Source organism: Medicago sativa, chromosome 1, assembly GCF_051527215.1.
Source record: "Medicago sativa cultivar Bolivia chromosome 1, Bolivia_mono, whole genome shotgun sequence".
NCBI classification, from domain to species: Eukaryota; Viridiplantae; Streptophyta; class Magnoliopsida; order Fabales; family Fabaceae; genus Medicago; species Medicago sativa.
In genome coordinates, this window is record NC_140749.1 from 3,872,769 (window position 1) to 3,941,458 (window position 68,690).

The 68,690-nt window shown below is 31.7% G+C and overlaps 3 protein-coding genes, 1 long non-coding RNA gene and 1 pseudogene across 9 annotated transcripts; 3 read left to right on the forward strand and 2 right to left on the reverse strand.

The window, feature by feature from the left end:
* The first annotated feature begins 252 nt into the window (after positions 1–252).
* LOC146951835 (NAD(P)-binding Rossmann-fold superfamily protein) lies at positions 253–5,205 on the forward strand. The gene is made up of 8 exons (XM_085755295.1): positions 253–632; positions 725–817; positions 1,644–1,722; positions 1,834–1,912; positions 2,822–2,861; positions 2,960–3,094; positions 3,338–3,478; positions 4,712–5,205. Exons 1-8 carry the CDS (start codon positions 430–432, stop codon positions 4,986–4,988), a joined length of 1,047 nt encoding a protein of 348 aa, XP_085611421.1. The 5' UTR covers positions 253–429; the 3' UTR covers positions 4,989–5,205.
* Positions 5,206–6,086: 881 nt separating this feature from the next.
* LOC146951836 (uncharacterized) lies at positions 6,087–9,908 on the reverse strand. Its single transcript, XM_085755283.1, has 5 exons — positions 9,732–9,908; positions 8,629–8,668; positions 8,219–8,407; positions 7,312–7,343; positions 6,087–7,205 (listed from the first exon to the last, which is right to left on the reverse strand). The coding sequence occupies exons 3-5, from the start codon at positions 8,400–8,402 to the stop codon at positions 6,273–6,275; spliced, it is 1,149 nt and encodes a 382-aa protein (XP_085611409.1). The 5' UTR covers positions 8,403–8,407; positions 8,629–8,668; positions 9,732–9,908; the 3' UTR covers positions 6,087–6,272.
* A 9,862-nt stretch (positions 9,909–19,770) lies between these two features.
* LOC146951837 (uncharacterized) lies at positions 19,771–22,057 on the forward strand. 4 transcript variants are annotated; one of them, XR_015032406.1, is made up of 6 exons: positions 19,771–20,138; positions 20,227–20,343; positions 20,454–20,526; positions 20,610–20,960; positions 21,424–21,564; positions 21,610–22,057. It is a non-coding gene; the product is annotated as an uncharacterized LOC146951837 (long non-coding RNA). The 4 variants fall into 4 exon arrangements; XR_015032403.1 differs by having other exon boundaries at positions 20,227–20,526; XR_015032407.1 differs by having other exon boundaries at positions 20,227–20,502.
* A 2,603-nt stretch (positions 22,058–24,660) lies between these two features.
* Positions 24,661–26,164, reverse strand: LOC146951838 (bZIP transcription factor 11 pseudogene; annotated as a pseudogene).
* Positions 26,165–62,174: 36,010 nt separating this feature from the next.
* Positions 62,175–65,713, forward strand: LOC146951839 (bifunctional nuclease 1-like). Of its 3 annotated transcripts, none has more exons than XM_085755401.1 (11): positions 62,175–62,353; positions 63,123–63,417; positions 63,567–63,737; positions 63,856–63,905; positions 64,075–64,131; positions 64,221–64,286; positions 64,393–64,467; positions 64,667–64,785; positions 64,894–64,985; positions 65,336–65,390; positions 65,462–65,713. In XM_085755401.1, the coding sequence occupies exons 2-11, from the start codon at positions 63,132–63,134 to the stop codon at positions 65,466–65,468; spliced, it is 978 nt and encodes a 325-aa protein (XP_085611527.1). In that variant the 5' UTR covers positions 62,175–62,353; positions 63,123–63,131; the 3' UTR covers positions 65,469–65,713. The 3 variants fall into 3 exon arrangements, with proteins under 3 accessions (XP_085611527.1, XP_085611537.1, XP_085611542.1); XM_085755411.1 differs by having other exon boundaries at positions 62,175–62,350; positions 63,121–63,417; XM_085755416.1 differs by lacking the exons at positions 62,175–62,353; positions 65,336–65,390; positions 65,462–65,713 and having other exon boundaries at positions 64,894–65,264.
* The last annotated feature ends 2,977 nt before the right edge of the window (positions 65,714–68,690 follow it).

Consider the following 68,690-nt stretch of genomic DNA (forward strand, 5'->3'; position numbering starts at 1 on the left):
TGAGTGATTCCATCCAATACCTCCCAAATTGGAGGGGAAGAAAAGTAAGAGGAGATGACGGAATGGAATGGTATAGATCCCATCATGTTCCATCCCATTCCATCCATTTTTAAAAAAACCAAACAATGGAATATCATTCCATTCCATCCCATCCCATTCCATTCCATCCAAGACCACTAATCCAAACAGAGCCTTAAGGATGAGTTATGTTCAATATTAATATGGAACCAAAGCCTAGCGATCGGACCATCTATCATTTATATACACTCTAAGCTCAATAGAGTTGGATGTGAAATGATGTATTGGGAAAAACACAAATCAATTTTAAATTTTAAGCTAAATATTTTTACAAATCAATTCAATGGAACCTCTAATAACAAAAATCCAATAAGAACCTTTTTGATGTTTCTCCCTTTAACAGTGTAAGACATGGAAATTGGTCAAGTACGAGGTTCACCGATTTGTCTCCGCCATGGACATAGACATGTTCACAGAAATGTTCGTATCTCACTGTCAACAACAACAACAACAACACCAACGTTATTATCAACAAAATCTGAAAACAGCATGTTTATTCTAGGATTGGGATTTGTGGGCCAAACTCTTGCACGCAAACTTCAAAACCAAGGATGGTTAGATAACATCATTCTACTAATTCTCTTTCTTTGTTTCATTGTTCTTAAAAAGTTCATATTTTTCTTATTGGGTTGGTCATTTTTGGTAGGGTTGTATCTGGGACTTGTACAACACTTGTAAAGAAGAAGAAGCTTGAGGATATGGGCTTTCATGTTCACCTTTTTGATGCAAACCACCCTGAGTGAGTCAAATTAAGTGCTTATAGCTCTTATGTGCTTATCTATAAGTTATTAGTATACAACAAAAGTTGAAACTGTTTTCGTATAAGCTATAAGTTGTTTTCATATACTATCCCGGGGAGTTTATGGAATAAGCTGAGAACAACTTATATACATGTCATAAGTTCTCAAAAACAGTCTCTCAAGAACTTATGTCTCAGTAGATTAGCTCAAATAAGCTAATTCAAACAGGGCCTAGAGGCCCATGTTGAGGATTATAATGGACCTTGTTTTTTTATTCATTGATGTTGTTGAGTGGTAATATTAAGCATTTACTCCAGAACATCGAAATATTAACATTAACACTGATAATAATTTGAGGAAATAGAATGATTGAATGTAACCGCACGTGTCAGTATCAAACTCTGACTGGTGTCTTAAATCTGAAGTGTCGGTGCTACATTATGTTGTCATTATTGGAAAAACCAAGTTCCACAAAGATTAAAGACAAGGCCTAATTAGAGTTTATAAAGAGTGACACCCCTCACCTTACAAGCCGGTTTTGAAAGGATGAATTAAATCCAATATAAAAACCTAATAATCATACATGCCATGAAAAATACTTGTTTCCTTCAAAAAAATGAAAAATACTTGTTAGATAACATAACAAGGTTTCTTAATTTTATGATATTCAAAGGAATGCATGCAAATTTACCGATAATAAGTTTTTTTGAACAAGTTTACCAATAATAAGTTGTAGTTTGGTAAACACCATTTTGATATTATTTCTTTCATTGTTTTTTTTTTTTCTTTTTTTGATTTGCCATAAAACAGATAATTATTTTGCAGCCTGAGTATCCTACAACAACTGAGAAATTATACTCACTTTCTTGTTTCAGTCCCCCCTGTTGTGGGCATTGGTGATCCGGTATGAACTTGTTATAACAACTCATGCGTTACCATTGCTGAATATATTTTGTATTCTTGGATAATTTCTTTCAACTTTCGCTTTTCACTTACGTATTTGAATGATCCGTAGATGCTTCAGCATGAAGAACTTATAAGAAGCTCTTTAGTCAATGGGGATCTTAAGTGGCTCAGTTACTTGTCTTCAACTAGTAAGTCTTCAATGAAATTAGTAATGAGTTTAATGTCACTGTTTTTGTTCATGGACAGAAATGGAATAACGGTCTGTTTTGGACTTTTACCTTGTTCTTTTCCTCACAAAAAGTGAATTATTGCATAAATTTTGATAAGATATTTTAGCTGGTCAAAGCAAGTAAACTTTGATAGTTGGAAGACAATTTTTTATTTTTTTTTGTTTGTTCATACAATGATTCTTGCTGCTGGTAGATGGTTGAAAATTCTACACTCTCGTAACAATTCTATAGTCAGACATTATAAGCTACATCCTTTAAGTCAGAAGGAGTTACTTAAAAGTTAAGTTTTGTGATAAACTCACGAGGAACCACACATTCTGATGTACATTTTTTCTGTTAAGTTGCTCACGCAAGGAACTTACGGTTTTCTCAACTGTTTAATCCTGCTTTATGGCCTTTTTTATTTGGATTCCCATGGATTCCAACTGCGTAAATAACACAGCACCAAGTAACTTTTCCAAAATTAGAGTTATGTTAATTATCTCCAAACTGTGTTTCCAGGGGTAAATAAAGTTAATCCGTCAATAACAGTCATAAGCTTAATTGTTTGTTCCAAAAACAAACAATAGTTTGACCATTAAGTTATTAAATTCCGCGTATTGGCTTAAGGTTTGTTAGATTACTTTTATAGCTATATTAAGAAAGATTTTGTCTTGTTAATAAAAATGAATAACAGACATATTGCAAAGATAAAAAAGCTAGTATATTTTGCATATAAACAAAGATACTTAGATAAGATTTGATAGATGATATGCTTTGGAGTTTCAAGAATCAGGTCTGTACAACTACAAGTCATGTGCTGCTGCTGCTTGCTTAGACATGGAAAAATGTCCAGAAATTAACAAACATTTTCTGTCTTGCTTGCAGGTGTTTATGGAGATTGTGATGGTGAATTGGTAGATGAGGAGTAAGATAGTGTAACGAAAGAAAACAATTGTTTTCTTCCAAAATTTCTGAAACTACTCCGTTAGTTGGCTCTTATTGTGTATGTTCGTTATGTGGCAGTTATCCTACAAATCCAGGAAATGAGTCCGCTAAATTAAGGTTAACTTCTGAACAAGGCTGGTCAAATTTGGCTCACCATATCGGGCTCTCACCACTACTATTTCGATTGGGAGGTATCTATGGCCCTGGTAGAAGGTACTTACCTTTTTTGTTTTAACTTATCTTCCAAGTCATGTTTCTATAAGATGAATTCAAGCTTGTCATTCCAAGGATATGCCATTCTAATAAGTGAAATAGCGTATGATATGAGACAGTAGCTATTATCAGGGATTTAAATTGTAAAATTGCGGTTATGGTTACATGGTTTGTCTCTCTGTCATTTACCTGTCGTTTTTAGTATTTTATATTCATCTGGCATAAACAGTTCTTTTGTTTTAGTGCGGTCGATACAATAATCAAGCAGAAGCCCTTGTCAGAAGGTCAGAAGAGGAGAAAACATCGAAAATTTACGTCTAGAGTTCATGTTGATGATATCTGTCAGGCACTTATGGCTACTATTGATGCACCTTCTTCCTCCAGGTGAATTTCCATTATAAGAAGAGTTTTATTGATGTATGTATGTGCTCCTCCCACAATTAATAACCAACCAACTAACTGTCCCCTTCTCAACTTTCCTTTTCTCTCTATTTATAACAATCTAACTAACTATTAATAGCTTATTACATGGCCAGCTCTCAACTAAGAACTAATAATGCCCAAATAATTGGCTTGGTCCACTTACCCTTAGGTCCACCCTGCCTTTTCCTGTCTTAAATCCTCCTTTTTGAATATATTGACATATGTCACAATTTTCTGAACAAACTAGAAAAAAGTTTCCAACAGTAAAGCAAACAGGTAGGTTCAGTCTGAAGTAGTTAGAACTAGAAGGTCTATTACCGTTACAATGAACTGTCTGCATGGCTGAAATTACCTAGATCTTTAATATCAAATTTGTTTCAATGCGTTCACCATGCGTATTGGAAAGGATAAAACTCAGATGCAATTCTGTACTAACTGTTCATACTGTCCTACACTTTAAATGCAAATATAACTGTTAAAAACTAGATTAACAGGTGCCTGCATGTGTATTTCTAAAATGAAAATAACTGCCTTTTTGTATGTTGCAAGTACCAACAGTAGTTAAGGAACTTCATTTAAACTTTACCTATTGAAAATTCTTTTTTTGTAACTATCAAAATTAAAAAGTGTACAATATAAAACAGATGAAGGGTTTGCTACATGTAGGATATTTTGCACATAGAGCAACAACAATTGTAAATACACGTGAAAGAAGCTGAACTGACGTTGCTATCAACAAATTCAGATCTTAAATTGTAGATTTATTAGAATTCCTTCATCGTGAACATGCAAACTGTAATAACTGTTATCCTCACCATTTCGGAATTTATATTGACAGTACTGGGTGGTATGTGCCACTGCTAATAAAGGCATGTTTGTTTTGATAAAATGACACTATTACTTTTACTTTTTATATTTAATTATAAAATTATTGTATTGTTTGAAGTTTGAACATGATAATGATTAATGAAACAACTATTTTTTTTTTTCTTCTGTAAAATCTGAAAACAGATAACATAGTAAAAAACAAATGAAAACATAAAAATGTTTTCACATACAGAACAGACTCTAATATTTCCTATCTTCATCTCCATCCTTTGTAGAAAATGAATTGCTTACTATCAGAGTTCTAATAAACAAAATAGTTGACAAATGACTTTAGTTGCTGATTGCAGTCTTGAACGTGATTTTCAGGGTAGTTTACAATATTGTCGATGATGATCCAGCTCCAAGGGAAGAAGTATTTGAATATGCAAGGAAATTGGTGGAGAAAAAGTGGCCAGGCTTGAACTTGCGACATCTGGAGCAGAAAGACCTGTCAATTGTAAAAACAAGAAATGCAAGGGGTGAAAAGAGAGTGTCTAATGCCTTGATGAAGAAGGAACTTGGGGTGCAACTACTTTACCCTGATTACAGATCTGGTTTGCAGAGTATAATTGACCAGATAGAAAGCCCTTTTATTTGTGATTGATCATATTTTGATATTGTGACTTCAATATTTTGATGTCATGTACAACATTCTTTGATATTTATGTGTATTTTTAAAATGCGTGTAAATCTTAGAAAAGAAAAAGTAAGATAAAGATAAGCATATATGATGCCACTCTGTATTTTAATGTTCAAATAACAAAACTCTTCTCGATTAAGGTCGCATAATCATCCTACCAACTAATTCATTTGGATGTCCATTATTATGTTTTATATCACATCATGTTTGTTTGAGTCACATTGGGAAAATGCCGTTGTAATTTATATTGCAGAACAATTCAAATTTAAAAACGGTAGCATAATTTGTTCTACCTAATTGGAAACTGTGATAGTTCATTGACTCTTCACAAACACTGTGGCTGGTGTTAATATAAGATAGATCCTGCGTTAAAGTTGAAAACATCATTCAAGAAAAGAGAAGTGATATCAATACATATTAAAAAGTGTGTTGCTAACATAATTATTCAAATAAATCGATGGTTCAAAAGCACAAATCATGCGATAAATTAGCATATTTCCAAGTAAACGAACACTTATTCCCCTTTCCACCCATACAAAAGAGAGTCCAGGTCTGCTCCAGTTGGTATGCCCTCCAGTTTCCCAGTTAGGTGCGTATTTAGACACATAAAAGTCAGATACACCGTATAAAATACTCAGATGTGTGCGGTGTTAGAAGCAAGGAGAGAAGAAAGATAATATAAAAATAAAAAAATCGTATATACACACGTGTTGATGTCGGTTTGTGTCTGAGAAATATTTCCAAATGAAAAAACCTACTGCATAACTACTAGGCATTTCGTAAGCACGTTTTACTTGGCAGTAAAAAAGTCACTACTCACTAGCTTTCATGCTAAATTCAGAAGCATCAGAGGTGAGCCAACATTTATCATTTGCAACATTCACTGTTCCTGTGACAAATGACAATCATCAGATTCGTTCTACTCCCTTTTCACTTGTGACCGAACTGGCACAATTCTGTCATTTTATCAAAACCTAAGAGATCAATTTTTTTTCCTCTATTTAACAAAAGGAAGCAATCAACATATTTAAGTTTTAGGCATCGTTGCAAGAGACATTTCAATTGCTCTAAGGGGAGGGGGGTGTAATTTTCCCATAAATTTAAAACGATTTCAAATTGTCACTAAAGTTAGACCACATCTAGTGAATTCAGAAACCCCCAAAAGAAAAAGAAAATATTAAATACTAAATTGATGGTGTTATACTACTTTGATTAGAAAGAGGCTAATTCTTACAGCAAATATGGAACTCAATTTTTTCTATATCTTGGCCAAATGCCTTTCTTCTTAGGAGAATCATTCTCAGACAGAGATCGCTTCCACTTTGACCCAAGTGAAAAGTGCTTCCTCGAAAAGGGCTTTCCAACAGAGCTCCTCGTACTTGAGCTAGCCTCACTCTTTGAAACCTTTCCTTTCAATTCAATATCTTCTTGGCGATCAAACACATCAGAACCACCATCAAGATAGCTATCAACAACACGCTTTCTGGATATCTTGAGGTTCTTGGCCTTCATCTCTGCTTCAGCCCAAAAACCTTTTCTGGAACCCTTCGAAGAGTGCTTATCGTCAACCATACAGATTGGACACGGTGGATCATACTTATCTGCATCATCAGTCAAAGGCTCTAAGCACTCTGCATGAAATACATGCTTGCATGCTAGTATAGCAACAGATGAGAGATCAATGTTGGCAATAAACTTCTGGTTGATCCCTGCTGATTTGTCACACAAAGGCCTCATGCAAATCCCACAAGATTGTAGATCCATGGAAGATGAATTTGACAACCTGCTACTGGATGCACTTATCTTGCGACGACCCGAGCCAAAACACTCACTGTCAAACGACCACCTTCCTCTTTGTGAGGAGGACACCAGCTCAGAAAAGGTGTGCACTGACCAGCGATCGGACGATCCACATTGGGATCCAGCTTCAACTTCATTGCTGTAAGTGGAGAGTACAAACGATGCCCTTCCTTCAAAAGTTGAGCTGTCTGGTGATTTTAGATACATGATCATCTGATTATCAGAAAGCTGTCCCAAAGAACGATGCGCCCATCTTGTTGGGGTAGAGTTGGAGTGATGATGATGATCACAACTAGATGATGGACCTGCTGTAGGTGTTGGGAAAATTGAAGGTAGTGAAAATGAATGATTTGGTATTGAAGACTCTCCTGGATCCTTCACCTAAACAAAAACAACAACTGTGAGTCTAAGTACTATAGTACAAAGCCTAAAAATAACACTATGCAATATAACTTTTATAGTCCCAAATCAGTTGATCAAAACTAACCACTGTTGAAAAATAGCTTGACATTGACAGATCTGCAAAGAGCACATAGAGGAAGAAAAAAAAAGAAAAATCAATGGCAAACATGAAAACAGCAACCAAGGAACAAAAGTGCATAAAAACAGCATTTTGAACAGATAAACAATGTCTAGGACCATTCAATAAAATAAACCAAGTTCAAAAATCTTATACTAGATGGGAAATAGCAAAAGAAAAGGACACAAACAAAGAAACACGTGATATAAAGAAGAAACGTAAGATCGAGATCAGATGCACATAAGTGTAGAACAGCAGAGTTTTCATTTTTCATAAGATATCTATAAACCTAACCAATTATGACATAAACATACATTCTTGTTATTTACTTAATGTCTTGTATTAACTCTTGTTGCCTTGGTATAAATATTGGTTAGCTTTAATCTTTGGATAAGCATACTTTAAGGGCTTTGATGATTTAATGACAAGGTCTGCTAAGGGTAACCGAGGAGTATTCTCAAGGGATAATTGCTGTCCAGAAAATGTTTTCACAAACAGGATTGAATTCCAACTGTTTTAATTGTTGTATCCCCCTAACCTCTAACTCAGACCCACCAAACATTATGTTATGGGTTGCTGAAATACAAAAATAAGACAAGATCCTAAAAGTCTATTCCCATAGGACTATAGAAGCAAATATAGAGATATTCAGTTAAGGAGAGAAAATGTGTTCTGATTGAAGGGGGGGCCAACCAACGGGGTTCACGTAAGGATCATTTTATCTTTCTGTTTTTGAGCATGAGTTTCCTCCAAAGCTGGGAGCTCTGGCTGTGATTTTCTTTTGTAATCAACACACTTCAGTTCCTATAGTAATATAATCAACTATCCTTGTGGTGGAAGACAAAATAATAGAAGTTTAGAGTTTAGCATTTACCGGAAGAAGGTGTCATTATATTCTCAGCCATTGCCTCGTCGACAGAGGACTTCATCGAACGCCCTTGACTATCCCGTCGAAAGCTCCATGATGGTGATTGTGTTACATCTCTATCCAAACTCTCACCTCCAATACTTTTAGTGACATTATGATTCTTTGCCGGAACACAACAAGCTGAACCCATGATACCTGCAGTGCAGACATGCAAAATAGTCAATATATAGAAAATTGCTATTCAAGGCATGCTTATAAATAAAATAAAAATCCAATAAATAGTAGATATATAGAAAAATACTGTCAGAATCAAAGAATCAAGTCCTAAGATTTATTTATTAGGATTAGCATTAGCAAATCATATCAACCAGTATTTCTTGCTCCAGGAAATTACAATAGAAAAGTCAAAAGCAAACCTTAATTTCCAGCAACGAGAAACTGTAATCCTACTTCCTCCTGAAGAACAAACGAAAAGGCCATAAGATTAAATTGAGATTTCAAATCAGTAAACAAGCATTAGAAAACATTCAGATTCCAAAACTCTAAATAAACAAGCACACTCTAATGCTCCTGATTTCAATGCCCTTACGGAGCTAGTTTTAATGCGCATGCCCTTATAATATTCAACTATCAACAAACATTTCTAATAATTGCATACAACAATCATAAATTAAGGGTCTGTTTGGATAAAAAACTTGTTTGCAAATTATAGCACAAGCGCTTAACAAGATACACACTTATGTATAAGCTATTTCTATACCGAAAGATAAAATAAAGTTAATTGTTCGTATAAGCTATAAGTTGTTTTCATAAGCGATCTTGGAAAACTTATGAAAATAGGTTAAAAAAAAGGTCATAAAATAAGTTGTGTTCACAAGTTCCTGAAACAGTCTCACAAAACTTATATCAATAGATAAACTCAAATAGGCCAATCGAAACAGGCCCTAAATACCGTGAACACGAAGGCTTTCAAAAACTGAAAAAAACTGAGTTTTTTAATATAAATCTCAATTGATAAGTAAAATCACACAAAAGATTCATCAATTTAGAAAATTACTATAAAACAAGTTCGAACACAAGATTTCCATATACGTGACACGATGCACTAATTACAAGCCAATGCCAATACATGTTACTAATTGTATATTCTGATCAAAAGTGAGTTTGACAAAATCACAGTACCACCAGTAAATTTGTTAAAACTCCAATCAAAGTTTAGCTTCTGCTAAAATCACATTAATTCTGTCAATCTCTACATCAATCCAAATTCCAAACATACAGTAAATAGTGAATCAAATACAACATGATTTAACGTCATGAAGGTAAAATAATTAAACCATAAATAATGAACAATACTAATAATTACTAATTCAGTTCATTTTGCAAAATATAATCATCATAAACAACAACAATAATAACAATAATAAATTGCAGCTAGGGTTTGGAAACATAGTGAAAAGAAGCAGAGTTAATGCATATACGATTGATTAATAAGAGAATAAAGAAATGTGAATCTTACTTAGAAGATAGAAATTGAAACAGTGAAGAAGAAAGGGAGTGTGATTGATTGATTTATATAGAAGAACGCGTGTGTGCGTGGATGGTGGTGAAGGAAAGTGAAGAACCAGAAACCGTTATAACGCTGTTTATCTCCGTCATTTCTTCTTCTATGCGTCTTCTTCTTCTTCTTCGCTTTCTTTCCTTTTTTACTCTAAATTTTTAATTACAATGCTCCGAAATTTTTTACTCTGTTAATTAATTTTTAATTAGATAGTTTAATTATGTATATAATTAATTGATACGCTCCCAAAATTGTACAAACTCGAGTTTTCTTTTGCTTCTCCTTCGCTCTTTGCCCCTTTTTCTTTCCTTTTTTACTCTTTTCATTTTAATTCAATAGTTTAATTATGGATATAATTGATAGATGTTCCACAATTGTTTATACTCTTTTTATTGTAATTAAATTGTTTAATTATAGATATGGTACTAATTGATATGCTCCAAAGTTTTTTTACTCTTTTAATGTTAATCAAATATTTAAATTTTGGATATGCTTCCATTGTGAAATCATATGTAGTTGGTAGATAGTGTGTCCTCGTGAGCTTACCTCTGTTGGTAGGGATAGTGCATGGTAATACGTAAGGTCCGGGGATCAAACCCCAACCAGCACAAAAAAAAATAGTGTATTTTTTTGTTATTAATTGTGTATGACCCAGCCAGCACAAAAAAAAAATAGTGTATTTTTTTGTTATTAATTGTGTATGAAAATTAATATCTACTCTTTTTTTGTTGTTTTTTCTAGCGAATACTCATTTTGATGCTCATAATTCTCCCGCGGTCTAATTTTATTACTATAAAAAATAGTACCTTGTCCCTTGTATACTTATAAATAAATGTGGATAAATTAGTCCCTTGCCACCATGAGTCAAAGACTAATTTATCCATTATATAAAATTGTCATGAACTAATTTAGTATTATTTTTTGTCAAGTACTAGATTAAACCAAAAAAAAATGTAAGGGATCAAAGTAGGCATTATTAAAAAAAATTAACGATGAAACTCACATAACGAATATTGAAAGAAAATTGTATGTTCGGAATCGCACCCCATCATATTAAATATATCTGCAATATTTTACTATGTGTGCTTATGGGGATTAAATATTAATCTCTTTCAATTTTTTTTTTTTGAGCAATTCAAATTTTATTTAATAATTAATTTTTTTAAAGATTCTAATATTTAAATGTTTTTTTTTCAAAATAAAAATATTTGCATGTTATGCTGAATTATATAAGCAGATTAACGGGATTTTGTGCTTTATTTTCCAACACATGGACCGCACTATAGGCTGTCACATGTAGGCAAATCTCCATTCATTCCTTTTCTAATAATTTTTAGGTAAGTACACTTTGTTTACATTTTATTTTATCTAAAGTACACATTATTTAAATGGGATCAACTGGCAAACTTTATTTCAAGTGAAATCACATGTTTTTGTTTTACACTAGGTATATTCACTTACCCAGATAATCGTAAAGATCAATAATTTGAGTCGGTCAAGATCAAAATATGTGACAAAGTTTTTTCTTAAAAAAATTAATGCTACTGTAATTTCAAGACTAAACTAAAAAACATGACCTCTAGTTAACCTAAAGAAACTCAAATCATCATTTCTAAGTGCTCTTGCTAATAAAATCACATGGTTATTCTCTCAAAAAAACTATGATTGAGCCTTCATATATTTATATCGTTTAGTTTTTGATATTTTACTAAAATTGATTTGTAATTATATTATTGAATGTATCATTTTAGGAAGTACAATAATTGAAAGGATGAGAATCATCCATTGATTCTTCAACTCTGACCATTGAGTCATTGACTACCTACTCATGCTTCCATTTGTTGTCAGTTTGTAATATGGTCTCACTACGACTATTGACCTAAACCGCTTACCAAAACATCTTCATTCATTAATGTTTTATATGCAGCAATAATTCTAATATATGGAGAATGGACCACTCTCACAAATGAAATTATGAAAATGACATGACCTTAGTCACATAAATTTACCAAACCAACTAGGGTTAGTCAACCTTTTTATTTTAGAATCTAATAAATCATGAAGGTTGCCGACTTGATGCAACCTGAATTGCAATTTTCCACTTAGGAAAAATGTTTTGATTCTGACTATTTAATACTATACTTTTTTTTTTGGTAACAATTTAATACTATACTTTAGTGATGAGTCAAAAAATAATCTTTTGACAAAAAAATAATGAATATTAAAGATATGCATCCACCCAAAATAAAATAAAATCCAACCAAATGTTACTTATTGTTCCGATCTCAAGTCTAAACACATCATTTTTGAGCTATTTTCTGTTTTGGATCTTGTGAAAGCACTCGTGATTTTGTCTTTTGTAAAAGATATCTCATTGAATTGAGAAGTGTAGGTGTTGTATATGAACTACCCATTCCCTTTATAAAAGAGATGATCTCATATGAACTTCCATGTAACATTCTCCAAATGAAGTGAGTATGAAGAGGGATGGTTTTTAGTTCAAGATTTTAGTCAACACTAGATTTTCACTCCCCATACTGGACTGATTTGAGTTGACAACTTCATTTTTATACAACACATTCCACCCTTTTTCTTTGCAATTGCACAAAGCATCCAAAGTTTAAAGTGAAAATTTTATTTCAAAAATTGTACATCGTACATTAAACACATTGGAAATAAAAGAATTTTTTTTTTTACATAAAATTAGTGCTGGTAAATAATGGCATTCTGATGACCACTGAGGTGGTTTCAGTGGTTTAAAACCCATTATAAGGCAATCTAAAAACCACTTCGGTGGAAATCATAATGGCAATATCTATCTATCTATATCTATATCTATCTATCTATATCTATATCTATATCTATCTATATCTATATCTATATCTATATTATATACAATTGAGAATGAATTACCATGACTAAATTTAAATGCTTTTCTTCTCTTGGCCATCCACCTATGCATTTTGCCACGTGACACTTAATCAAAAGCTTATTTCAATTTAACTTACATCCAACATTTTCATTAGACCTTAAAGGATCATTGCCTCATTCTAATTTTGACCAAAAAAAAAAGTATAAAAGGAAAAAATCATAAAAGACATTAATTTAGACAAAACTAAATAAATCAATCATTTTTTTTTTCACAAAACAATATTGAAATTGTTTGAATGACATTAAACGAAAATTAAATCATCATTGCTTTTTTTTCAATGGAAATCAAATCCTAATAATTTTGGGATAATTTAGGATTCAAAGGAATTTTGCTGTGACATTCAGGTTCCTTCCTATTTACACAAATTCCAAATCCGTCGCCGTCATCATGTAGATCAAATGGATGGTGGTGCGACGAGTGTCTCAGTCCTCCGCACCACCGTACCTTTCCGACGTGCGGTTGCTCTTTGTCGTCGTAAAGGTTGGTTTGTGTTTTTGGTGTTTTTTATTTGTTTCGTTTGGCTGAGACGTTGGTGGGTTTTGTGGTGTGTCGTTGGATGCTTGCCGGTGGTTGTTTGGTTTTCGTGGGTCTCATACTATTTGATTTACTTTCTCTCTTGGTTGTGGTGGAGGTTATGTTTCCTCGCAACATAGGTGGTGATGGATCGGTCACGATGGTGGTGATGGATCATATCTAGGTTCGCTTATGAACTTATATGGTTTCGATGGATCTTTGGTTGTGTTGGTTTGTGGTACTTCATGGTGGTTTTCTTGGTGGTGCTGATTTTGGGTCTTTTGTGGCGGGGCTCGTGGTGGTTTTTAGTGGTGATGCTTGTGGTGGTTTTGGGTGGTGTTGCGCGCTTGGTGGCTGGTGTTGCTTTTAGGTGAGGGTTAATGGTGATTTTTGTGGTGGTCAATGGTAGCTTTGGTGACGGTGGTGGTAATGGTGTTGATTTTTGTGGTGTTGTTTGGTGATGGTACAAGGATTTTTGGTTGGCTTTTGCGGTTTTTTATAAGGTGTGTTTGGGTGAAGGTGCTTAGGAGAGCTAATGGTGGTGTTATGGGTTTTTTTCCCGTCTGTTTTTCAAAGGTTGTTGGTTGTGGTGTAGGTTTTTAAGTTGGTGTTCAGCGGTTGTGTGCGAGCATCAGAATGTGGGTGGTAGAAGTTGTTTTTGTGGCAGTTGTGACGATGCTTGAGTATTTTGTTTATGTTGTTTCGTTGATCGTGGTATTAACTTTGTTTTGGTGTTTCTATTTATTGATTTCGGAGATAGCCCTTTGTTAGGAGGTGTTTCCTATAGGTTTTTGGATTTTTCTTTATTTTCACGGGTGAATGGGTTTTTCATTGGGGGTTTCCCATCATCCTTTGTTTATTGCTACTGTAAGACTCCTAGCCTAGCACTCCTTGTGCTGGTTAAGATTCATTGCTATCTTAATAAATTCCATTTTAGCTTTTTCAAAAAAAAAAAAATTAGGATTCAAAATTTATATCTTTCCGGTTTGACCATTGCAATATAAAATTGATACTACATGCACCAAAATGATTAGACCGCATTAGAATTACATATTTGACATATAGAATTTGAATTTAAAATTATATTTTTTTCAAATTGATTTAGGTTTTAGTTTAATAAAAGACGTTCTTCAAAAAAAAAGTTTAATAAAAGACGTATTATATTAGAGTTTTTTTAAAAAAAATAGTGGTATGCCATATTTCGATAATTTAATAAAATAATTATTTTATTTCAAAAAAAAAACAATTTATTTGTATACAAAAGGGAAAACAAATTACTTTACCATAATCGTTTCCAAAAATAAAAAAAATTACTTTACCATAAATATGCTTAATTTGGTACGCTAGAAATTTGAATTTAAAATGGTACTCAATCAAAAATGACATACTATAAAAATTAGAATTGACTTTTAAATGTTTACACATTTAGCTTGCCTATTAATACACATTAATTTCTATAATAACGTTTTAAATATATTTTCCTTAAAAACTTAAAACTGCTCGAAATTTTTGCACTGATTTGTAAGTGTTAGGTGCGTCCTATTGACCATTTTGTCTTATAAATATGTAACATGCAATGTGACACACAATCTTGCATTTCACCATCTCAATAGAAAATTGTTGTTTTTTGACTACCATTTTGTCTTATAAATATGTAACATGCAATGTGACACACAATCTTGCATTTCACCATCTCAATAGAAAATTGTTGTTTTTTGACTTTTGATTAGCATGTTATCACAGTGTGTTATTAGTGTGCTTTATATCAAAGTATTCTTCCTTCCTTAAAAAAAAATCAAAACAATCTAATTGGTAGGCAATATATTTATGGGTGATTTCCCTTCAAAAAAATTCTACTTATTTGTCTCTATACAATTGATCAATCTAATTTCATTTGGGTCTTTTGGTTATCAAAGATGCTTATAATAATTGAGATGTGTAATATAATGATATTTGTGTATTGAGCTTTTGTTTCTTTGCGATGTTTATGTGTTTTTTATTTTTATTTCATTGTTTTTCTATATTATATTTTGTAATTTTGTAATACGGGTATCTACAAATATGTGTAACTATTTTCAAATTTAAAATAATCGCAAATTGTCCACATAAATTTTGTAATACGGGTATCTACAAATATGTGTAACACATGAATTAGGAAAATTAGGAAGATAAGCCTCTTAAAAAAATGAAATAGGGAAATAATATAATAATTATTGTCCAATAAATTATTTTAATAAAAAATATTACGTCATAATTGAGTTGGTTTGAAAATAGAATAGTAATATACACGGGTTATACCAATTTCGAATTTCAAAAGTGAGATTTAATAGTAATAGCTCCAATTTTTTTCTTCTCTAAGAGAAAAGCTCTAATTTCATTCAAAACATTTAGACCAAAACTCTATTATAAATATGATAACAAATTCATTGTTTTCATTCACAACGTTAAACCCGCAACTATATGTATTACATGTGAGCAATTTCACATTTCTTTCTTCATGTTATCAATTTCTTTTTCTTTTTTTAATTGATAATATGTATTTCTTTGTAATATTATGTAACAATTATCGTATGTAACATTAGTAGTACAAGTTTATTGAACAGAAGAAAATGCTCTTTTTTGTTCATATTTTGTCTTTTATTTTCTTCCGGGAGATTTTTGTAATTACGCACATGCATTTCGTAAAGGTGTTTATGGTCTCCTACAAAATGATTGAATGTAAAAACATTCAAATCATTATCAAATGAAAGTATAAGAGATCTATTTGTTTGTGTTGGTTAATATATTTACGTATTATTTTTTCCTTCATTATTGCTCACACAATTGTAAGTAACTTTTATTTCATAATTTTTTATTTGAACACCTATAAATTTTCAATACTGATTTAACACTTCTTTCTCTCTATCTCTCTCTTTGTAACACTAGCTACAAATTACATCAACATCAACAAAACAACTAATCACATTACTCATTAATTTTTTCTGTCTCAAGGTATCTGAATTATATGAGTGTCAAAATATTATTGTCAAAATATCATTTTTCTTTTGTAAATAACGGTCATATTTCAAACAATTGAAAGAAAAATTACAATAACATGCTAATGGACAACTCAAAAATTCATCAAATATTTCAGTAACAAAGCAACTCAGAAAATAAACTAATAAATCAATAAATTCATTTTTTATCAATCAAATGTTTAAATTTGAAATAAATTAGACGGCAATAGTAAACTTGAAAAGAAATAAAAAAAAAACTTTTATGATGTGTTCTTTTTAAACTGTGGGTAGTGGATAGATTCACCATCAGGCTCAGAGGCATGAGTTTGTCTAATATTAAGCACTTAAAAACTTTTATGATGTGTTCTTTTTACTGAGTATAAAATATGCTCATATTAGAGATATTCATATTAGGAAAACTTCAAAGTCACTATTCTCACCATTCACATGTTAATTTGCAACATCTGTTCACGTGTTTCTTTTTTTAGGATTAGTGTTTTATTTCCTTGACTTTATAAATAAATCTTTGTCTACGCGTGTTCTTAATTTTTTGTTTTTTGTTTTTTATACTAATTATAGTGCAGTAGCTAAAAATAAGCCTATTAATATATCTACTTTAATAACTCTAATTCTTTTCTAATCTAATTTTTTTTATATATACACGAGTTATAGAAATTTCAAATATCCTTTTTTTTTTATATATACACGAGTTATAGAAATTTCAAATATCCTTTCAAAAGAAAACAAAAGAAATTTCAAATATGAAATTTAATGGAAATAACTCTAATTTTATTCTCACCTAAAAAAAAATTCTGATTTCATTCAAAAATTATAGACCAAATCTCTACTATAAATATGATAAGTTCAATTCACGTTTGCTTTTCATTCACAACGTTCAACCTGCAACTCTGCTATAATTATTTCGAATTGACAAATAAAAACCACATACACACTATTAAATGATTTTGTTTGATTTCCATGACACTAAAAAGAACAAAAGCATATGATTTATCCAAGAAAAAATTATTAAGGATCTGAAATTATCTTTTTTTGATAGACCTAATTGTTTTAACTTCTTTTCTTGGTGATGGTTCAAGTTTGAATTAAGTTGATCTGATATTTTTTCTAATACTAAATTTTTATTTATTTATTTTTCTCAATAAAAAAATGAATCTCAATTTGTTCTATACTAAAAATAATATTAAATGCATTAACCGAGACAAAATTTATCAATATTTATACATTAATTATGAATCAATTGGGTTTTATAGACAAAAGTTACCCAATCTTCACCCTAAAATTAATTTAATGATCAATAAAACTTGCATAAATGGTGTAATTTTAAAATTTAAAATAACACTCCCTAATAACATTACAGTCGATCCATCAATGTTTTTTTTTTTAGAAATAATCCAAAATGATGAGTAGTTCATAATGTACTCCCTTCGTTTCAAATTATATGGCATTCTATCAAAATTTGTTTGTTTTAAATTATATGTCATTTTACAATATTAGTGATCATTAATGCTTATTTTCCATCATTTATTAGTTTATCTTTTTCCAACTCTTTTAATTTAAGTTTTTCATACCAAGAATGAATGATATTTTTGTAAAATAACTGATAATTACTCTTTCTATACAACATTAATTGCATTTTTTAATATATGTAAAATTGCTAGAATGACATATAATTTAGAACAAATGAAGTAAACCACATACATCATTTATTGAATGGGGGAATTGGTCACTTTAGTTTCTGAATGAGAAAAAAGTAGTCACTTTAGTCCCTGAATGCAGAGAAATTGCAAAACAGTCCCTGAATGGAGACTATGTTGGTCAATTTCAGGGACTAAAGTGACTAATGGAGTCTACATTCAGGGACTAAATTGACTAACGGAGTCTGCATTCAGGGACTAAATTGACTAACAGAGTTTACATTTCGGGACTATTTTGCAATTTATCTGCATTCAGCGACTAAAGTGACGACTCCTTTCCCATTCAGGGACTAAAGTGACTAATCTTCCTTTATTGAATACACCGATAAAGTGAAATTTTCCTTATAATAGTGACCGGAGGATGTATAATGTTCCATTAAAAAGTTTTGATAAATAACAAATATTACATTGAATTTAGTTGCACACTTTTCTATGTCCATTGATTTGATTTTCATCCAAACTAGCATTATTGACTTCTTTTTTTCATATTTGTTTTCCTCTTCTTCGATAGAGCTTTAACATTGTACTTCCTTTGTTTTTAAATACACGTCGCCGTCAACCACTTTGCACATGTCCATACATAACTTTGACTATTAATATCTTTAGTTATCTATAATAGAAAATTATGAATTTCTTTTTAAATATTCATTGAGACAAATTGAGCAACATCTTGAATGTTAACATTTGTATTGATATATTAGTTAAAAATAATTGTCAAAGTAAGTTAGATAAATAGTGCACATTTTAAAACTACGACATGTATCTTGAAACAAAGGAGTATTTTTTTTTCCAGTTATTAGTTGAAGGAGAATGAAAAATGAGATAGAGTTTTTTTTGAAGGAAAACATGAGATATCGTTATGTTTGTTCTTTTAAGCAATGTTCATTTATTTGTCGAAAAAAGTTAATGCAATACATGAAATAGTTTTGCATTTAATAAAAAAATAGTGTGATAATGCTAAGAACAACAAGCATTTAATAAAAAACGTCAAAAATAAAAAAAAAAATTAGTTCTTTTTTAAGATGTGCTAGGAATAGCAAGGAAAAAGTCGTACACAAGGATCACAAAGCTAAACCAAGAGATTTCTCCACGAAACATGCAACTCAAAAGATAGATTATAAACTTAGCTTTGAAGTCAGTGGACTATTAAGCACAATTTCAAGATAGACAAATCATATCACACTAAATATACAAGAGTTGACAAAGATGATTTACCATGAAATATATATCATTTCCTTTCACGGGCTGGTATCTTCCAAGATGAAGTTAATTTTTTTATTCGTTCTTAAGTTAGTTTTGCAATGAAACATAAGTTTTTCGTTTCTTCTAACATATGTTGTGTTTTCGTTTAAAATGATTTAGGTTATTAAGGTTAGGTGTGTTTTTTTTTAGATTCCTTTGCATGTATATCATATTAGTTTTTGGATTAAAGACCTTTTCTTTCTAACTATGAATAACCATGTTTAGATAGATTTTTTTTATTAAAAAAACTCATGTTTAAATAGAGCCCACTTCATTTTATATTAATTAAACTATAGATTTTCTATTGCACTCAAATATAAAAATAATAATTTTTGGCAAGTAAGATCAAAAGATGTCATTGAAATTATCAAGTAGTTTAAATAATATTATAAAAATAGTCGATGAAGGTTGGCGCATTTGATAAATAGTTAACTTATTCTCAAAGTCGTGTGTTCACCTTTTGTCGCCAACATGATTACGCTTGTCACTAAAATCCAAAATGATGAAATAATCTAAATTAAAGGAAACAATTGAATAAAAAACACCTCAAAAATACGTGTATACCCATTATATATAGAATATACATGCATTTTGACATGTATTTTAAATATTATCAATGTAAATTAAATTACAAAAACAAAAAATCAGCATAAAATTTCCCGTGCAAGGCACAGTTTCAAACTAGTTAATTAACCAATCAGATTAATTATTTGCACAAATTAGTTATTAGCACTATACTATTTCGACTCCCAGGATATATTATTGTGTCAATCACGTCGCTCCTTTTATAGATAACTTGCTCCTTTTAATTTTCAAAACAACCGATGTGGGACTCACGAATTTTAATTTCAGCCCAACAATCAAAACATATGCTCAAAACTTCAAACTTTGCTGACATCGAACTTTACAAGCAACACCCTGTGTGTGTAACCTATCGACCCTTTCTCAGAAAACTCTGAAATTTCAGGTTCAGAGATGGAGACCCCTTTGAATATGTTTTTGTTTGTATTGAGTTCTTTTCTTACAAATAACGATTGTATTGGTACTTTTTGTAGGCCGTTTTGTGCGATGTGATTGACATTGGCGTCAATGATGACTCTTATGATTTAGTGATAATTGGCGAAAAAGTTAGTAAAAGTAACAAGGGGAAGACAATTGAAGCTATTACTCAAGTTGTGGTTTGAATAAGATTAAGATGTTAATTGCCACTTCATGCAGTAGATTGATATTATCTTTTCTAACTTTTAAGTGTCTCTGACATTTTGCTCTAAATCCTTTTCAGGATCTGTCTGGTTATATGTTGTTTCAGACTGGCCTTGATTATGACCTAGGTTTGAAGAAAATTGCTTATAAAAGTAAACATTTGTATGATACATAATCAGGTTTTAAAAATAGTCATGTAACGAATTCCTCTCATGCTTCTCAATTATTTTCGCAGGATGCCCTTAGTAAGAGAAAAATCAGCTGCTTCACTGCAAAACAGGCGTGGTTTGAATATTTCATTAGCAGTAGAATCATCTAATTCTGAAAGGTTGTTGAATCTTTACGCAGTAAAATGAAGTCTGCCGGTTTGGATGGCAATCCAAAGGCTAGGAAGCTGGGACATGCAAGCAAGCCACCATTTGCCTCCAACTTTAAAAGTACTGAGAAGGCTGGTGGCAGTAGCAGTTCATATGGTGCAAATTTCAAAGATGAAATTATGAGGAAGTCTGGAAGTCTAAAGCAATTCGACGCTGTCAGTGACACTCCACACCATTTCTTTATTCGTGACAGTATATTCTCGAAGAAGGTAACTTTTTAATTTTTCATACCTTTAAAGCCATGCTTTGTTTATGTTATAGTCGTAATTATAAGTGTTTACGACGAACCTATTGTCGAACAAGGTCCGGGCCAAAATTATCCAAAAAGTGTGGAAGATTTTGGAGAAGAGTTTGTTTACCATTCCTTTTACAAAACAGTTACATTAGTACGAAATTTTCCTCTTGTTCAAAAAAAGTACGAAAGTTCCCTTTTCAACCTGATGGACTTGTCATATCCAAAGGGTCTTGGCTTGTTTTCGTGATATATCCTTATTGAAAGATCATCAGTTTTTTTCCTCCGTAGTTTTCGAATATTAGTCATGAAATGGAATTTAGAACTTACTATCAATAAATAACTCTGTAAAATTGTGGTCTGAATACCATAGAGTGCATCCTGCTTTTGGCATTTTGCTCAATTTCTTTTCTTTGACTCTATTTTTTTATTCTCACCAGATTCAATACTTGTTCGAGTTTATAAATCAATGATAAATGTCATGAGGGTTGTACTTATTGGAGCAGATCGGGACTGCTTACCATAATGGTCTTTTCTTGTTCGATCTTTACTTTCCCGATGGCTTTCCCAATGTACCTCTGGTATGTGGCTGATGTACTCTATTTGACTGACATTTTTCATTGCAGCAAGTCTACTTCCACAATCCATGTGATTCTTCTAAGTTGAATCCTAATTTGAAAATGTTTGGCTTTGTATGCCTTAGTCGACTTAACACTTGGAGCAGAAACAAAAATAACTGTTGGTTTCACCCGTTTCAACAATTCTACAGGTTCTAGTCTCCACTCTCCATACAAGGTCTAGTCTTGACTGCAAAACCTTACTTTAATGGACCTTATTGCAACTTTGTGAAGGGTACAAAACAAGGTGAAAATAGGTCCCTTGCTATAAATGAACATTCTCGTTCTCTATGATAACCCAAATTTGATACTTGGTTTGTAAGTCTTGTTACATCTGCTATAAACAATTTTTTTTTTTTTACTTATTCAAAAAAAGTATTTAGTAATCAAACTAAACATTGTTGCAATATATGTATATCTGTGTTCAACTAATGTATCTTGTGGGGACAAATTACAATTTCTTGCAACTTGTAAATTTTCATTTCAGATTCATCAAGTCTTTTTCCTTCAAAAGTCAACAGTGAATAGTTTCAAGAAAAAAAGGAAGAAAAAAAAAAACCTAATTAAAAGTTGTAGCATATGGCTTAGTAGGGAATATGTTTGAAGAGTTGGTAGTTACCCATCAACGAGGTATTGGAAGCGGGAGTTGAACCCATCCCGCCCTTTTTCTTTTATCCAATTTCTTCGAAGCGGGAGTTGAACCCATTCTGCCCTTTTTCTTTTTATCCAATTTCTTCAATTGGTGTAAAAATAATTTTTTTTTTTTTTTAGTTTCTGAGGTATGGTCTAAAAACCACTTAAATAATAAATAATACACTTAGGCTGCCAGTTCAAGTGGTTTTTCTAAAGAAAACAATTCAATTGGAAACATAAGAGTACTATTTATTAATTAACATTTGATGATTTTCCCCTAAAAAAATCATCAAATAAATTAACATCACTATATTTTTCAATTCTCATGGACATTATAGAAACAATCATGTCGCTCATTTAATTTATATAAAACTTGCTCCTTTTCATTTACAAAACAACCAATGTGGGACTCATGAATTTTAATTTCAGCTGAACAATCAAAACATATGTTCCTAAGTAGATTCTAAATAGTTTTAAATGGATTTTTATTTCTGAAATTTATGGAAACTGTCCATCTATTTCAGCCATTTCATTTCTATCTCATTTCAACCATTCCTTATGCAATTGTAGTAGCAGTTCATACCATACAAATTTCAAAAACGAAATTATGAGTAAATTTGTAAGTTTAAAGCAATTTGACACTGTCAGTGACACTTCACACCATTTCTTTATTCGTGACAGTATATTCTCGAAGAAGATAACATTTTGATTTGTGATACCTTTAAAGTCATGCTTTGTTTCAGTTCTAATCATAATGATGCGGGTTTACAATGAACCTATTTCCTGAACAAGGTCCAATTCTAGTCATGCATTTTGCTGAATTTCGTTTCTTTGACGCTTTTCTTTTATTCTCATCAGATTCAATATTTGTTTGAGTTTATGAATCAATGATGAATGTCACGAGGACTGTAATATGATTGGAGTATAAGGGACTTCTTACCATGATGGTCTTTTCTTTTTTCGATTTTTATTTTCTTGGTGGCTTCTGCTTTCCCAGTGTACCGCCGCTATGTGGCTTGACGATACTCTATATGGCTAACATTATGTTCTTGCTATTTTTTTATGGCAGCAAGTCTACTTCCACAATCGTTGCGGTTCTTCTAAGTTAAATCCAAATTCGAAAATGTATGGTTATTTATGCCTTAGTCTACTTGGAGCGGAAACAAAAATGAGTGTTGGGTTCGACGTGTTTCAACAAATATTTCTACAGGTTCTAGTCTCCATACAAGGTCTAGTCTTGATTGCAAAACCTTACTTAATGGTTTTGCCACCTAAAAGACCTAGCGGCGAAGCTTGTTGCCCACCTGTATTCTATTTAAGTGTAATTAATCCTTGATTTATATAATGATTTTAAGTGAATACTTTTTTTTGGTCAATTTAGGTGTTGCCCTCTAGATATGTGTTCAACGAATGTATCTTGTGGGGACATTTTACAATTCCTTGCAACTTCTTATAAATTTCCTTTGAGATTCATCAAGTATTTTTCCTTGAAAAGTCAACAGTGAATAGTTTCAAGAAAAAAACCTAGTGAAAAGCTGTAATGCAATGTTTCTAAGGTCTAGGAAACTAAGCCTGGTCCAATTTTGAAGTTGAAGCATATGACTTAGTAGGGAAAATATTTGACGAGTTGGAAGATAGTTACCCATCAACAAAGATCGTTGTTCAATAGACACGTTAAAATTACTCACTTGTTTGAAAAAATCCGACAGGGAGCCACAACACGATCCAATTTACACATAAAAGCAACCGGCCTGGAGTTACAACCCGACCGAGAGCAAAATTGAAGTGTCTATTGTGCAGTTTTTTTCAAGGAGATCTTGGAAGCGGTAGTTGAACATGCTCTTGTGGGGTACAAGCCAACTAAACAACGAGAATTGAACATGATCTTGGAAGCGGTAGTTGAACATGCTCTTGAGAGCAAAATTGAAGTGTCTATTGTGCAATTTTTACTTGATTTTATTTAATGCGCAAGTTTAAAGTATGTTCTATACAACGAGAATGTAACTTTGCAAATAAGATTATATATATTAAAATTTTATCACTCTCAAAACACATTTAAAAAATTATTTAGTAAACTATGTGCTTGCCCTTGTCTTAAATGTCGAATTATTCTTAACTTTCTAGTTTTGTTTTTGTCATGAGGCAATTAAAGAATATTTGATAGAGTTAGGTCTAGAAACAAGTTTCATATGAGTGTGAATCAAATGACAACATTGCTAAACTCATAAGTAAAATAATTATGGTTTGATTCCCACAAAATATATTATTAGAAAGGGGTGAGGAGATTTAAGAGTGATTAAGGTCCATTCAACAATTAGTCCTCAAGCTAGTCCAAAAGATGAAAGTTGTGAGCATATTTCATGTTGCCATCAAATAAAGATAGTAATCACTATTTTTCTATTATAAATGTTGATAGAGACAAACACCTTTTTTTATAGGAGAATCAAGCACCTCTTTTATTGGTAGGAAAAAGAACCAATGCTATTTTAACATCTAGAAAAGCACACTCACAAAATACAAACTAATATATATAAAAAAAGCATAGAATAAAGCACTTACACAACATCTTCTTTTTTTTTTAATATTGGACAATATTGAGTAGTACTAAAGCAACCTATATCAACAGCTCATATGTCATATCCACTCTTTTTTTTCTGTCGTTGCAAGTTTTGCCAATCTAATATAATCTAAATAATAGTAATATATCTTAATAAATATTGCCTCACCCTAGTTACTAATTTTCACCCTCACTCAATTATTCAACCAACATGCATGATTCATGACTTCTTCAAAAAAAAATGCATGATTCATGACAGAGCTCCAACAGAACAACCTTGGACTTTAACTTTGTTTTATTTTTCCTTTTTGAGGTTCAATAATTCACCACATAAACATGTCTGCAGAGGCCATAATTGGTTGTTGATTAAGATATGACATATTCATTTGATTCATGAAGCAATTATCTGAAATTGTTAAAAAACAATCATTATTTTGATAATTAACTCCATTAGTAGTTGTTGTGGTGTTGATGAGGTTGATGATATCATTCAATGATTGTAGCCTTTGATTAAGTTCACACATTTGAGCCCTTAGAACACAATTCTCTGCCTCAATTTTAAGATAGTGTTGTGTTGTCATGTTCATCCTTGTGAGTATTTCACTGTTTTCATTTCTTAGTCTTTCAACTTCAGCAACTAAATCATCCATGTGCTTCTGCTTCCTCATCCTTGATCTTCTTGCCGATTCGCGATTCGATTGCTTTCTCTTCCTCTTTCTTTGATCCATTTGAAGCTGCAAATCTTCCTCAGAGCCATAGCTTTGAGATTTTGTTGACACACTAGAGTTTCCACTAGATGTGGCCATAGGATAAAAATATTTTCAATATTTTTTTTAATTCCAAAACAAAAACAAAAACAAAAATAAAGGATAGAAATCTTATCTTAATATTAGATTTAGTTTAACCAATATAGATAAATAACTATGACTATGTTATATAGTAAAAATTATATAATGTAACGTAAAAATGGAGTGATGTTAAGGGATTTATGAAAAAACATAGAACCAATAGAGGAAGAAACAAGAGAAAGATTGAACTAAGTGGGTCCTACGTCTTAGGGAAGAATCTATAATAAATCCGGAACGTAGGATTTCACTAAGAACTGGAGACATGAATGTGAAGCATGAACAATATGAAGATGTTCAGCATCAATATTCAAATTAATTAATTATTAAGAGAATTTCATATGAAGAGAAAATAAAAAAAACAAGAGGAACCACACGGGAAGTAAATGTTTTTTAAGGAAAAAGAAATAAGGGATGTGGTTTCCTAAAGACAAAATTACAAAGGTTTGAGAAGGGGGAGAAGGGAGCAGAATATGGAGGTGTAATTAAGAAAGTTAGGGGTGGGAGAAGAAGGTAGGAGAAGAGGAAGTAATAGAATGGGTTGAAGGGTTAATTTATAGAGAGAAAAAGTTGAGTAAGGGAGCGTGAAAAAGAAAGAAAAACATTTATTTTTGTTGAAATAAAATAAAGTAAAAACAATAAAAATAAAGAATGGAAAATGGGGGAAAAAGCAAATGGGGCATAGGGTATGGTGTGGGGCAGGTAAAGAGGGAGGCGTGATTTGGAATGTGGGGTGCAGAACAAAGATGAAATAACTTTCACAACCCTACACTTCCAGCCAGGGGTAGTGTCGACATCATTTTTCTTGTTTATGTTTTATGGATTTCCTCTCCATTTGGTAATCCTAATTTGACATACGTTGGAAACTAAATATGAATATTTTGCGAGGCAAAATTTAAATTTTGATTCGTCATGAGTGAAAATTCAACTCTTTTTGCCAAAATTAACCTCTTTTAGTAGTATAATCATTGGTTTATTGTTTGCTTCTTATTCCAAATATTTCGTATGTATTCAATTAAGTAAAGATTCACACACATTAAGTGTTAAGAAATGAAGAACCCGCATACTCCAATATGAATTTTGTACTTACGGGTCATAACATTTTTTTTTTATCGTACAAAAAGAAATACATTTCTTAAACTACATTTAGTGAAATTACGGAATATGCATCACTTTTTTTAATAATAAAAAAACCACGATCTAAAATAAAAAAAGCTTTACTGCTCAAAGAACACTTGTAAAACAATTGATATTTTTCTCCTTCAAGGGCACCAATAAGGCTCAAACCTAGAACCTCTGGCTTCATAACTTGTCTTTTTACTATTAGGCTAAACCCTTGCAATTAATATGCATAAACTTATTTTTCATATATAGCTTCTTTATATCATATTATATTGTTCCATTGGGCAATTTATCTTAATTGGTTTCCCTACACGCGCAGCCGTTGTAGATGTGTTGGATCTAGTAAAACAAAAAATTCAATCAATATTTACAACACTCACATTGATTGCGCATCAATCACGTATACTAGACCTAAGTGGTAATTGAACTTTGAACTAACGAAATCCAGGTGTTGAATATATTGAAATTTTTTTAGTTGTGATCTACAATATGCATTTATTTTAATGGAGAACTTACTTATATTTACCAACCATTTATAGGGAGTAGCTCAAAACTAAAACAAGCAAAGAAAAACAAAACACAAAATAACACCAAAAGTTGTTTGTTGAAAAATGCGGTTTCCATACACGTGAATGTTACACTCATTTATTGTTGATAGAGTGTAAAGTTCAGTTAGTGTGTTACTGATATTTTTTGATATAGGTGGTGATCCTTGAGAGAGAGAGATCAAAGTGGTCCCTCTATTGATAGTAACCTCATATAAGGAGGGAAAGATTTTAGTATCCTCAAAGCTGAATTCCATATGTAAGCAACTTGATGAAAAGTGAGGGCTTCAGTACAAACACATTAGAAATAGAATCATATTACATGTAAAGGGAGTGCCTATAAGCTAGGTTGCTATATATTTCCATGTGCTCGAAAGAAAATTAAGTCGATGTATGGATGGTTTTTACAACTTTCTTAGCTCTACAATTTGGATGAAATATAATTTAGTAAAATATAGTTTATTTTATTTTATTACAATATATATGATTAAAAATGATATAATGTATCCGTCTTTTCTTTGATTTGTAAACCTTGCGAAACACAAATAGTTCTGACAACATGCATGTTATTGTTTTTGTAAGTTTGATATGTCTCAAAATTTGATACAAGCAGAGTGATGTAGCAATCGTTATCACTCGTGTAGAGCTGAAGAAAAAGACTAGAACACGTTGAGAGTGAAATAATCTATACATGATGATGAAATTGTATTTGAGTCCCACGCATTCTCAAGGTTTTAAATTTATGCAATATATACATGTATGTGTCTAAGCACCCCTCATCGCACGAGTTAGCTTTTGAGAATCGGATCTAACCCATCTAACATGGCATCGATCATAGCCGCTTTAGAGATCGGACGGACACAAACTCATGCTAGATATGACAGTGAATATCAAAGTTCTATTTTAGTCCCACATTTCCAAGATTTCTGGATTGTGCAGTGGGTTTTGGAAACTTTCATGTTAGGAGTTTAGCTTTGGAGGGTGTGGGCCAAGTCAATTTAAAGGAGGAATTATGCTAAGATCTAGTAACTATATTTGATCTAACTATGAAAACATATGGTGTATTATTGTACCATAGATTATTCATGAATTAACGTGATCCAATTTATAATCCATGTTTTTGAAACACATGCCTATTTTGTAATTTGATGACTTGTCTCATTTTGTCAAAAAAAAAAAAAATTGTCTTTCTTATTTATACGGTTATACTTATGTATCGAAAATGTTATTTAAAATTGTCTTTGCATTAATATTATTATATACCTACAAATGAATAAGGCTCTAAATTAGTTTTTCAAAGTTTAAATTAGTTTATGTGTGACATAATGAGCTTTATAATGGTCACTTAGTCAGGTCATGAATTGTTCCCTTGACCTAACTTTTGAAGTAACTATATTGGTTCCTTAAAAGAGTACTATTCTTAATGACGTTTACATTCAAACTCGGATATTTTCAGTCTATGTTTTATTTTAAAAACTGTACTTTAAAAGCAAAGATTTGTAATTGTATTGTAAGTTTTGTTAACAAAGTATGTTATGTATAAAAAATTAACAAGTATTTTTATAATACTGATTAGCAGCAATTAGTGTACTTGTTTTATTTTCTTCTCTTATGTATGGCTTCCATTTGGCTACGTTTTCATTTCATAAATCCGTGATCTAAATAAATAAATAAATAAATATACCAGTGGAATGTGATGATACCACCTGGTCATCAAAATTCAAAATGAAAGATGTAGTTTCTAGTTTGGTCCTGGACTATTATATAACATAAAGTTTGACCACGTCATGGATTATTATATTAAAAGTGACCATCTTATAATTAGGATCTTCTTCCTTACTGAAAGAATATACTCAAGTGAGTGGTACTCATTTGAATTCACTGTAAATTTATATTTAATGTTTATTATTAGCGTGTGTTAAAGTGGTTTTAAAGTGTGAAAGTATTTCACCACTAAAAAAAAAAGTGTGAATGTATTTAAATTAAATGGCATACCTTTTTATATAAAACTACCAAGTGATGTTTTCTTAATTTAATGCAAAAGCTGTTTTATATGATCTCCTTGTCATTTGTCATTTTGAGGTTTGGAGACAAAATCAATTTTGGTTCAAAGGAACCAAATAAATAAATTTCAATAAAATCATGTTTATAAGAGGCAAAACTTTCCATCCTAAATCAAAACTCTACATAAGTTAGGCCTTACCGGTTATATTAAAGTTATATCCTAAAAATGGTTCTTAGCCTTTGGACCCCATCAATTATATGATTTTACTTTTGATGTTTTAAAAAAAAATAGTGGCTAAGAATTACTACCTTCATCCATGTGAATTTTATACAAGATTCCTTAGACTAATTCACAGATACCTTTGGCTATAATTAGTATTTGCATTACTCGGATGTTTGTTTCTTGTTTTAAATTTACCAATTTTTTCAATTGATCAATATTTGCCATTTGCCAGTTTGTTTTTTTTTTTTAAAAAAAAAACAGAGAAGAAGAAATTTTAATTAATTAAAGTGACAATAATAATCATTTTACAATCGTTTTCGAGGAAATTCAAATCAATACCTTGACGTTACAAAACTAGACGTTTACCACTAAGCCAACACCTCGAGTGTGTCATTTGCTAGCTATTTAATTGGCCCTTGTTGTAATAAAATGGCAATTATAACTAAGCAGCAATGGGTAGCCCCATTTAAACTGAACATTCGAGATCTCATGTTGCTTTCAATTTTTAACAAAAATGAATATTATTTTTTGACAAAAAATGAAAAATACCCTAGAAGAATTTTCTGGAAACCACCAAAGGAAGTAAAAGAAAAAGAATATCTCTTCAAAATCATTTTATGTCGACGCTCATTCCTATTATTACAAAGGTCCCCCTTGCATTACTCCAATAATTGATGTGATCACCTCTTTATGTTTCTTTCTCCTACTACTACGTACGAGCTCTTTATTTGTTGCCATAAAAACAAATTGAAAAAGGAGACAAGCTGTGGAAAAGGGATTGGTGGTCGGTTTCTTGGGCCAATTAAATGCTTTTCCACTTTCAACATAGGGGTCCCAAATTTAATTTAGTCCTCTTATATCATTAATATTAATATAAAAAATAAGCGTCGCTGTTTTTTTTATCCACGTTTGAAATATGTACTACCTCCGTCTCTAATTATAAGACCCTTTTGAGAATTTTTTTGTCCCTTTTTATAAGACATTTTGGTTATTTCTAACTACATTAATTATTTCTTTACATACATGCCCTTATTTATTATACATCTTTTTCTTTAATAAGCAATAAATATCATATGGAAAACATAAACCAATTCTCTCTCTTAAGGATAAAATTGTAAAAACAATAGTGATTACAAACAACTTCAATACAAATATCCACTTTCTTAATTCCCGTGATTTTAACAAAAGGGTTTTATATATAGGGACGGAGGTAGTACATTTTCCGATCATTTTTATAAACAAAAAATAATTTTATAAGTTCATTGAATAACTAATACATCTGATCACATTTATAATCAGACACATTAATTATTTCATAAATTTAAAAAGTTGTTTTTTTGCTTATAAGTGTAATCAAAGAGAGTAATTTTTAATGTTGTTTAACGATAACTAATTTCTTCCGTAAAAAAAAATACAGTAACTAATCTCTAAGAATTCTATCGTACATAAGGTGGTTGTTGAGCCATTTGAACCAAATATTCTCCCTAGACAAGAGAAATAGTCTAGATCATTGACCACTTACTTAAAGAGTCGTTAATTTGGACCAACTAATTGTTGGTATAAGAGTCATTAATTTGCTTTCATATTTTTTAGAGTCATGCTAACATGTGTCCTAAAAGTACATGTTAAGATTTTCAAAAAATAGTATTTATTGAGAAAAATTAAATTTCAATCTTAGAGTAATAAATTGGTGCAATTTCCAAAGCAAAATTGCTTTTATTGGTATCTTAACATTTCCCTATTTTTTATGCTTGAAAGTTGCCACAAAATACAGATGTCCCCCTCCTTTCCATACATGATTTAATGATTTTGATCCTCGTTTTTTAGAGATTTTATCCCGTTATGTTTACCTTTATGTGATTTAGCAGTCTCCGTTTCAATTTCCAAAATTTATGATGAGGGGATATTATAATGACCTGACACCCAAATAGGAGTTGAGATCATCTCCATTTAAATGGAGAGGATCCTAACTCCCCAAATAGTCAATGTGACTTTTCCTTCAAATTTAAATTAAAAAGTCTAAAAAATTTGCATGCGCACACAATTAATTGTGGTGTTTATTTGGTTAAGATCAACATATTATCCTTAAGACGGTGCATGCAAATTCAAGCAATGACTTTGGTGCGATCAAGTATCGATATTATAGGTTCGATCGAAAAATATGGCTATTTCGAGCATTTTAAATTTGAAGGTTTTGATTTATAGGCATTTTGCCACTATATACTATTAATTTGAGTGTTGTGACTTTATTTACATATTTATCATTTTTATTTTTAACGATGTTGAATTTCTGACTGCATTTGATGTATTCTATCAATTTTTTTAAAAAACAACACTTTATCATTTTGAATGAATAAATATTATTTTTTTTTTAAAATAAAACGATTTAACATGTAATGACAAATCACATATGGATACCGACTCCTTTAGTTGAAAATAATAATCTAAAAATGATATAAAATATTGCACTTTTAAAAAAAAAAATATAGATGTGCAATTTTTAACTTATCAGTTACTACACAATAATTTAAATTATGATTAATAAAAAATATATATAACTCACAAATATGAGTTTGTCAAATATAAAACCCCTAAAAGGGTTTAAATCCTTTACCATTTTTAATACTCCTTTTAATTTTAAAAGTTAATTTTTGTTATTCTAGTGCCCATAACATTACCAAATTATGCTCCACACCAAGTATATTTTAAGTTGCCAAGGAATTTGTCTTACACAAATATACTCTCGTTTAAGTTGTAAAATTCGAAAGAATATACCATGAGATACCAAATCTCGTTGTCAACATGATACGATATCACCAAAAAAAAGAAAACTACACTATCATATGTATATCATTTTATTTTCAACAATCATCTTAAATACTCCCTCCGGTCCTTATTATAAGAAACAAAACCAAAAAACATCAAAACCAATACAATCATTGATTAAAGAAACTTTTTGAATATTTTTACAAATATACCCTCATAAAAAATTGTGAAACATTAAATACACACACTAATATTAAAAAGAGAAGCATTAAATAAGGGATATAAAAGTCTTTTAAACAATAAATACACCTTAAAAGATGTGAAATTTTCTTATAAATTGGACCAAAATTTTTTTTGAAAATTTTCTTATAATAAGGACCGGAGGGAGTAGTTTTCTTCATTGGGGACAGGTTTGGGTATGGGTTCGAGGTGGGTACCTATATACCCGTTACCCGTCCCATACCCGTGTTTTGAAATCGGGGAAAACCCAAACCCATACCCAAACCTATACCCAAACCCAGTCAAAACGGGAAAACCCGTCAAATTGGGTTTGGTTCGGGTGGGTAACCACGGGTATTGATTTTGTTGTCATGCCTATATATGTTGAATATCACACGCAAAACACCTTAGGATGTTTATTTTTCATTAGGAATTTGCAATCAGTAGTATCTTATAACATTCATCACCTTGTACACCAATGAACCACTTGTGCTACATCCAATGAAAATGTTTTAAGCAAAGTAAAAAAAACTCTTGTATATAAGAAGCCAATACAAAATTGACCATGATATATGCTTTTCTTCTTTATGAAGTGGGTTTGCTTTAACAGATAGTCGTTACTTGTTAGACGTATAACGACCAAATTTCAGTTTGTGTACATGATGAGATGATATACACATCCATGTGCATGTGATATACCTGTCTTGTACATAGCATCAAAGTGCCATAAATCAACTCAAACTCAATTTTGGTGCTCCTTTATCATCTTTAATCTTTATCATATATAGCTCGGTACGGTCTAGGGTATAGTCCTATTCCTTTCAATCCTACTGCAAAAGAAAGGAATATATATGTTAATGTACCTTGTAATATGCCTTTTAAATTCCTTTTTTTTTCCTTCATTATATTGAAGATTAATTGGAGTCTGACATTGTTAATATTTTCAGATTATTATGTATATATGTGTTGGAATGAGCTAAAGTTATAAACTCGGTGCACTGTCAAAGTACTTAATACGTATAGTCAAGCGCTCTATGAAACTTAAGGCTTTTTCTAATCCTATTAAAATTCGGATTTAGGGTTTAGGGTTTCAACCTGAGGTTTTTTCCAATCCTGGGTCTCAACTTGTGTAAACATTTGGTTTTACCACAAAGAAAATATTATAAACTATGATCGGTCCATATTGGCTATTGATGTCATTTCATATCGATCTTTCAATTTCATCCAGTGTAATTTAAGCACTATAGTATAACAAGAATCTACAGTGCACGTGCATTTAATAATATTCATTCATTCGGTTTTGGTTTTCCTTAATCTCGAAGGCAAAATATCCCATGTGTGATAAATTGATAGTAGTATATCTTTGCGGGGTATAATGTCCCCTAAAAATGGAACTTATGAATAGGAATTCAATGGTTCTTAATTCTAGATCTTTTTCATGTTTCATGCGTTTTCTTACCCAAATAAATTTATTGATATCATCGATTAAAATAGTGGAATAATATATAGGTTACTTTTTTATAGTCTACAAGTGAGATAAATTTCGCACCATAATTTCCATTAAATTGACGCAGAACGAAAGCAAAAGGATTAACGAGTGATAAACCTAAAAGATAAATAGACAGGTTGCAAGCGACAAACCTACCAAATAAAGGTTTCTGAAATCCACCAAAATTGAGAGAAAAGTCTCGAATATTTTTATTGAATCAAAAAGTGCCTCTAAGGCTGCTTAAGTTCTGTTTAAATACTAAAAGAAATAACAAACCTGTATGAGCCGAAAAATAACAAAACGAAATAAAATGGAAAGTTCTAGAAAATGTTGAAATATTAAAAGACGATTTCAGGTCATCAGACGACCGGATGCAAAATCTGCATCATTTTGACTGAACCTTTCTTGCACGCCACTTCGTCTTCGATTCGCACTGTTAGCTTGTCTACATCATAAAATCAATAAGTATTACTATTGAATCGAATGAGATATAAATGAGATTTATTGATTCAAACTTGTCATTGATGCAATACTAACTTACTTATATACTAAGATTAATACATATTGTTGAAGCACACACAAGTTCATTTTATTTTGCACACACAAACGTAAGTACACTATTATTTTTGTCCACTTTACCCGAGTTTGATCACTCATTCTTTTACTCTATTAACTTCTTTAACTCTTAGGCTATAACAAGTTGAGCTACTCACCCGCACAAGCCACAAGTTGTGCTCTGAAAAATGGCATAGGATCGAAGCACACCAAATTAAAAGTCCTAAGTACTATATATACCAGATTCAAGATAGAACAAAAATATATAGTAAAACGATACATCTGAGGAGATCCAGCAACACATAAGACAGCACCCAAACCTAAATTTGTACAATATGATACAACAATTACATTAGCAGATCACACAGCAACAGCAATCTGTATAATGCACATAGGATCCCTTTCCAAGACATGCAATGGGATAAAATTAAAAAAAAAAAAAAAAAACTGAAGCTTCTTCCCTTGTTTATTTATTTTTGGCTTAAATAAGAAAAACGTCCCTGTAAGTTCGCGTGTTTTTGGTTTTAGTCCCTGTAAGTTTTTTTGTTGCGAAACAACCCTTGTATTTTCATAACTTTTTGAAATTCGTCCCTGCCGTCACCATCCGTTAAAAAAACGCACATGTGGCTAACGGAGGCTGACGTGGCGACCTGTGACGTGGCGAAATTGGTTGATGTGTCCATCCATGTGGCCAGTCACCAAGTTTCAGGGACCAAATCCAAAAACGAAAATTACGAGAGGGACCAAATCCAAAAACGAAAATTACGAGAGGGACTAAATCAAAAAAAGACGGTAATCACGAAAAATTCAAATTAAAAACTCATTTCTCTTCCATCTTCTTCCTCATTCCTCACTTCCAGCTTCTTCTTTATCTTTCTACTTCTTCATCTTCCTCGTTTTTGTAATCACACGCCTAAGAATGTCTTCATCATCCATTGCTAACTCTTCTATATTTGATTTTCTAGAAATTAAATGCATATATAGTTTTGGCTTATTACATCATTTGATCCCTTATTTAATTTCTTGTGTTCATTTTGGTCCCACAATTAATAAAAATGGCGTTTTAGTCCCTCACATTTTCCTCCGTTTACCAAATAAATCCTTGACCGTCAAGTTTAACCTCAAATGTCTATGGTAAACCCACCATAAGAGTGGTCCACCATAGACTTCATTAATTTTTTAAATTTTAACCGTTTGATCTTTTAAAAAAAGAGCTACCATTAGATTATGAAGGATTATTTTATCTTACAATGATCCAACAACAACAACCATTGGATTAAAAAAAGACTACCGTTGGATTAAAAAACCAAAAAAAAAAAAAAACTCCTTCTTCTTCTCAGGCATCCTTCTTCTCTCGTAAAACCACCACCGCCGCTGACCCATTCTCGGCGTCGTTCTGTCCACCAAGTGCACTGATCGGAAAAAGTAAGACCATTTTCCTTATCATCTCGACTAGGGCTTTCCATTGGTCCAACTAATTTCACGAAAGGAACCACTTTTTTGTCGACCCTTTTCTTCCTCCACCGCGGGTAGGGGTTTTTTCCGGCCATATTTGGACAAATGGTTCAATCCCTAACTCACACTCCTGCTGCGAAATTCGGATACAAACATTTTCCCCCTTGATGGAGCGTGGTGGAAGTTGATTGAGGTGGACATCACCAGTATATGCCATATTTTAAGAAGATGAAGAACCTACATCAATTCCCTTTTTCACCTCATCATCATCGCCTACCTCTTTACCATGTGGTGTTCCTTTTCTCTTCTATTTTTTTGGGCTTTTCTTCATCGTATATTGGATTAAGAATATGCATATTTTTTTTCTTGGTTTTAATTCCTGGAATTGGGAACAATGATGGATTAGGATTGGTTTGGATTGGATTTATGTTCAGGTGTTTGATTAGAGTTTGAATGTTTAAATTTATGCTTAATTGATTATGGTTTTTTTTTCTGGATTTTTTTTTAAAGAATGTTGGTGAAGAAGGAGGAAGATAAAGAAGAAGCTGGAAGTGAGGAATGAGGAAGAAGATGGAAGAGAAATTGGTTTTTAATTTGAATTTTTCGTGATTACCATCTTTTTTGGATTTAGTCCCTCTCGTAATTTTCGTTTTTGGATTTGGTCCCTCTCGTAATTTTCCTTTTTGGATTTGGTCCCTGAAACTTGGTGACTGACCACATGGATGGACACATCAACCAATTTCGCCACGTCACAGGTCGCCACGTCAGCCTCCGTTAGCCACATGTGCGTTTTTTTAACGGATGGTGACGGCAGGGACGAATTTCAAAAAGTTATGATAATACAAAGGGTTGTTTCGCAACAAAAAAACTTACAGGGACTAAAACCAAAAACACGCGAACTTACAGGGACGTTTTTCTTATTTAAGCCTTTATTTTTTAACTCCAAAAAAGATATGTTAGTTTTTGATTAAATTAACTTTTATATCAGTTTATCCTCGTGAACTTAGTTCAGTTGATAGATACATTGTATTATACTCTCTCCGTCCCTATATGTAAGTCCTCTTTGCTTTTTTCACATTTCTTAAGAAAAGTTGTTTATGTAATTAATGTGTATATTTTGTGTTTTAATATTACCAAATTGTCCTTTGTTTGTATGTGTATTAAATTTGACTTTTCATATTTCAAGGCAAGTTAGTAGTATTAATTAGAGGTATGTTTAGGAAAAAATAATAAATGTATCAAGTAATTTGGAAATGAGTTTACATTTAGGACAAAAATAAAGTCAAATGAGTGCTTAAATATAGAGACGGAGGGAGTATATACAGATGCCGGTATTCGAACCCTAGATTCTTCATTTATTCACCTTAAGAGGTGAATTTAAGGCCACTATATACTACTAGACAAAAAAACAAATTATATATTGTTTATTAAGTCATAAATAAGAGATGAATGCACACTTTTTTTTTTTGAGTTTAATAAATAAATATATGACCAAACCACATAAACTTAAAAAGTTATTATTATTATTATTATTATTATTATTATTATTATTATTATTATTATTATTATTATTATTATTATTATTATTATTATTATTATTATTATTATTATTATATTATTATTATTATTATTATTATTATTATTATTATTATTATTATATTATTATTATTATTATTATTATTATTATTATTATTATTATTATTATTATTATTATAAATTTGTTAATATTTGATATTGATTTTTCACTTTAACTCTTTAGGAGAGAAAATTGATTCATCTTTTCCATCATAGTACTTATTGTTTAAAATATTAATAACACTATAAATTTGAATGAGTCATATAACTAAAAGAACGAGAAGTTTTCAATAGGTCATATATTTTTGTTTTGAGGAAATAGGTCATATATTTAGAGACATGGTTAGGAGAAAACAATATTATGAAAAAGATGTATAATGTTTTCTGAAGTTTTATGCAAAATATACATGTGCGTTTATTTAACTAGAGAAACTATTATGTAAAATTGAAATCGTATAAAATGTGCTCGGAAATTAAGTGTCTGCCGTCAAATTCGAATGTCAAAGTTTTTCTACATGCATTTTCCTTCTTATGGGAAACAGTGAAACAAATAAAAAAGGTCTTGTTAACGAGTGCCCCCGGGACACACTTTAAGCATACCAAAACAAGTACTCCCTCCGTTTCAAAATGAATGTCGTTTTAGGTGTTTACACACATATTAAGAAATGCAATGATTAAAAGAAAGAGAACGATTATTTTACCAAATTATCCTTATTAACTATTGGTTAGTTTTAAAAGTAATACTTTGAAAATAGTGTGCAGAGTATAATTGGAGGGTACAATTGAAAAGAAAAAGTTATTATTGCATTGGAAACTGAAAGGGACACTCATTTTGAAACAAATTTTTTTGGGTAAAGCGACACTCATTTTGAAACGGAGGGAGTAATTATTCTTTGAAGTAAAAAGTAAAACATTTCGATTTCCAATGCATTGATTACACACATTTTTATAAATACTTGCTACTTATAACCCATAAAAAGTGTTCCAGAAGCACTCATTAACATTTTCCAATAAAAAAAAACCAAACCAAACTAAGGAAGACAAAATCTCTGGCTGCTGAATGACATATCTGGATCTTACAAGGGAGTGAGAAGATTCAAAGAAAATTCCCTCAAAAAAAGATTCAAAGAAGATTAAAGTCATAAATATATGCTAAAAAAATGGGACAATATCATTGCTTCCAGTTTCAGAAACTGACAAAAGAAGAAACACAGCCTCACCCAACTCTCCACTTTTGTTGTTTGTTGTTGACTAATTTACCTCATAACTTTTCCAACTTTTGTTACTCGCATTCCATTAATGTACTCCCTCCGTTTCTATATATAAGCACCCTTTTATTAGAGGCAAAATGTGCTTATATATAGGGATGGAAGGAGTATATTATAGGAATGAATAATACTCTATTAAAAGCGTGAGCGTTTAAGTCTCACATCGTATGTAAAATGTTGGATATATAAAAGTGTGATCCATTAACCTAATGTCTTAAGGTTTTTAGATGATGTGACGTCTCTCACTTGCGATATTGAACATTTTACACGTCGTTTCTCTCGTGATCTCTGGACTTCCCATCAAGCAATAGGAGCACAAAGCATATATGGATAATGCATGCATAATAATACATCACTATATATACATGCATGCATTTGGTGTTAGACAAATGAGTGTTAAAAACATGATTTTATTGAAATGGCAGCTAACCGGAGCTTTCATATGTGAAACTTTAAGGAAATTTAGGAAAAGTAGGAAAGAGACTGAACATGTCCATTGCAAATTAACCTGAGCTAACTTAAGCATTAATTAATTGAACCTCTATGGTTGTTCAACTTTCTTAATTAATGATGGGCAGCTTGATTAACAAGTACTCCCTCCGTTCCTTTTTAACAGTCACTTTTACAAAAAAAATTTGTTCCTATTTATCCGTCGCTTTAACACTTTACGGATGCAATTAGTCAAATATACCCCTAACCTCTCAATTACCACTACCTACACATTAATTGTATACTCCATTATGCTAGGCTAAATTAATTCATGAATTCCAGTGCCATTCCGTTTTACAAAGGCCACAGATGCTTTCTAGAGAACTATTGGCTTAAGATTGGCTCGGTATTAACAAAACAAAAAGTTTGTCTTTGACAAAAAAAAATGGCTTAATACTTGTTCCGTTCCATCTGGCGTTTAGGCTTTCAAAGTGAATAACATGGGCTGCATACACTGCAAGTCAATAAATACATGTGTTGTTATTATGGATTAAATAAGGGTAAATAAGGAAACAAAAGATTGTTTGACCTTTGCCTTGGTTGTAGTGAGTTGAGCTAAAACGACACATATAGAGGAACAGAGGGAGTAGTATTGCTTTTCTTTGACACACAAAAGTAGTGATTAGAAAATATTTTGGTTATAGCAGTACTATTGATTATGGTGGTGGCTAGAAGTGGGTGGTTGCGGAAATTAAGCTGTCAAGATTATTTTGACAGATCAAATCAAAACGTGCTTTAATGGACCTAATTATGTTATCAATAGTATATATCTTTATCTTTATCTTTATTATACTAAACGTTAGAAAGTTTATCCTAATTCTAATCCTGTCTTTTTTATGGTCTAAATAAATTTTATGAAAAAAAGAGTCAGCAAGGAATCAAACCGGGTACCATATGCTTACACTTCACAAATTTAACCATTATACCACTTCCATTTTTGTTGAAATTTTGTTGCCTCAAAAAATGATAAACATGACTAAAGCATTTTTTTTTAAAGCCACAACCGCACTATCGGTTCATTTTCTCATAATAGTTATTTTTTATTATTAGTTGTTCCTTTATTCATATCAATTATTATTATTATTATTATTATTATTATTATTATTATTATTATTATTATTATTATTATTATTATTATTATTATTTACTTTTGGTTACTACGTAGAAGTTCTTTTTCATTTTTCTTCTTCTTTTAGTTACCACATAGCAGTTCCTTTTCATTTTTATAAATTAGCAGCCCTTGCGGTTAGGATCAATTTTTTTGTGTCCGCTTACTACGTATTATGATATTAAAGTTGTATTTTAAAATTGTTGATTATAACATTACTTTGTTTTGGCAAAGTAATGACTTTGATTCCACATTCATTTAGTTTGATCGTTTCTTTGTTTAAATGTAACTATAAAAGTAATAATATAATCAATTTGATATTTTATACATGCAATATGCTAAAATAAAATTTGAAAATTTTTCCTTAAAAAAATAGGAAATTTTGAAATATAATGAGTAGTTTGCCAAAACTCTCTTTAAGAGAATTATAGCCCGTCAAAGCCATTCCTAGAGTCTTAGGGGTCTTAGGCATAATATGAGAAAATGACCCCTTAGACCATCCCCAATGGTGGTGTCTTTACCATTAAGACACCGTACCTAATAGGTACCCCCATTGGGGAACTTTTTTTTTTGGGTCTCTTAAGACCCGGGTCTTATTTAAGACCCCCAACTTTAAACGGGACCCGCACGCTTTTAATATTAAAAAATTGAAATGTAGTGATATAAAATTATTGATAGTTGATTAGTGGGTCCCATTTAAGAACTTTGTGTGAGATCTGGGTTGGAGGGATTGAGTGCTTATTAGGTACTACTATTAAAAAATAATAAAAGAGTGATGTGTACGTGTGAGACCCATTTAAGTACCCAAAAATGGGTGTCTCCATTGTGGATGCTCTTACATAATACATCGTAAAATTTGTTAGCTCATTGTTGTGATTTTATTAACTTTTCATTTCATTTTTTTCCCGCTTTCCACTACCAAATAAATGTTTTTTTTAGGCAACATCTGAAAATAAATCAAATACTCCATAGACACCAAAACAAAATAAAATATCATTGATGCATAAAATAATAGCACATGCGAAATAGACTGAAATTTTAGCACCGAAGGATAAAAACACCAAAAAAGTCAAAGTATATCAACACGTAATTAACTAAATTTTAAACTTTTAGATGGAGAATTCTCCAATGTTAAACTCATAACAACAATAATACATGCTAAAAAATTAGTGTTAGACTTTTTAGAGGAATCATAGATACAAAAACTCCTTTGTATACTAGAAGTACATCATTCCTCTTTTTACATGTTATAAGTATCTCTAACAAGTTCATTACGATGATACATGAATGTGTCTCGCATGATCTTGTATTATCAAATTCAACTATGCAATCCTTTCAATCAATTTAAGAAAATTGATATAACTATATTGATGTAATTTATTTTTTTGAAACATTTGAAAGACAAGATTAAGATTATTTTCTCTCGTAGGTTCATTTTCAACTAAAATATAATTTGTTTTGTTATGAAAATTATCCTAATTTATTGGATAATAAATATCACCAATATTTTTAATATTAGTGAAGCACATTATTAAGAACAAAGGGCCCAAAAAAATATCACCAATTTCTTAGATAATAATTTTTTTAGCACATTATTAAGAACAACCAATTTTTTTTATAGGGAGGGCGTATATAGAAATCTTTGTGCTATACGGGGGTACATATAGAAAATCACATCGCCTATTCAAGAGCTCCTCATATCGCCTCTTCAGTACACCAAAACTGATGTGAGAACCACCTTGTTTTATCAGCTCCTTAGCGGCATCCTCCTCTGTAAACAGTAGGTCTGTCTGCATCATCTCTAACCCCTCCTCACGGGTTAACTCTCTATCAGGAAGGAGTCTCCCAGTGATGGGAATGCCTAGGAGACACGCCACATCATCTAGTGTGATGGTCATCTCTCCAACCGGTAGATGGAAGCTGCTGGTCTCCGCATGCCATCTCTCAGTCATGGCACAAACGAACCCGTGAGATATGCTCTCGTACCCACTAGTCAGGAGAGGAGTCAGACCAGACATATTCACTTCATCCCAAAGCCACCGATTTTGTTCCCCCGGAATAGGCAATGCCAAATTTTTAATGCTCAGCTTCTTCCCGTGGGAGATACCTTTCACCCTATGTTTTCTTCGAAACTGAAATACAAAAACAAAACACAACAAACAATAAGTCGTTAAATAAATAATAAGTAAAACAAACATTAAATATATGCTACCATAAATGTTAATTCTAACATTAAATAAGTAAAATAATAATTAGAATAAGTTGTATAAATAGTAAAAGAAGTAAAATAAACACTTAGAAAGAATAGCATAGACATTTAACAAAAACATTAATTATTTTAATTGAATTTCAAAACAAAAAATAAGTAAAATAAACATTAAATTATACTTACATCGGCATCAACCCATATCCTACATGCCACATGTCCACCAAAGTTAGGTAAAATCGAGAGTTCAGAAGGCCCCCTGTTATACCCTAATTTTGGACCTAAAAATACTAACTCAATTCTTCTTTTCTTGTATTTCAAGTCATTTGATATATCTCTGATCAATTACATCTTTCTTTGCATTTTATTTCAATATTATTTGCAAAATTCACATAGAAGGGTATTTTAGTCATTTCCTATGTTAAAATTTCTTTCAGTCTTTTAAAAATTTGTTTGAGTCCTTTTAAATAGTTTGAGTAAGTCTTTGTTTCAATTCTATGTCAAAATCCATTTCAAAAATTGCATTTGAAGTCGTTTTGAGTCAGTTTAGCCCCTAGGGGGCATTTTAGTCTTTTCCAGTGTTAAAGTTCTGTTTAACCTCTTAAAATTGTCTCTGAGTCTTTTAATTTGCTTGTATAAACTCTTGCTTTAATTCCATGTCAAAAAACCATTTTAAAATTGCATCTGAATCATTTTAAGTCGTTTTAGTCCCTAGGGGCATTTTGGTCATTTCACGTAAAATTTCTGATTCATTTTAATCCGTTTTGTTGCTTTTAATCGTCTCGCTTTACGTTAATTTTCAATTTACGTTTTCATTTCAATTTTAGTTTTAATTTTCATTTTGGTCCTCGTACTTTTGTTATTTGCATTTTAATCCTTTTTAAGTTTGTTAGAGTCCAAGTGCCACGTGTCCAAATGTTATTAGTCCACAAGAGTTTGTTACAAGTCCAGTGCCACATGTCCCACTCCAATTGGCCCAAAGCTTACCATGTCATCTATAAATAAGTCCAAGTCAGGGTCAAAGGGTCATAACTAATCATTCCACAAAAAACTCCAAAAAAAAAAATCACATAATCTTTTTCTCTCCACTTTCTCTCTCATCTAACAACCACCACTCTAACCACCATAACAACTTTCCTCCACCACCTTCTTCCTCCCTAACAACCTCCAATCTTCATCCCTAACCTCCATAACCACCACCTTCAACCTCCATAACCACCATAAACCTCCCAATTTTTCGTTTCTTTCAACAAAATACAACACTCAAACTCACACCAAAACATCTCAAATCACAACAAATCCAATTTCGTTTTCCTCTCACAAACTCCATACGACTTTCACTCAAACCCTTTCACCAACACTTGAGCACCGTCGTTTCTCTCGAATCCAGATCCGCTCACAAATTGGACAGAATCTGAATCATGAAAAAGTAAAGAAAGATCGAACCACAACACAATCGGTTCAAGCCAAGGCAAACCTCAACGAAGTTCATCACGTCTGAACCGGTCTCAAACGAGAGGGTCTCAAACAGCAACAAATCGTTTCAAGGAGCAAAGGGAGAAGTCGAATCCAGCCTTGTTCCAAACGAACTAAACTCAAGCAGAACGGAATCGAAGCTGATTCAATTCAAAAAACAAGAACAGAATCGAAGCTGATTCAATTCAAAGAACAAGAACGGAATCGAAGCTGTAAACACGCCTCAACCAAGCCAGATTCAAAGTGAAGAAGAAGTTGAGGTAGTTTCCTTCCTCTTTTTTTTCCATTTAGTGTGTGAATTGAAGCTTTTGTTGAAAGATCCGAATTGAAAAACGAATGGGAGGAGAAGAAAGTAAAGAGAGAAGAATGAACGTGATATTTGCTCTTGTGTGTTTAATTTACATGCCTTTGTTCCTGTGCGCTCATGCCTACGTCCTTACGGTGTCCCTTCGTATGATCTGGCCAGTGAATCTTGGATCTGATCCAGTTGGGTTGATCCAACGATCTCTGTGCCTCCTGAGGACCCGTTTTTCCATTTTGGACTGGGCTTGGGCCTTGACTGCTTGCAATTTTCGTTTTTAGTGAATTTTGTGCTATTTCCACACCGCAAATTGATTTTTACACCCCTGTGCACTCAAAAACGTTTTAAAAAAATTCCATAAAAATTCATAGTTCTTTCTTGATAATTTTGTGGTGTTTTTATGATAATCTTGTACTAAAAAAAACTTGAAGAAATAATATGTTAGTTTCTTGTGTTAATTTTGAAGATCTTTATGTAAAAAACCTATGAAAATTGTATGATTTCGATTCCAATTCTTGATGGATGTTCTTGATTCATGATATATAATGTTTGTGAAGGTTTTTCTGCTGTTTGAATGTGTTTTTGTTGTATGTGTGTGTATTGTGCCTAGTTGCTTGCTTTGCAAGATTTGTTTGTGAATAAATAATGAAAAATGTGCTTAAATTCACTCTTAAAATGCATGGTCTATCACATCCCTTTGATCCCTATTTTAAAGATCTGAGTTCATGTTTTTAAAATGTGTTGAAATATGGGGATTATGAGTCATGTGGACCTTGCATTTTGTGGTATAATTTTAGCCATATTTTGCATCATTTTTGCTATGTTTTTGTGGTAATTTCTTTGCCTTTGTTATAATAATTTTTACTTGCTTTTATTTTCTCGATATTATCATGTGCTACTAACTCCTCCATTCCATGTTTCATGCATTCCATAAGGCATTTTATTCTCCATCTGGTATTCTTAGTCTCTATCTTTCTCGCACTTTAAAATTCATGCAAGAATTAGAATGTAATACTTAGGATTTTCTTGTATTTTACTTCATGCAATTTTAATTTCTTGCAAGACCATAGAATGTAAACTAGGGCATGATGTAATAAGGACGATGGACTCTAATGATGTACACCGACACAAACACCGACACATGCACACACATCACATAGATACTTTAGATGTATGGCTAGGATATGCATGTTTAGATGTATGTTTAGGATTGAATGTTTAGATGAATGCTTAGGATTTACATTTAGAAAAAAAATCAATTTTCCAAAAAACTTGAACAAACTTCACTCAAATCATTTTCTTAATAAACCTTGGGATCAAAATCCCATTGATTTTCTCTTTCATTTTCTTAATCAAAATTTCAATGAATTTTAATCATACTTAGACCTTTCTGCAAAATAACTAATTCCACCTCACCTTTTTACAATCTTATGCCTTTGAGGCCTCTTTTCCCATTCTTCAAAATCCCATTTTCAAACTTAAAATCAACCAACAAAAACAAAAACATTTTTGGAAGAGAACTACGGTGGATTTGATCCCTTAAACGGGTACGTAGGCAAGGAATCAAAATTCCTTCAATTCAAATAAAATAAAAATTCAAACACATTCTTCTCCCTCCAATTCTTCACTTAGAAAACTCTTAGGCTTAATATTTTCTTTCAAAATAGCATTTAAAAATAAAGCGCGCGCGTAGAAATTAAAGACGGTTCCTATAGGATACTATAGTCGTTATGGGTGCCTAACACCTTCCCGTAGCGAAAACAACTCCCGGACCTCGATTCTCAAGGGTTTTGCTTACTTTTTCCCTTCCCAAGAAAAAATAAGATATCACCGGTTAAAAAGGTTCGAACGTAATCAATGTTTGACACCCGAAAACCAAGATAAAACACCCCCCTGCATAGCCGTCCGGACCGGCCTCGTACACCACCCTCGGCACCCCCTGAAAACGAGGCTCGGGCTGCTCATGCTGCTGAGGCTGCTCAGGCTCATCATTCTGCTGAGGCTCCTCAATAACAGACGGCTCCTCAACAACAGGCTCCTCAATAACAAACTGGTACTGGTGAGGCTGAGGCTCCTGAAACTGATACGCATCATGCGGCTGCTGATAGACCTCATAATGCGGCTGATACTGCGTCGGGTCCATAGTCTGGGATGGACCCGCCTGCGACGTTGACCCCTCTGCAGCGTCATCTCCATCTCTAGCAAGTCTCGTGCCCCCACCTCTCCCTCGACCAGCCATAGGAGGGCGTAGTGCTTGCTTCTCCCTCCGTGCATTACTAGTAGAATTCTGCACTCTCCCTAACCTAAGTCTGTCATTCGTCACCTCAGGCGGCCTCTGAGACGTAATCCTCCGAGACATATCTGCACAACATTTAAAGAAGCAAAAAATCAATGACACATTTTCACACGGACATTGTGTCATTTCTAACAATTCAACAACAACACTAATATTTCGACATTGTCATTTCAATCCGTAAACTACCACATTGCAGTCAAACATGTTATAATCAAAATTAACAAACCATGTGCTAACTAATTTGTTAAGTCACAATCCAAAAAAAACAAAATAATTACCATTGAGACATTTTACCAAACACATGGTGTGCAATTTTCAAACAACTACCTTAATCTAACAATTTGTAGACCCTACACTACCACATTCTACTCTAAACAACTTCTAAACAACAATTCCTAAGTTAATTCGTCACTAACAATCATCAAAACTAACATGCAAACCAAATTTATAAAAACCTAAAAATGTCATATTTCTTAAAAAAAAACTAAAATTTCTACAAGTTAAATGCAATTAAGTAGGGTAATCATCACTTACTTGATAATGTGGGAGAAATTGGCTTTAAATGGTGCAAGAATGATGAAAATCGGATATGGGGGGAAAATTTTCGAAGTTGAGAAGTTGGAGAACTGAGGGAAATGTGTTTCTGTGTTGCTGATAAATGACTTAACTAACGCCGCGCAAGTTAACTTGCGCAACGCATGTTAAGTCACGCATAAAATATAACATGCGCAAGTTAAGGTGCGCAGCGTGACTTAACTTGCGCAGGGGTAAAAATGGAAGGGTTGCAGGGTGCGAGTGATTTGTGCTGGGTGGAGAGCACAATTCAATATTATTTGGTCAAAGAGTGAATTGGACTTAGAGAAAATATATAGAGCCCAAATACAACCACTGTATAAGTGATATGAATCAAGAGGGTATCAGTGAAAAAATTATCCCGAAAAATGCAGAGGTTCTACATATAGATTCATACTTTTTTTACAAAATTAAATAGGGAAGAAACGTTTTAAGTTGACACTAATAATTTATTTGAAATAAGTTTCTAAACATTTTTTTTAAGGAAAATAAGTTTCTAAACTTGTTAATAGAAAAGAAAAATTTAGTAGGCTTGGTTAAAAATAAATAAATGATTACATTGTGTGAAAAAACCGACCCAACTCCATGACCCAAGATAGCCCTAACCACAAACCAACCAAACCCTAACCCTATATCAGAATCAAATATGTCTTCTTCATCTTTTCACTAGACTTTCGACCCGTGCGACGCACGGGTCCTATCGACTGTTATAATGATCAATAAGTTATATTTGACACGTGTCATGTATGTGTCTATCGAAAAACACAAATGTAATTATTAGATGATTGTTTCCATCATGTGCAAATTTGCACATATTAAGAAGTTTAAAATAATAAATTTGTATTTTTTTTAAACAAAATAATAAGTTTGTATTGAAACGTAACGTACATTTTATATTAAATATATAATTTTTTTATTTAAAAATATATTTTTCAATTTTTTTTTACTTTTAATTGTAACATGTGCAATGATGCACATGTTAGACAAATCCTTATTAGATATACAATATAGCGATAAAATGTGCCTTAATATGTCCTTCAACGACGTATGAATCGTACCAAATTTGTAACGTCTTTGAAAACATCACTATTATTTCTCAAGTAATGATTGACTAATGTAATTTTGATGAGATTATTGCAAACTCTCTTCGAATATAGATCTGATCCAAATGGGTTAAATTTACAACTAACTTCAAGTAATCATACGTATGATTAGTGTTTCAAGTAACCATACATACGATTAGTGTAGTAATCAATAAAACTTGTAGTATTAAAAAATAGCACACTAAAAAGGATTTCGAAAATAGTATTTAAGAATAACAAAAAGGATTAGCGAAACCGGGACTTAGTAGGATACACAACATCCATATGAGAAACAATGTAATAAAGAAAGAAAGAAGCAACTACATAAGGCTGATACAACAAAGATTAAACAACATTGGTATTAAATTCAGTGTGATATGTTCTATATATAAATTTCATAGTGTCGATATACTTATCGTTGTTAGGATTGATGTTGATGCTCAATGGTGCTGTCAATATCAATTAAAAGCAATCATACATAAAACTCAAATAAATTTTGTGTCTGGCTTACAATCTTAATATGAATGATTTATTTATAACATTTTTTTCTCTTACAAATGCTACATAACATGAACAAAGGATAGCGAATATGACAAACATTGGATGGTACTATACGTGATAGGTAGGTCATTTAAGCCTCGAAAGATGAATATAAGGTGGATCTGTTGGTTCATATTCCCATAAAGTCATATTTTAAACACAAAAATCGTAAGAAAGACACCAAAAAGCAATTGCTAAATTTCAACTCATATGAAAACGAAAATGCAGATAAAGATAGCATCTTTTGAAGGAAAAAAACCTTTTTGGTAGTGAATGGGGAATTTTGTGACATTTATGGCAGATTAGCTGTCCATCATGGCTACCTCTTATGTAAAAGGTGATATCTTTGTTGTTATGGCAAAACAAATCTCAGTGTGTGTATATATAGTACTTGAAATAAGTCTATTGTCCATTAAGCTCTTTCCTTTCATGTTCCTCGTAGGCATTTATCACTAATAATGATACTTAATGTGCATGTCTATTTCCAATGCTAATTAATTATTTTGTTATATAACTTCCAAAAATGGTTTGAATGCCATTATTACACATTTATATCGAGTTTATATATTCCAATGGATAATTAAAACACACATTCATTTACATTAAAAAGGATTTGAGAATAGGAGGGAGTGAAATCGTAATTCAAAATTGCTTTAATGTTGTTTTAACAGTCACAATTGCTTTTAAATGAGAAAGTCAAAGAATATTATGAATGATGATAGGAGTGAATTTTTGAATCTCAAATGAATGGATGATGATTAAGATAATAGTTTATGAGCATTTAATTTCTTTTAAATGAGAAGGTCAAACAGATGAATGATTTGACTTTGTCTGTTGGCGCTGAACTGCCATTCAAATTTGAAATGAATTGTCTTAAACCATTTAATGAATGACAAACAATTTGAAATGAAATGAATTTATTGCGTGTTAAAGGGATGAGGAAGTCAAAGGTGTGAATTAAATGCAATAGAATAAATTCAGATCGACGGATTAGAAAATAGGTGTGAATTAAATGCAATAGAATAAATTCAGATCGACTGATTAGGAAATGCTCTCAAATTTGAAATGAATTGCCTTAAATTATTTAATGAATGACAAACAATTTGAAATGAAATGAATTTATTGCGTGTTAAAAGGGTGAGGAGGTCAAACATGTGAATTAAATGCGTTAGAATGGGAGGGAAATTACTAGGTTAGATTTAGGGTTAGGGTTAGCTTAACCAGACAAGCTTTAGTAAGTAAGATATCATACTACTATTTGTCAATTGATTGATTCACCTTCTGTTCATCATCTCCCATGGATCGGCGTTTCATGATGTTAGTTCTCTTCTTCCTCATCGCCACCGTAGCAACGGCCGCAACAGACGACGACCTTCTGATCCGACAAGTAGTCGATGAATCATCATCATCAGAAGATGATTACGCCAAGCAGAATTCAGTATGTTCAAATCAAAGTTCAACAAAAGCTACGCAACTCAAGAAGAACACGATTACCGATTTGGTGTGTTCAAGAAGGATTTGGAATGGGTAGAGAAGATGAACAAGATTAACAAGGCTGCTAACAGGACTTACAAGCTTGGCATACAATATTTTTCTGATTTAACTAGAGAAGAAAGACATGCTGATACTGGATGTGCACGTCCTTCTTCATTGACATTCATACCACCATCACCAACTCTACTCCAACGTTTTTTACATAACCTAAACCTACTGCTGCACACAAGAGTTTTTAAGGACGGCTTTCTCTGCGAATTTTGTGGTTCAGCATATGACAACAAGGAAAACCAGATTATTCAGATCAAGATCAGAGCTCTTTTCTCCCGTGGTTTGAGGAGACCTCGGAAATATTACAACAATAAAAACCAGATGAAGATCAGACCTCTTCTCTCCTGTGGTTAGCCCGATGATTGCGCTGTTTGGTCGGTCTTTTATTAAGTGTTTCTGTTTTCTATTCATATTTCAATAACTTATGTTGGTTGCTTGGTCACATGCTTCACCCATCCTATCTATCTATCTATTACTAGTTACTACTAGTTGTTAATATGCATTTCTTCATTCTATCTTGCCTTCTGCTTCGTGTGAAATGACTACCATGGAAATTGCAAACGAGAGAATCCACCACCGTATAAAGAACAAATATGCTTTGCAACCACAATCAAATGAAATCTAATTTGCTATCAGCAGTTTTTTAACGTTTGCGGTTTCAAGGAAAGTACTAATAATTTTGTGATTCACACAATGATACACCAATTGACATACTTAATTGTCTAGAAAGAATTGATTCTTTTCCAAATACATACAGTATTTCTCATAGAACAATGATACCAATTCATGTAATTGTTGCTTCAGTGAAACGCAGTTTTTTTCGAAATTAAAATCAATAAAAGATGTCACCAATCATACAAAGCAAGGATAGTTCTTTGACAAGTTCCGTTTGTCATGTTTTGAGAGTCCTTGCTACTTTTAATCAGAACTTTTAATGTTTAGAAGGAGGAATGCACGTGTTTTTGGGTTTCTAAGCTTCTCAATGCAAAACTATGGGAATTGTAAACGAATGATCCAACTTTGCCGCCTATTCCCTTTCACGATGCATAATACTTCAGTCATCTTCAACGTCTCTACTTTCTCAAGGCAAACACTAGATCATGCCTCTGTTAATTTTCTCCCAATCCTCAATCATCTTATAAATGCAATCTCATCTAATATCTCCTTTATGTTGCTTTGCCTATATGTAAATAGGATCAACTTCATCTAATCTCATCCACTCTTCTTCACCATCGTTTCTCTCGGAAAATGGTATTTTTGATTTCTTAATCTCAAAAGTGAATTTTGCAATCGCCGTAAAAACTCATACTTTATTCAATAACTCAATACAAAGGGAACAATCACTTCTACTTCAATCTAGCTACTAAATTAACTTTTTAGTTTGGTTGCAGTGTAATTACGATGATGAGTTTTGTTGCATCGTTGAAATCCAAATTTGGCAGGCTGTAGTAGTAGTATGACTAAGCAAGTTTGAGGGGATCTTATATTGAGGAATGCAAGCACTGCTTTGGTGGGTAAATCGGGACATTATTTTTGTTATACTTCATGTTCTATTGTTGTGTTACTAAACAACAATATTTTGGTGTAACCAAAACCATGATACTTACAAATATAGCGTCATGGATGGATTGCTCTTTAGAAGATGGTTGGTTCCAAATTTTTAACTGGGTTCGTTCTTTGTCAACATAGTGGTGGTGAATTAGAGTAATGAAACAAAAGGTAAAAATGAATTATTCCTCACAAATGGTAACTTAATGTTGTAAAGCAAGGAAGATTGAGTTATGATCAAGTAAAAACTTAAAAAAAATAGATTGTTTTCTAGCACTCCTCTACTCCTAAAATATTATGTCAAATTTAAAACAATTTGATATATCAAGTATAAATTTTATTTTTTTAATTTAATTCAAACAAAATTTTCTCGCTGAGATGCACGGGACATACACACTAATTCATGTAATAGTTATGTGGAACGTAGTTTTTCAAAATTAAAATCAACAGACGACAATGTCTCAATAAAGACACCCCCTCCTTAATAAAATATTAATTAAAATGATTAACCCAAGAGCATTTGAATGAGATGCTATCAATTTTTTTTTAACTTAACAAAAAGTCTTGTATTTGAATTCAACAATTAAAATGCAGTAGTGTTAAATTGTTTGAGGATGAGTTCTGCCATCTATTGTCGTCTTATCCGACACGAGGAATTAAATATCTTTAATTGCAGTCTTACTCGGGTTAAAGGTTATGTGACATGTCTTAATCATCATTTTTATAATTATAATCCTACAAGTTCTTCCTATGAATATTTCCTACAAAACTTCTCTTTTTCCTCCAACTAATATTTTTTGGTTACATTCCCTCCAACTAATCTCTTTCTATTAATTAAATAAAGATTAGTCCTCGTGAACTTAGCTCAGTTGGTATGGACAATGCATAAAATATGCACGGTTCAGGATTCGAACCCCGACCACCACCAAAAAAAAATTTAAATAAAGATTAAATTAAAAAAAAAAACTACCCACTTTCCTTTTAATAAAGAAGTAGTGGCAACCCACTTGGGTTGACCTGGTGGTATTGACTTGGGTCTCGGGAGTGTGCTCCTCCGCAAGATCTCAGGTTCGATTCTCTCCGGTGCCAATTTAGGTGGACTATTTAGCTTCTTCAAAAAAAAAAAAAAAGTAGTGGCATTTTTAGCGGAAAGAAGTAGTGACATATTATAACATTTTTTACTTCTTCAAAAAAAAAAAAGTAGTGGCATTTTTAGCGGAAAGAAGTAGTGACATGTTATAACATTTTTTACACATGTTCTTTATTAATTAATTAAATAAAAAGTAGGAATTAATTAAGAAAAATTCATACCCATGTTCCATTGTAAAAAAGTAATGGCGTTATAAACTTTTTTTTACACAAAAAAAAATTCTACCAAAAAAAAAACTACCCAACAAGTTCCTCCTATAAATTTATTTATTTATTTTTATCACCATCATCATCATCATCTTTTATCATCATCATCGTTTTTAATTATAGTACAAGTTCTCCAATAATTTTTTCCCTCCAAAACTCTACTTATTTTAACTAAATAAATGAAAAAATAAGAATTAAATTGAATAGTGGATGAAAATAGCTTCCCGCGTTTTTTTAACAACTTTCTAAAAAATAACTACCTTTCCATAACAACAACAACAACAACCCAACAACTACTACCTCGTCCTCATTCCACTTTCCACTTTCTTTCTCCTATAACACACACTTTCACATATTTCTTCTCTTTCACCTACTCTCAAACATATAATAATAACAACAACTACTTCTCTGCAGTTTCTTTCTCTCATGACACACACATTCACATATTTGTTCTCTTCCATCTATTGTCTTCAATTTTGGCAATATGATATGCACTTTTCTTTTTCTTTTTAACTTTTTACCTATTATTGATAGAATACCTAATTATTGATGATTATATTTTTTATATAGAAAAAAGAAGCAGAAAAAGGAGAGGTATGGAAGAAGAAAGGCTAGCATAAAGAATATGGAGTTGGAGACGTATGTATATGCACCTCTTTGTTGTATCATCAAATGCCAGCGTAATGAATAAGTACTTACAATGCTTTACTTTAATCAAAATAAATGAGATAATATTATCATTCTTGCAGGTGACTTGAATTATGATTGTCAACCAGCATTACCTTCAATTGCAAAGTAGAGTTTCCCTCACAACTTTTCAGCTTTAGATCATGATCGATGCAACATACTCATTGATTAGTTAGTATAACTTTTTTTTATGGAATTATCGTACATAGATGTTCTATTCTTCTCTTTTATTTGTGATATTTTCTCTCTTTTGATCTTCTCTTTGTTTTAAATAATTTTTAAGTCGCACAAGTAGTGTGGTCTAGTTAAAGAACTAAGGATGCAAAGTTTACCGATTGGCAACTATCTAAACCTTTTCATCATAAACGGATCTATAAATCTATCAAATGAGAGGTTATAAATATTTTATATAATATACTAGCGGAATGTTCCCGTCTTTTCGCTATTTTTATTGTGTTAACGTTTGAAAATTATGAACGATTTTTTTTTTATGAAATTTTGATTTTGATTAAAACTAATAATATAAATGTTTGTTGCTTTCAAGTTATAACAAACCAAACTAATCATGATTTTCTATTTCAATGACACCAACAATATAACAAAAAAAATATAATCTAAATTCTTTTTTTAATGACACCAACAACAATCTTTATTATAGAAAATGTTGTTTTTGGGTATAATTGGGATAAAATGAAAAAGTAAATATACATATGCTAATTTAGTTTGTTACACTTATTAAATGATAAAAGAAAAAAAAACATGTATATATTCATATCATGTTTGACGTTTGTCACTTTTTTTTTTAATATTTAAATTTATTCTTATCTATTTGTTACATATGTTGTATTGAAAATTGAGACATTTTTGGAAAGAGAAAAAGCCAGTCCAAAAGAGCTTAAATATGTTATTTTCTTTATACGTAGTATAGATATATAAAACTAAAGAGTTTAATTATTGTGTACCGAATATATAAATTATTTACACCATCTTTCAATTGAAACTCATCATTTGATCATGTAGATTTATTTTATAATCGTCTTTTAAAGATAATTATTAGATACTCTATTTTTTATATGAACATAAAAATAAAATTTATCTCAAAAGATAAATTGTTCTACAAGAAAAAAAAATGAAATAGTTAAAATGTTTAATAGTGTAAAAATAAGCAATTTTAACAATTTTAAATTAGAAAAATTAGAATTGTTTTTGATTTTTTTAGAAAAATATTACAAAATATTTGTAGAGAGATTAAGTAACATGCTTAGGTATAAGAATTGTTTTTGATTTTTTTTTTCAAAAAAAAAATGTTACATGTCTTATACCTAAGCACGTTACTTAATCTCTCTCTCTCTCTCTCTCTCTCTATATATATATATATATATATATATATATATATATATATATATATATATATATATATATATATACTTGTTGATATAAAACACATAAGAGCACAGCTTTCAAATCTTCCGAGAAACCAATCCTACCAAAGCTAAATTTCTCTCATCAATACAACAAAAACTCTTCAAACCATGACCACAAAACATCAAAAAACACACCATGCTTCAACAATGATTATCTTGTTGACATTTGCTACATGTCTAAGTCATGTCTCTTACACTCCTCAGAATCATCAATTGATCTCTCTGAATCATCCATTGATGAAATTCATCATCAATGGATGATAAAACATAAGCGCACATATGCTAACCAATCAAAGATGGAAAAAAGAAAGATAATATTCAAAGAGAACTTAAAATTAATTGAGAAAAGGAACAAGATCAACAAAGAAGCATGCAAAAACTAATATTGTATTGGTGGAAATTCACTTGAAATGATTCATATATTTGTAGAACATGAAAGGAATTCCTCAGTGGTTAAATCAAAAAAAAATATTTAAGGTCTAGTTTATAGTTTTTTGCTTCCTTTTAAAAACAAAAAAGAAGCAACTAAAAACTATACACTAGGCCTTAAATATTTTTCTGATTTAACCAGTGAGAAATTCCTTTCATGTTCTACAAATAGAAATCGTGAATTTGTTTTTGCCAATACAATATTATTTAACATGAGTGTTGATGAAATTCCAAGGCCTTTGTGGTAAGTGGTAACTATAATACAAAATACAAATATAGTATTCATATTGCATTTATTAGGACTGTTCACTAAACATAACCACCTCTCAAGAAACTGAACTGTTGAAAAAATAATGAACTGAATATTATGTATTAATAGTTTCAGCTCACTAACCAAACTTCGGACGTCAATAGTTGGGGGTACTGAAGCAAACTGAGAATTATTTGTTGAAAACTGAGAAGACACTGGTAAGTCAATAGATCACATGTGTTTGTTAGCAGAAACTAGTCTCTTAAGAGGAATGTCAACATTTAATAATCAATGAAAAATGAAGTGAGTTTAGAACCAGCCACATGAATTCACAAGCAGCAAGTCCAAATAACGAATGGAAAATAGGAATGAATTGATGTCTTTTAGTGTTTGAATTTTAAACCAGATGCAAAATTTTGAATTGGAATAAAATGAATTCAGTTCAGAACTGAAACCAGAGCGAACCAAACCACAAAATCAATTTGGTTTGTTTGAGGTGGAGCTATTGCAGTTGGGTTCTGTTTTTTTTTCGAACCATTTTAGCAGCAAAAGTATCATTCACTCCGGTGAAAAAACGAATTGCACTCAGTGGCGTTGCCAAGAACTTGGATCAGGAGGTTCAAGCTTTTGAAGGAGGTTCAAGCTTTTGAACTTTGATTAATAATTAATATATGTGTGTGCGTGCGCGCGTGTGTATTCTGTAATTGTGGGTTTTATGTTTTGAAATCGTTGAATAATTAACTAATTATCAATGTTGTTGAAAGAAGTGGTTTTCGTGGCGAGTGATGGTGACACCTAAGCCAACAGGTGGTGGCGACACCAAACACATATTTTAATTGGTTTTATTGAAAAGGAGTAAGAATGATTAACTGAGAAAGTGCATAATTGACAAATTGTACTTTTAAACTATCAAAACGACAGTTACATAAAAATACAAAATTTATACTCAAACGACGCTTAAGAATAACGGACGCTTAAGAATAAAGGAGGTCGGATATATAACATACCTTTTCTCGATTGCAATTTTGTTTTTATAAATTACAAATTTAAGATGTCATATTTTAATTTATGTCCTATATGATTTATGATGTCTTTGAATGAAGTAATTTCAACTTAGCGTCGTTGCATCTTAGTGCCAAAGCTTTTAGAATTATATCTTATAACAACATTATAGTCCAACTTCATTTATACTATACAATTATTATGTGCTTAGACTACAATCCACATCCGCTAATTGTCAGTGGAGATAGCTTTTACTCAGTAGTCACAAAAGAGAAGAGAAAAAAGTGTCAAATAAGATGCAACCGTGAAATTTGAGGGGATATCATGGTAGGAAAAAACTTGAAAAATAGGCGGTTTATAAAGTTGAGGGGTTGCAGCTGCATCCCCTGACTACAACGTGGCTCCGCCACTAATTGCACTTAAGATATAATTATTATTCTTAGCAGTGCAAATAGCATCTCAAGAACATCTAGTGCGACAAGTACAATTATGAATAGGCATATGGATCTCTAATTCTTCCCAAAGAATTTTGAGTTCAGGGTAAAATCCAGTTACTGATCTAGAATCTTGTTTGAAAGAGTAGATTTCTTGCTGCAGTTTGAAGACATGAACCATATCCCCTTGTGTAAAACACTCCTTCAAATCAAGCCAAACATCAGCATCATTTTCGATAAAGACAATTGATTGACCGATACAATCATCCATTGAATTCATGATCCAAGAATGAATGAGCACGTTGCAACGATTCCAATCACAACGTGGCACGATGCAGACGGATAAGGTATAGTATTGTACTATTACCTACTCCATCGTGGCACAATGGCAAGAAACGCGGCCTGATGTTGCGTGGATCTGAACACTATTTAAGACTTCATTCTTAAAGTTTTGTGTGTGGCTTAGAAAAAAAAAACTTGGGAATACAAAGGAAGTAACTTTAAGGTTGAGTGTTTTTGTAGTGAGGTTCTCTTGGGTTGGGAAACATTGTAAACACCTTGGGTAATGGGATTTCACCATTGAAAGGATAAAAAAGATTTCTTCTGTGTTTTCTCTTAGGATTCATTAAGAGTGTGGGTGACTTGAAAAATGGGTAGAAATTAGGTTTTATTGTTTGTGAGCTTTTATGCTAATTTCTTGTAGCCCATTTGTATCACTTTCATCTTAGTGGATTGGAGAGTTGTTCTCTCCCCCATAGTAGGTCATATTGAACCGAACTGGGTAAACAACCTTTGGTGTGTTTGTTCCTTTCTTTCATTGCTTTGATTATGCTTGTGGTGTTGTTCTATACTAAGTCTTAAGATTATTTTGTTGTTGTTGTTGCTTGAGGCTACTTTTACTCATTGATTACTACTTCCTTCGCTCCACACATATTTGTTTCATTGGTGTGATTTTGTTCGAATTCACAACAGATCAAAAGAATCCTTAGGTATCAGAATGGATCCATCAAGAAAATCAAACTTTATTTTTGCACCAAGAGCTTTGCGCACAGAACCAGCACAAGATTGGTAGTTGGAGCCGGAAAGAACCGGAGTAACGGAGACGGAAGAAGGACCATCGCTCGGATGAACGAAGAAGGGAGTGGTTTGATGCAGAGAAGGATCAACCGTAGGGACATGAGCCAATCGAGAGGTGGCATTGGGATGAACGGAGGCAAATCGTGGATCGTTACACAACGAATGATACCATGTTAAGATGAAAAATCACATATGAGGAGGAGGAGGAGGAGGAGGAGGAGAAGAAGAAGAAGAAGAAGAAGAAGAAGAAGAAGAAGATACTACTAACTTCCTGTATATATTTTTAAATAAATAAATAAACACACAATGCACGCTCTTTTACTTTATAGACAGACATGGCTTGCTTGCAAGCTGCACCTGTACGTATCACAAAAATTTCTCTTTTATTTAAGTAAAAAAAGTAAAATTACCATTATTGATGAATCACTCTCAGATTATATTTTTTTCTACTAGGACTTTACAATTATGATAATAAAAATACATAGATAGTTAATGTGAGTAAAAAATTACCATTATATTTCATTTATGATTTTTTTTATCAACCTAATATTCAATATATGTGTAAAATAATTAAACTATTAAAATATTTTTTTGCACTATATTAATTAAACTATTAAAATATTTTTTTAGACAATGTAAAAAATTATAGATTAATAAATTAGATAATTTATTAACAGGTACATGTGAGTACGAGTACCATCAAATATGTGTCCATATCTATAAAGTTACTGTTAGTTAAATACTCGTTTATTACACTCGTGGATTCCCGTTAAGCTACATGTCTCGTTGGTGACAGGTTATCTTACATTATTCTTAGCATGTTTTTCAGTTATTTTCAGTAGGCTTTTCATCTAGAATAGAGGAGTATTAGAACAACTACTTATGATTTTGGGACATTTGTAATGTTTTCTATATTTGAGTCATGTAATAGGCCTCAGAAGACATTACATAGGGATAAATTTTGTTCTCAGATCCCAAGACATCTTATAGGAAAAGAAACACCCAAAAGGACGAAGAACACATGCATTTATGCATCGGACTTCACACTCATGCGCCCCGAACATTGTCCATGAGCCCCGAGCATGAAAACGGGCAAGGACTGATTTTTGCTAATTTTAAGTGGAAAAAGCCCAGTTTTTGAGCCCAACTTCAGGTGAAAACTCTTCCTGGAAATACCAAGTCTTTCATTGATAATTTCTCATTCATAACGAATCGCTTCAAGAGGAAGGCATGCACTATAAGCTTCAAGGGATGAGTTTCTCTCCTCACTCCGAGTCTATAGGGTATGTTTTATTTTTTTTTGTAATTTGTCTTTAGTTGCGATAAGTAACTAAATCTTTTTAGGCTAGGGTTCTAAGATGAACCTCTATTTTGTATGTTGGATATTTCATTTAATTTAAAGTCTATATTCAGTTATTTTTTGAATCCTATTTAATTTTACTGTCGTGCGTAAGATTTTTCTACTCTAAAGCATAACCCTGATATAAAGGCACTTAGGGAGGTGACATACCCAATATTGGTGAATATCTGTCTTAATTAGGAAGTAACTAGTTCAGTAATTAATTAGGGAAACACGTGACTTAATGACTTAAATCAGTCCAATAACTTCATTCTTCTTTCACCTTGGTAAGGTAGACGAGATACGGCTGCCCGTTTGTAGAACTACCGAGAAGGAGTGTTGATGTCCTTCTAAGATTCAATAGGCGTGGGAACCTTTAGGATACCTTGAATTTAGGAATCCTATTACCCGTCATTGTTTCAAATACCTCCGAGCGTAAGTGTATATCTCTATAGGACTGACAACCCTAAACACTAAAACCCGTAGGAATTCTTGTGTAATGGTTGCAACTTGAATTGGAGTATTAGAGAAACAATTAGAATTGCAGCATCTCCAAGACCACTGAACCTTGCGGCGAAGATATTAACATTATGAGAAGTTTTCGTTTTATGATTAAGAATAAGGATATTTTTATTACTTTTTTTTTCTCGCTAATATGATATAATTAAGGGCAATGCTAACCAGTGTCCCGGGGGCACTGGTTTAGAAATAATTAATTGTTGGGTTCCACTTGTTTTACCATAATCAAAGTGTAAAATAAGTCAACTAATTAAAATTAATAAAAGCTATCTTAAATACTCTCTCAATTCTCAAAGGCATGCATATTTCTACAGCTTTTAATAAAAAAAAAAAGGAAAATGTTGTATTCCACGAAAATGATTCCACAAAAACTAAGAATAACACAAGTCCTACTATGATTGCCGCCAAAGCCCAAATTATATTATTTTAATTTTTTTTTAAAAAAAAAACAACTTTTGTAAGGAAAAAGTGATTAAAAAAAATTCACGGAAACAAAAATGGGTTAGAGTAAAATTCATAGGAGAAAAAAAAAATTGTTAAGATATGAAAGGAAGCAAGTGGATTAAAAAGAAGGTAGTGTTAACTTGTGCCCTCAGGGCACATGTTAAGAATTTAAAAATGGAATTAAATAATAAATTTTGTCTTGAAAATATAAGATTTTAAATTTCTAGAATATTGAATGCACAATTTCCAACAAAATATTTCTATCTTTGGCTTCTTAACTTGTGCCTTGAGGGCACAAGATAAAATTCCCCTAAAAAAAATGATTCATTGTACCCAAAAAAAAATGATTCACAAAATTATTAAGATATTAAATGCAGCGTTTTGCTATTTTAATTAAGTTGACTAACTTTTCACTTTAATTGAAGTAAATTAAGTGAGACTCATTAATTTTATTGTTCCTTAACCAATGTCCCGGGAGCACCGGTTAGCAGCACCCTATAATTAAATACTACTTCCTTATTTTCACAATAGATATTATTCTACCTAAAAATATCTATCTCATTTTATATCATTTTAAGATATCAATAAATCATTTTGCGATATTATTACTTTTTTTTAATATTTTCTAAATTCTCTTTTTTATATATTTTTTGTTTTAATCTTCCAATTCCTAAAAAAAGAGTTTTTTATAATATGAAGTTCGGTCATGAGATAAGTAAAGTCTGATTAAGACTTATTGATTTAAACTTGAATTTTCTCAAACAATTCATATTTTAGTGGAGCTAATTAATTATCTAAGTTAAAAATAATTTTGTAAAGTTAATTTCTCTTTATCGTACAAAATTACATACACATCTTAATTCATGTGCAATATGCTCTAAATGACATCTATTTTACTACAAATAGGATAATAATATTCATTCACATTTTTGTGATAGAAGGAATTATGGCATTTGCGATAATGTTAAATTTTTAACAATCTCTCTTTCGTTTTGATTCGTTACTTGAACAATGTTTGTATCTGAAAGGTTGGACAATGTTGTATCTAAAATAATAAAATATTACTATTATTTCTGATTTTATTTTTCTTGAATTTATTTCTGTCATTGATAATTAAACAAAATGAGTGATCATGCATGGGTCCCACCCACAACAGAGGTTCCATTTATTGTCTTATCTCATCCACTAAACTTGACCCGCGGTAAATCCGGTTACGTGGAAAAGGAAAGAACATAAACATAAACATAATCCAAACTTGTTCTGTTGCGCTGATCATCATCGGTTCCAGAACCAGCTTCTTCTGTTACAACCTTCGTTCATAATAATCTCTAACTCTCTCTCTCTTTTAATCTCACAAAAAAAAAAAAAAAAGGTATCAACAATAATTATTGACTTATTATTATGTCAATCAATTTATTTAATTTTATTACCATCTCATGCATCCATGTTTCAATTCTTTATAATTTGTTTGATTTATTAATCTAAGAGTTTAGCAACTGTAAACAAGTTTTATACTTTCATATTTCATGGATTCATCTAGATTAGAATTAGATGCAACATAATTAGGAATTCTTTAATTCAATTGAATGCCACAGCAAATTTAAATAGTCTGATTTTTTATTTGACTTGGGCCTTGTTTGGATAAACAACTTAATTTGTTGATTATAACATATGATAAAGTTGCTTCATAAGCGTTTAATTTGTGGCTTATTATAAAATAAAGTCAAACTGTTTTCGTATAAGCTATAAGTTGTTTTCATAACTTATCCTGGAGAACTTATGGAAATAAGTTGAAAACAACTTATGAACGTGTCATAAGTTGTTTTCACAAGCTCCCCCAAACAATCTCAGAAGTGTTTATGCTGGTAGATAAGCTTAAATAAGTCAATCCAAACATGCCCATTTTAGATAGTATAAGTGCATGTAGGGACATGTCATGAAATATTGTTAAGCTTTCAACCAATTGGTGTGCATTGCTGATGTTTTTGTATGCTATCAGCTACAGCTACATGGTCTACTTAAAATAAAATGTTTAATTTTTGTCATTGATGAATTCCGTGGAGTTATATTTGCGCAATTGAGTTTTTTTTTTATTCCAAGATAATAATGTCGACATGGTTATTTTCTTTTGGTGTTTGTAGGTTTTGAGAATGGCTTCTCTTAAAGGACCAGTTTTCTGTCCCTCTATTCATCCTAAAGTTGCAGGGTTCTGCACCCTTCCTATGATTGGACCAATGAATGTTAGATGTGTTAGAACTGAGTTTTGGGGGCTAAGGGAATTTAAGAGGAGTTTCCTTTCTTACCACATAAACACGCGGAAGAGCAATACAGTAGTGCATTGTAGTTTAAATTCGCCCTCGAATGATGGTGGAAGTATGGCAGAAAGTTTCAATGAAAAAGATGAAGATTATGTTAGTTCAAGTGTGATTGAAGCCGGTATGTTTAGCTACTACATGTTAATTCAAGTACGATCTATATGACAGTATGCTGATATTATAATTTAGTATTTTGTTTACTAGCATGGTTGCACGAGGTTCGTCTTTAGGATTTTCTGTATGTGATTGTTCTATGATTTTGTTGACTAGTTGAGGTGAAGAGTGGAGCAGATGGTTTCATAATCAAAATGAGGGATGGAAAACACTTGAGATGTGTCCATAACAATCCTCAGGGAGGTCATCTTCCTGATTATTCACCACATCCCGCTATGGTTTTGAAAATGGAAGATGGGTCTGGCTTACTTCTACCTATAATTGTTTGTATGTCTTTCTCACACCCTATATGTGTTTAATCATATAAGTTTAGTTCTTTGGATTTGATTTTGATAATTATATATATCTTTACCATTGTAATTTTCTGGAATGTCTTTATTTGCAGTGGAGATGCCAAGCGTCTTACTACTGGCAGCAGTACGCAATGTTTCAATTGTATGTCTTTTTGTCAGTTGAATTTCACTATGTTACCGTCACATGTTTGTCAAGACTTCTTTTCCTCGTTCTTCTGAGATATATAACAAAATCAATTGTTTGATCCAGAAAGATTCTGGTTCTATGTAATTTAGCCACGCTGATTCTCACTATTTGGTTGCTGTATCAGGCTAGGCCTACGTTATATGAAGTTGTGATGGAGATGATTGACAAAATGGGTTACCAAGTATGATTCTGTTTCTTTCTTTTTATACTCTTAATTCTAATCCTATTTTTATTTTGGTCTTTTCATCATGTCATTCCGTGCTTCTGCAGGTCAGACTTGTCAGAGTTACTAGGAGAGTCGATGAGGCATATTTTGCTCAGTTGTATCTTACCAAGGCATTTACTCTGTACTCCTTATCCTCCCTCCCAACCCTAAAAATATGACATAAACATGCAACATTCACCTCTAGTGCTTACGAGTGATGATATATATTTGGTATAGGTTGGAAATGAGGCAGAATGTAGGAGCTTTGACCTTCGACCTTCTGATGCTATCAATATTGCAGTAAGATGCAAGGTAGTCTTTGAAAATCCATACATTTGAATACATCATCACTTGCGCACATTGCATTCTCCTACGGCTTGGCTTGACAGTTAATCATTGTTGCCATACATGACGGCTTGATTTTTTTTCCCTGCAATACTGGATGGAAAATCTTTAGTTCTACTTGTTAAAATTGTTGATCAAGCATTTTAATATTTTACGGATGACACAGGTGCCAATACAAGTCAACAAGTACTTGGTGTCCAGTGATGGAATGAGAGTAATTGAATCAGGCAAATTGCCAACGCAGATCCCTAGTTTTGACGGTCGATTATTTACTGAAATGGACAAGTATGTTTGTGAAATAACTTGTACTCATAAGGCAATGCAACTGACTTGTTTGCAATATCACTCCTTTGCTTCGTGAAATACGCCTCTTAACTACAAGTGACATTGCAGGCCAAATGGTCAACCTTGTGCTGAAACTGATGAATTTAATCTTTTGAACAACATGTTGAAAGCTGTTGATGAAGAGCGTTACGATGATGCCGGTAATTACAGTCTTCTGATTATTTCAATCATTTACTAATTATAATTTTATGTTTTGATTGATGATGATAGCAACTGCGAACAGACCAGTGATTTTGTTCGTACCCTAGTTATAGGTATACTTTGATGTTTTTGCTCTTATTGGTTAGAGCTATCAACTTGTTAACTTTCCTCTTGGATGGGGTTTCTGTCATGTTACTCTCCAACATGAGAGGGTCTTGTTATGAGAATGATTTGAACAAAATCAACTATTTTTTATGCAAATTCCATATTTCATTTTGTGGACTAGAATATAAATTGTACTTCTCTGATCTTGCTACTTTCACCTCTCATGTTTCTGATGCAACTCCAGCATTGTGGAGGGACAGGCTTAATCAACATAGGGCTGGTAAAAACATGAAAAGAAGGTATGAAATTAATTTTATATGACAATTTTACAAAGGCATAAAATTGACAGCTTAATTTTATTTTGTTGCAGGTCCTGAACTCTTTTAATTGTACACAAAATCTAGGATTTGGATACAGCTGACAACAGTCTCGTCTATCCCTTCCTAGGCCTATATACATATAATGTCTTTGTCTGTGAATAATTGTATATATTTAAACATCGATGCTAATGTATCTATAATGTGTAACTTTTCGGTTGTTTGTTTCAATCCTCAAAAACTGTTTGCATGTAATTGCTTTTAACTTCCTTGGGATATTGCTGTGAATAATTATTTAGTCCTAATGATTTTGTGCGTTTGATTATTTTTACTTTTTTAGGTAGACTTGCTTATAGAAAACTTGTATATATAGACATGGTTACAGTGAGGACTTGATCAGATGATTTATGAACTTACAACAATGGATAAAAAACAATTACTCACTCCGGTCACTATTATAAGCAAAAATCAACTTTTTAGGTTCATTTATTAAATGATGTATTTAGTCTATATTATTGATCAAATACATCATCATTTAATGAATGAACCTAAAATGTTGACTTTTGCTTATAATAATGACCGGAGGGAGTATCATGAAAGAATCACAAGCACACTTTTAGTTACAGCAAACTATAGATAAGTCAACTTAATCTTGTCCCTCAATAGATGACTTAGTTGACTTCGACACACGTACCGATGCATATGTTTTATCTTTGATATCTTCAATTCTCTACTAAAAAAATTATGAAAATTTAATATTTTAAAAATATTCATCGAGACGAATCCAACAACATCTTACATGATATTATTTATCTTTGTGAATTAGTAGAAAAATATGGTCAAAATATGTCAAGTCAATAATGTATATTGTCAATTAGGTCATCTATTGAGAGACGGATGGAGTACACACATCAAAATCTCACTTTCATACAACTTGTACTCAACATTTGTTGACCTTTCAACATGTAAGAGTTTCTAGTAGCCCTATGATTGAAGATATAATATCATTCACCTTATAGTAGGCCCGGTGGTATTGACATGTTTCTATAGTCAACTATACCTTATCATATCGGTGATTATTAGATTATTTAAAAAAAAAAATTGTGCTTCAAATGCCACTGTTTAATCTTGATCTAACGGTCAGTGAATGTGGAATTATGATATCAAAGCAAAACCTAACTCGAGACTTTTGTATAACAATGTTCATAAAACTTACATAAGCATACATTAATTTATGCTAACAACAGTCTTCCATTTTTTCCATGTCCTAACACTATATAGAAGCAAGTCAATGCAATAGGGCCTACAGTGAGTTGGATGATGTTAATACTCCCTTCGGTCTTATTTATAAGAGAAATTTGGGTAAACAAAAATGGATGTATTTGGTTAAAATTTCAGTCCAGATACATCAACTTTTGTTGACTAAACTTTCTCTTATAAATAGGACCGGAGGGAGTATATCTTAAATTATAGTAGGGCTACTAGAAAATCTTACCTGTTGAAAGGTCAACAAATGTTGAGTACAACTATGCATTTGTTTTTTTTTTTTTTTTGGTACAAATGCATTTGGTTTATAATAAGGTCAAACAATGCCTTCGGCTGAAGGAAAGTCATTCGTCAATTACTTCCTTTTCCTTTTGGTCCCCAACTCGTGCAGAACCAGTAAAATACTATTGGCCAATATCATCTTTGTTCTTTGCGTGTTCTACCAAAATAGTACTCCCTCCGTCCCATATTATTTGACCTATTTAGAATATTTGCACTATTCATGTAACATGCTTTGACTCTATTTTTCTACTAATATATAAAAACAAAATATAGCATATAAGATGTTGTTAGATTCGTCTCGATTAATATTTTCAAAATATCAAATTTTCGTAATTTTTTCTACTAGATTATTAAAGAAATTTAAGTTTAAAATTGTGCATTGGCATACGTGACAGAGTCAACTATATCAAGTAATATGAGACGGAGGGAGTAAGAGCTTTGTGTGCTTTTACAGTACTCCAGTTTCTAGTAGAGTAAAAAAGGTCTTGTCAACGAGGGTTTCCGGAGCACTTTTTAAACATTTTAAATTTGGAAATTATTCTTTAAAAAAGACAAATAATTCAATTTTCAATGCACTAAATATACATGTTTTTATAAAAATTTAGTACTCTTTAAGACCCTTAACAAATGCCCAGGGCACTCGATAACCTTTCCCAATAGGGCACATGTTAAGAAACCCAAAAGAAGAAATGTTTTCTAAAATTTTGTGCAGTCAATTCATTAAAAAGTTAAATATTAAATGCAATGCACACATTACAAAACAATAAATTTTTTCTATATTTGAATCATTAACTTGTGCCTTAAGGGCACAAGTTAACATTTCTCTTATTTTTATACTTTAGAGAAGAGATGTAGCATAAGAAACCAAATAATAATGAATGAAAAAAAATAAGGGTTTTTCTATCATGTGCAAATTTACACATGTTAAGAAGTTTAACATAGTAACTTTGCATTGAAACTTGTACATTTTGTATAAAATATATAACTTTTCAATAGATAATGTTATTTTTCATTAAAAATTTGCTACTTTTAGTTACTTTAACCTGTGCAATATTGCACATGTTAGACAAACCCAAAAAATAATAGCAAAAGGAGTTGGACGTAGCCACCAACCAGCGCCGTTGAGAAAATAATAATAGTGGTGTGGACCTACCTAAAGACACATGGCGGAAAATAATAACGCATTACTTGTTGTAGGACCCGGAAAATGAAACGCTACCGGCACGTTAAAGATTTAGTTTTTTAATTTTTTTTAACCATGCCATTCTCATGAAAAGGGATTTGATAATTCATATTCGAGTATAAAACTTAAAACTTGCGTTTTTTTTTAACGATTTATATTTATTTCTTGTGAATATAAGTTCATTCTCTCCGTTGGTAACTTAACATTTTGCTTTGCTCAACAAAAAAAAAACTTAACATTTTGCTTGTATATAGTTGTATATTATATTAATAATAATAATAATAATAATAATTATTATTATTATTATTATTTTGCTAAAAAAATATAATTTTTTTTCAAGTAATTTTGTAAAAATAATTTCACCATTTTAAATTGGATAATTTTGAAAACATGAATCAAAATAAAATTAATTTCTTTATAAAAAGTAAAAGTAAAAATAAAATGTTCCTTTCACTTTATAATCACTTTTATATTATTTTTTTTTCTGAAAATGACTTTCACATTTAAATAAAGTAATATTTAAAAAAATATTTTCTCTCAAAAAAATTTAA

What these genes read in the sequence shown, in the direction of transcription:
- LOC146951835 (XM_085755295.1), top strand. Translation starts at nt 430, where the DNA reads ATGGAAATTGGTCAAGTACGAGGTTCACCGATTTGTCTCCGCCATGGA. An exon ending in AAACTTCAAAACCAAGGATG is followed by an intron (nt 633 to 724) that starts GTTAGATAACAT and finishes CATTTTTGGTAG; the next exon opens with GGTTGTATCTGGGACTTGTA. An exon ending in GGTGAATTGGTAGATGAGGA is followed by an intron (nt 2,862 to 2,959) that starts GTAAGATAGTGT and finishes GTTATGTGGCAG; the next exon opens with TTATCCTACAAATCCAGGAA.
- LOC146951836 (XM_085755283.1), bottom strand. Translation starts at nt 8,402, where the DNA reads ATGGGTTCAGCTTGTTGTGTTCCGGCAAAGAATCATAATGTCACTAAA. An exon ending in TATAATGACACCTTCTTCCG is followed by an intron (nt 7,344 to 8,218) that starts GTAAATGCTAAA and finishes TGCTCTTTGCAG; the next exon opens with ATCTGTCAATGTCAAGCTAT. An exon ending in CAAGCTATTTTTCAACAGTG is followed by an intron (nt 7,206 to 7,311) that starts GTTAGTTTTGAT and finishes GTTTTTGTTTAG; the next exon opens with GTGAAGGATCCAGGAGAGTC.
- LOC146951839 (XM_085755401.1), top strand. Translation starts at nt 63,132, where the DNA reads ATGGCTTCTCTTAAAGGACCAGTTTTCTGTCCCTCTATTCATCCTAAA. An exon ending in ATATTGCAGTAAGATGCAAG is followed by an intron (nt 64,468 to 64,666) that starts GTAGTCTTTGAA and finishes CGGATGACACAG; the next exon opens with GTGCCAATACAAGTCAACAA. An exon ending in AGAGCGTTACGATGATGCCG is followed by an intron (nt 64,986 to 65,335) that starts GTAATTACAGTC and finishes ATGCAACTCCAG; the next exon opens with CATTGTGGAGGGACAGGCTT.